This window comes from Prunus avium, chromosome 1, assembly GCF_965620075.1.
Source record: "Prunus avium chromosome 1, drPruAviu1.hap1.1, whole genome shotgun sequence".
Lineage (NCBI taxonomy): Eukaryota > Viridiplantae > Streptophyta > Magnoliopsida > Rosales > Rosaceae > Prunus > Prunus avium.
Window position 1 is genome coordinate 33,870,800 of NC_142284.1, and position 72,089 is coordinate 33,942,888.

The window sequence follows — 72,089 nt, forward strand, 5'->3', positions numbered from 1 at the left end:
TGGGACTTAAACCCAGTTCTCTTGCTTGTTGGGCAATTGTCCTTTTCTGTTGGACTACAAACACAACTTGTCCATTAACGTCATTAACTTTAAAACTTGAAATTGTCCAGTTAAGAAAAAAATTAAAGTAGGAAAGCCAAATAGAATCAAACAATGTTACCGATCCCCGGCAACGGCGCCAAAAACTTGTTGTGTAGATTTCAGCTGCACCAAAATGGATTAAGCTGCATCCTCAACTTGTGATACTCGCAAGTGCACGAGCCGTTTGGTAGTATAGCATATGTAAGTGCGAGGTCGATCCCACGAGGATTGGTGATTGAATGATCCAATTCAGTTTTCCTACACAAAACAGAAATGAAAAAGAAAGGAAATAAATCAAACAAGGAAGAAAGAAATAACTCAAGCAAATAAGTTCCCAAGTTCAATTTAGATTAATGGATTGATTCTAGCTAAAGTATGATTAAGCCATGGTGTGTGGTCATAACCTTGTGTTCCTAATTCCCTAATTTGATCATTTGTTGTCTAACCTAAAATTAAGCATTAGGAACCCATTAAGCATAGAAGAACAATTGAAACAACCAAGTATGTATCTAATCCCTGTTGTCGAATGTCCAGCAACTTCAAGGGCTCATCCTGAGGTCAGCATGACCAGCAACTTCAAGGGCTTACGAATTGGGCTTCCCTTAAGCAAATTAAGACTTTAAGCACTCAAACTTGAAGTTCAGAATGTCGTCTTTCCAGCCATATATCATTTGGGCCAATCCAAGGTCGGAGGAGGAAGTTAAGGCCAAAACAAATTGCTAACTCATTTTGCGCGCTGATAAAATCCATCCTGAGCATGGCTCTGTGTTTGCTAGGTAATAGACTCCATATTTATCCAATGGGGCTGAATTGTGGATATGTTATAGTACACACCCATTGGAACAACTTTCATGAAGAATGCTGCCTCATCCGAGCTGTGTAGATTGCTGAAACAAAGCTTGCAATATGACCTACGGAACTGGACTGGCAGGGGGCTGTAGCCAAAATGAGTTTGTCTTTTAAGCTCTTCATCCATTCATCCAAATTAGGCCTTAACATGCTTGAATTGCATGAATTATGCTCTCTTGCTCTATTTGCCTACAAAACACACAAAGGGAGGCAAATAACTTAGAAATCTAAGAAACTAAGCAAAAGAAGTAAGTAAATAGGGCATATATAAGTTTCAATTATGGTTTTTGTTCTTATTCATTATGCTTATAAGTTAATATGCTAGTTTGAATGATTGATCACCATTTAGGCTTGCATGTTAGCTATCTTGGTTTGAATTAAGAGTATACACCATGCTTTAATTCGAATTGAACTATGAATAGGAAGAGTATGTATGGACATTCGACAACAGGGATTAGATACATACTTGGTTGTTTAAATTGTTCTTCTATGCTTAATGGGTTCCTAATGCTTAATTTTAGGTTAGACAACAAATGATCAAATTAGGGAATTAGGAACACAAGGTTATGACCACACACCATGGCTTAATCATACTTTAGCTGGAATCAATCCATTTATCACCTGTGAACAGTGCCGTGAACAGTGAAAATGAACAGTCCCGACCGGTCGCCTGAACAGTAACGACCGGTCATTTTTGGGCAGATTTGTCTCTCTGTTTTTCCAGTTTCGACCTCTGTCCAGTGTTTTGCCTATAACTTTCCAACCGTTTATCCAAATTTCACGTTCTTTATACGGTTGGATTCAGCACAGAAAATGGAAGAACACAACGCAAACCAAAAGTCCAAAATAATTACGGAAACAAATAAAATCAGTGACAAAGACACATTACATGTCAAACACGCACACACACACACACATTGGGGGGGGGGGGGGGGTTTGATTTGTTTGAAGTGACCTATTTCTATTGCATGAAAGTATATGGACTTTGAAATTAAATGAGAGTGGCAGAGATGAATTATCAAAGAGTGGAATTAAAATGTAACAAACACTAGGGTTTCGGAATCCACCCTAAACAATTCTACCAAAGTTCATGAATACTAAAGTGATGAACTCTAAATGTGTTGATGAAAATGTTCGCAATCAAGACCATGGGTCATGGCTCAAGACGCATTGATTCTCTTTAATATACGTAAAGTGCATGGTTCGTGCTACAATACTTGTGCCCTCCCCATAACCGAACCTAGGTATGGTTCGTACTTCGATTCAATTACAAGGAGAACCCATTAAGTTCAAAGAGAATATGAACATCACAAGAATCCTAATAGCATGGTGTTTACATTAGGTATTCAAGAAACCAATTCACATGGATGATTCTTACTTCATCCATTTATTGCTTAGGATAACATGAAGATACACATAATCCCAACAATGTCAAGAAGCATGCTTTCAAAGATGGCCAACCAAGGAAAAACACACATCAAGGATAGATTAATTTGGTGAATTGGAATTCATCAACAATATCTAGAAATTCATACACTCAAGTATCAAAACAATAAGGTAATCATGTTTAGGGCTTCAACCTAAGCCCTAGCTATGGAGTTTAGTTGCTCATACTTATTCCAAATACAAACTCAAAATAAAATTAGAAAGAGTTTACAGATTTTGAGAAACTGATGAAAGCTTCAAGGTCATCAATGGTGGAAGCTTTCTTCTCCACTTTGCTTGGCTGCACCTTGGCTTTCTCCTAGCTCCCAGCTCTCCAAAATCTGCTCCCTTGTGTAGAATGCTAGAATGACTTCATTTCCCCCGTTCAAAACCTCTCCCACTTCAGATTGCAATTAACTTTGCTTCCCTCTCTCCTCCTTTCCAGCTTTTACTTTTAGTATTCTATTGCCAAAATCTTCACCCATCATCCTTTGTCTCCTTTGTCATGAGGAAGCCTTGACTTCACAAAGATGCCAAATGCTTCAAAATATATCTCTTTTACAAAGGTAATTCCTTGTTACCAAGAGTTGTGGTAACAAGAAATTAAGATGACACAAAGGAGGTGAAAGCTGGCCAAAATCGGATTTCCAGAGCTGTGGTAACATGCTGGATTGGTTGGATAGGCAATACTTGTCCAATGGAGCTCAAATTTGGATATGTTGTAGTTAACATCCATTGGAACAAGTCCCATGAAGATCATGCCCTCATCCGAGAACCAGAGTATGTTGATCCCAGGCCAAGAAGTTGACCTACGAAAATGAACAAAAACAAAATTTAAAACTAATAATGCAGTTTTAGCTCATTTTCATTCCAACCAAGGTAAAATCTAAGAAAACACAAAAAGGAAGTAAAAAGCTATAAAATGTCAAGAACTAACTCAAAATAGTGGGTGAATAACATGAAAAATCATGTGTAAAAATGAACCGAACACCCAAGTTTTGGGCTCGATCCGAAATCAATAGGTGTGAGAAATTGGTCAATTCAATTTCAACGGAATTTCATTCCTAATTGGAGTGGTTGGTGTATTCCATACTTCTGGCGATTGGATTTCACTCAAAACTCACCAAATGACTCCTCCCACCATATTATGATGTTACCCAAGTTTTGGGCTCAATCCGAAATCAATAGGTGTTCCAAATTGGACAATTCAAGTTCAACGGCAGCTGATTCCTAATTGGAGTGGTTGGTGTATTCCATACTTCTAGGGATTGGATTTCACTCAAAACTCACCAAATGACTCCTCCCACCATATTATGATGTTGCCCAAGTTTTGGGCTCGATCCGAAATCAATAGGTGTTCCAAATTGGACAATTCAAGTTCAACGGCAATTCGTTCCTAATTGGAGTGGTTGGTGTATTCCATACTTCTAGCGATTGGATTTCTCTCAAAACTCACCAATTGACTCCTCCCACCATATTATGATGTTGCCCAAGTTTTGGGCTCGATCCGAAATCAATAGGTGTGAGAAATTGGACAATTCAAGTTCAGCAGCAGTTTTTTCCTAATTGGAGTGGTTGGTGTATTCCATACTTCTAGCGATTGGATTTCACTCAAAACTCACCAAATGACTCCTCCCACCATATTATGATGTTGCCCAAGTTTTGGGCTCGATCCGAAATCAATAGGTGTGAGAAATTGGACAATTCAAGTTCAACGGCAGTTCGTTCCTAATTGGAGCGGTTGGTGTATTCCATACTTCTAGCGATTGGATTTCACTCAAAACTCACCAAATGACTCCTCCCACCATATTATGACGTTGCCCAAGTTTTGGGCTCGATCCGAAATCAATAGCTACTCCAAATTGGACAATTCAAATTCAACGGCAGTTCGTTCCTAATTGGAGTGGTTGGTGTATTCCATACTTCTAGCGATTGGATTTCCCTCAAAACTCACCAAATGACTCCTCCCACCATATTATGATGTTTCCCAAGTTTTGGGCTCGATCCGAAATCAATAGGTGTTCCAAATTGGACAATTCAAGTTCAACGGCAGTTCGTTCCTAATTGGAGTGGTTGGTGTATTCCACACTTCTAGCGATTGGATTTCACTCAAAACTCACCAAATGACTCCTCCCACCATATTATGATGTCGCCCAAGTTTTGGGCTCGATCCGAATTCAATTGGTGTGAGAAATTGGTCAATTCGATTTCAACGGCACTTCGTTCCTAATTGGAGTGGTTGTGTATTCCATACTTCTGGCGATTTGATTTCACTCAAAACTCACCAAATGACTCCTCCCACCATATTATGATGTTGCCCAAGTTTTGGGCTCGATCCGAAATCAATAGGTGTGAGAAATTGGACAATTCAAGTTCAACGGCAGTTCGTTCCTAATTGGAGTGGTTGGTGTATTCCATACTTCTAGCGATTGGATTTCACTCAAAACTCAGCAAAATGACTCCTCCCACCATATTATGACGTTGCCCAAGTTTTGGGCTCGATCCGAAATCAATAGCTATTACAAATTGGACAATTCAAGTTCAACGGCAGTTCGTTCCTAATTGGAGTGGTTGGTGTATTCCATACTTCTAGCGATTGGATTTCACTCAAAACTCACCAAATGACTCCTCCCACCATATTATGATGTTGCCCAAGTTTTGGGCTCGATCCGAAATCAATAGGTGTGAGAAATTGGACAATTCAAGTTCAACGGCAGTTCGTTCCTAATTGGAGTGGTTGGTGTATTCCACACTTCTAGCGATTGGATTTCACTCAAAACTCACCAAATGACTCCTCCCACCATATTATGATGTTGCCCAAGTTTTGGGCTCGATCCGAAATCAATAGGTGTGAGAAATTAGTCAATTCAATTTCAACGGCATTTCGTTCCTAATTGGAGTGGTTGGTGTATTCCATACTTCTAGCGATTGGATTTCACTCAAAACTCACCAAATGACTCCTCCCACCAAATTATGATGTTGCCCAAGTTTTGGGCTCGATCCGAAATCAATAGGTGTGAGAAATTGGACAATTCAAGTTGAACGGCAGTTCGTTCCCAATTGGAGTGGTTGGTGCATTCCATACTTCTAGCGATTGGATTTCACTCAAAACTCACCAAATGACTCCTCCCACCATATTATGATGTTGCCCAAGTTTTGGGCTCGATCCGAATTCAATTGGTGTGAGAAATTGGTCAATTCGATTTCAACGGCACTTCGTTCCTAATTGGAGTGGTTGTGTATTCCATACTTCTGGCGATTTGATTTCACTCAAAACTCACCAAATGACTCCTCCCACCATATTATGATGTTGCCCAAGTTTTGGGCTCGATCCGAAATCAATAGGTGTGAGAAATTGGACAATTCAAGTTCAACGGCAGTTCGTTCCTAATTGGAGTGGTTGGTGTATTCCATACTTCTAGCGATTGGATTTCACTCAAAACTCACCAAATGACTCCTCCCACCATATTATGACGTTGCCCAAGTTTTGGGCTCGATCCGAAATCAATAGCTATTACAAATTGGACAATTCAAGTTCAACGGCAGTTCGTTCCTAATTGGAGTGGTTGGTGTATTCCATACTTCTAGCGATTGGATTTCACTCAAAACTCACCAAATGACTCCTCCCACCATATTATGATGTTGCCCAAGTTTTGGGCTCGATCCCAAATCAATAGGTGTTCCAAATTGGACAATTCAAGTTCAACGGCAGTTCGTTCCTAATTGGAGTGGTTGGTGTATTCCACACTTCTAGCGATTGGATTTCACTCAAAACTCTCCAAATGACTCCTCCCACCATATTATGATGTTGCCCAAGTTTTGGGCTCCATCCGAAATCAATAGGTGTGAGAAATTGGTCAATTCAATTTCAACGGCATTTCGTTCCTAATTGGAGTGGTTGGTGTATTCCATACTTCTAGCGATTGGATTTCACTCAAAACTCACCAAATGACTCCTCCCACCATATTATGATGTTGCCCAAGTTTTGGGCTCGATCCGAAATCAATAGGTGTGAGAAATTGGACAATTCAAGTTCAACGGCAGTTCGTTCCCAATTGGAGTGGTTGGTGTATTCCATACTTCTAGCGATTGGATTTCACTCAAAACTCACCAAATGACTCCTCCCACCATATTATGATGTTGCCCAAGTTTTGGGCTCGATCCGAAATCAATAGGTGTTCCAAATTGGACAATTCAAGTTCAACGGCAGCTCATTCCTAATTGGAGTGGTTGGTGTATTCCATACTTCTAGCGATTGGATTTCACTCAAAACTCACCAATTGACTCCTCCCACAATATTATGACGTTGCCCAAGTTTGGGGCTCGATCCGAAATCAATAGGTGTGAGAAATTGCAGAATTCAAGTTCAACGGCAGATCGTTCCTAATTGCAGTGGTTGGTGTATTCCATACTTCTAGCGATTGGATTTCACTCAAAACTCTCCAATTGACACCTCCCACCATATTATGATGTTGCCCAAGTTTTGGGCTCGATCCGAAATCAATAGGTGTTCCAAATTGGACAATTCAAGTTCAACGGCAGTTCGTTCCTAATTGGAGTGGTTGGTGTATTCCATACTTCTAGCGATTGGATTTCACTCAAAACTCACCAATTGACTTCTCCCACGATATTATGATGTTACCCAAGTTTTGGGCTCGATCCGAAATCAATAGGTGTGAGAAATTGGACAATTCAAGTTCAGCAGCAGTTCATTCCTAATTGGAGTTGTTGGTGTATTCCATACTTCTAGCGATTGGATTTCACTCAAAACTAACCAAATGACTCCTCCCACCATATTATGATGTTGCCCAAGTTTGGGGCTCGATCCGAAATCAATAGGTGTGAGAAATTGGACAATTCGAGTACAACGGCAGTTCGTTCCTAATTGCAGTGGTTGGTGTATTCCATACTTCTAGCGATTGGATTTCACTCAAAACTCACAAAATGACTCCTCCCACCATATTATGACGTTGCCCAAGTTTTGGGCTCGATCCGAAATCAATAGGTGTGAGAAATTGCAGAATTCAAGTTCAACGGCAGATCGTTCCTAATTGCAGTGGTTGGTGTATTCCATACTTCTAGCGATTGGATTTCACTCAAAACTCTCCAATTGACACCTCCCACCATATTATGATGTTGCCCAAGTTTTGGGCTCGATCCGAAATCAATAGGTGTTCCAAATTGGACAATTCAAGTTCAACGGCAGTTCGTTCCTAATTGGAGTGGTTGGTGTATTCCATACTTCTAGCGATTGGATTTCACTCAAAACTCACCAATTGACTTCTCCCACGATATTATGATGTTACCCAAGTTTTGGGCTCGATCCGAAATCAATAGGTGTGAGAAATTGGACAATTCAAGTTCAGCAGCAGTTCATTCCTAATTGGAGTTGTTGGTGTATTCCATACTTCTAGCGATTGGATTTCACTCAAAACTAACCAAATGACTCCTCCCACCATATTATGATGTTGCCCAAGTTTGGGGCTCGATCCGAAATCAATAGGTGTGAGAAATTGGACAATTCGAGTACAACGGCAGTTCGTTCCTAATTGCAGTGGTTGGTGTATTCCATACTTCTAGCGATTGGATTTCACTCAAAACTCACAAAATGACTCCTCCCACCATATTATGACGTTGCCCAAGTTTTGGGCTCGATCCGAAATCAATAGCTATTCCAAATTGGACAATTCAAGTTCAACGGCAGTTCATTCCTAATTGGAGTGGTTGGTGTATTCCATACTTCTAGCGATTGGATTTCACTCAAAACTCACCAAATGACTCCTCCCACCATATTATGACGTTGCCCAAGTTTTGGGCTCGATCCGAAATCAATAGCTATTCCAAATTGGACAATTCAAGTTCAACGGCAGTTCATTCCTAATTGGAGTGGTTGGAGTATTCCATACTTCTAGCGATTGGATTTCACTCAAAACTCACCAAATGACTCCTCCCACCATATTATGATGTTGCCCATGTTTTGGGCTCGATCCGAAATCAATAGGTGTTCCAAATTGGACAATTCAAGTTCAACGGCAGTTAGTTCCTAATTGGAGTGGTTGGTGTATTCCATACTTCTAGCGATTGGATTTCACTCAAAACACACCAATTGACTCCTCCGACCATATTATGATGTTGCCCGAGTTTTGGGCTCGATCCGAAATCAATAGGTGTGAGAAATTGGACAATTCAAGTTCAACGGAAGTTCGTTCCTAATTGGAGAGGTTGGTGTATTCCATACTTCTTGCGATTGGATTTCACTCAAAACTCTCCAAATGACTCCTCCCACCATATTATGATGTTGCCCTAGTTTTGGGCTCGATCCGATTTCAATAGGTGTGAGAAATTGGTTAATTCGATTTCAACGACACTTCGTTCCTAATTGGAGTGGTTGGTGTATTCCATACTTCTAGCGATTGGATTTCACTCAAAACTCACCAAATGACTCCTCCCACCATATTATGATGTTGCCGAAGTTTTGGGCTCGATCCGAAATCAATAGGTGTGAGAAATTGGACAATTCAAGTTCAACGGCAGTTCGTTCCCAATTGGAGTGGTTGGTGTATTCCATACTTCTATTGATTGGATTTCACTCAAAACTCCCCAAATGACTCCTCCCACCATATTATGATGTTGCCCAAGTTTTGGGCTCGATCCGAAATCAATAGGTGTGAGAAATTGGACAATTCAAGTTCAACGGCAGTTCGTTCCTAATTGGAGTGGTTGGTGTATTCCACACTTCTAGCGATTGGATTTCACTCAAAACTCACCAAATGACTCCTCCCACCATATTATTGTGTTGCCCAAGTTTGGGGCTCGATCCGAAATCAATAGGTGTGAGAAATTGGACAATTCAAGTTCAACGGCAGATCGTTCCTAATTGGAGTGGTTGGTGTATTCCATACTTCTTGCGATTGGATTTCACTCAAAACTCACCAATTGACTCCTCCCAACATATTATTGTTAGAAATGTGCCCTAAGAGCCAATACATTTGATGTAATCTCCTTAGAATACATTTCGTATATGATAAATAAAGGGCAATATTATTTTGTTATCTTTTATGTCGTGTAAAGAAACAAAAGTCCAGGGTGTACTAAATAAGAGATAAAGTAATCTAAAGAAGTTTAGATTCGGGAGACCTTTAATCTCTAACTGTAGTATCCCAAAATGTTCCTAATCATAAGGTTATCAAATGGGCATTGATAAACCGTCAAGATTGGCACATACTATGTATGCTCAATGATGAGGATGGTTGGTCTCAAACCATTTGTGTAGTTGACACTAATACAAGTATGTGGGTGCTCATTAGTGAATGAGTACACTGAACGCGATCAACCGGAGTTCTCGTATGGAGTATTTATCTATATGTCAAACGAGAACTCATAGTTGCAATAATGCAAATTAGTCCTTAGACCTGAGGCATCATGGTTGTCTTGTGATGCGTTATTTATCTTTGATAGCTCACAAAGGCAAGTCGTAAAAGATTTTCCTTATGTGTTATTGGGATCTCTTAATTCATCATAGAGGCATGTGAATGTACAATAAGGAATCTCTACCTTGATAAAGAAAGGAGAATGTTTCAAGATATGATTCAGTGAATCTTCGGCCGAAGTACTTGAACATGATTTAGAAAGTGTTTTTTAATTGTGTTCTATTGAATCATATGAGTTTAATCATATTAGGGGTTTGACATTATCAATCCGTACCCTAACAATATGATTGGAAACATTGTATAAGAGAAGGACCGTATTGCATTGCAATTCCAACTGAATAGGTTCTTCATCTATTCTAATTAGCTTGGGTAGCCATGATATATTGCTAGATGTCACTCTTGGCTTGTGGAAGTCCTAGGATTGATTGTGATCGATCCAAATAAAGGAAGAATTAAAAGGGGGTTTTAATTCCAGTTGGTTAGAAAGAGTTCTAATGTATTCCCACTGCCTTGCTAAATTAGAACCTAATGGATCGCACACCTTAAATGGTTAACTTTGAGTAATACAAATGAGAATGAGGAAATCAATTTGATTGATTTGATGTGGATGATTTACTACGTGTAAAAATGTATTTGGGCCTCGGTAATAGTTAATGAGAAGCCCAAATGATTGGGTATCAAGCCCATGGACTTAAGACACCTAAATTATGGCTTAAGTGTCATAAGGCCCAATTTTGGAAGCCCAATGGGGTTTGGCCGAAAATGCTTAAGTAAAGGTGTATGGGAATTGTTTCTATAAGCTCAATTACACACAAACACAATCCAACATCAACCAAATAGGTTTGGGAGATCAAAGAGAGACAATTGTGAGTTTTCAAGAGTGAAACACAATCATCTTTCAAAGGGGTTTAGATTGAAACCAATCTTGAGGATCTTGCACTAGCATCCTTGTATTCTCAAGATACTTCTTCTCATCTCAAGGTTCCATTGGTGTGGAGACTTAGAGGCCATATACTTTTGTGGCTCACAAGGAGGAGAAAGATCAAGAGGAGATCAACAAAGGGAAATCATCAAGAGAAGACCAAAACACAACTTGGTTCATATAATTGCTTCAAGGGTAATTATATCTTATCCTTTCTCTTGAATTTTCATTTATGAAAAACATATCAATGTTCATGGCTTAAGATACTTGGAAGAAGTTTTGTTTTGAATTTAAACAACCACCTTATTCTTCCGCTGCAATTAATTTGATTAATTTGTATGTTTAATGTTCAAATCAACTTCTTAAAAATGTTTTAAAACCAACAATTGGTATCAGAGCCATAGGTCATGAACTTGATATGATTCTAGGGTTTAGAGATGCATATGTGGGTTATAAATTCATTTAAAAGTATAATGGTTATACTTGATTTATTTTGATATGATTGAATGTAAATCAAATGGAGTGAAAGGGGTTGTTTGGGATTTTGAATTTCCGGATTTATGTTTTGATGATTGATGCTCTCTTTGTATGCATATATGTATGTATGAACATTAGAGCATAGTTGCATTAAAACCCCATGATTTTAACTTCATGAAATATATGATATTAAGAGCATGAGATGGTTAAAATGGAATATGGATTTTTCCGGAAATAGCATGAACATTCATATAAGTTCATATGCATGTTCTTGGTGTTCTTGATGTTCTTGTTATGGGATCTTTTTGATCCATAAGTTAGGTGACTAATTTTGATGATTGTGTTTAGTGGAATTTTCCACCAAAATAGGTCAAAAGATGATGATGGTGTTTTATTATAAAATTAAAAGTTTTTCAAAAATGTTTCCACTTAATAAACATTTACCCACCACACTAAATTTAATAAGATTACTTTGGTGAGTGTGTGGGGCTATCTAGATTTAAATTATGGTGATTTGATATAAAATGCAAAAGTTGTTCAAATTATTCCCATCACTAATTTTTTACCCACCACACTAAAATTAATTTTGATTACTTTGGTGAGTGTGGTTGGCCTACCTAGTCACATTCATGATTATTCACCTTGTTGGAATAATCATGATCACCACTTTGTATTATACAAATGCATGCTTTAACCCCACACCCTAGTGGATCAACTTTGGATCCATTATTAATTGTTGAATAGTTTTGGACCTAATTACTATATATGATAAGTGTAACTATGTCCAATAGATTTCCACAATTACTTTTGCTATTGTAGTAAAACGTTTTCACTCCATGGTAAATTTATTTTGAATATGGTTACCACTTGAATTAAACCCACATATGTATGCAACCCAAGAGCATGTATTTACATTGCTAGTTTAATTGTTTAAAGCGTTTAAATAATTAAAGGATGGTTATGGACTTAGACCAAACAATTGAGCTATGTGATTGGCCGCTTATTGGATATGTATTCGTTTTTGATTGGCTATGTAATAATGAAATGGCTTTCATGCCTAATTTATTTGGCTATGTAATAATGAAATGGCTTTCATGCCTAATTTATTTTTTATGCGTGCGTAATTAAAATGAATCACCTTCCAAGACCATGATCCAACATGGTGGCTCGTGTTGGATCAACAAGAAAGTCCATAATCATCCTCTAAGCCCAACGCAATTTGAATGTTCGGTAATGACAATAATTAACCAATTAGTAGCACCATATATTCTCGCTATCTTAAGCAAATGGTTTCTAAAATATTTAGTGGGAGTATTATGTGCTACTAATATGTTGCATTGGGAACCATTTAATGAGATTAGATAGGTAATTTTAACAGGATTAAAATTGGATTAAAATGAGACCAATTCAACTACCCTCAAAGCAATATTAAGTTGATAAGCGAAATGGCATTTTGAATGCTATTTTGTGGCCTTCCACCGTGGTAGTCTCTTATTGGGTGGCACATTTACACTTTGTTGTACCTCAGTGAGGCAACATCCAGTACTTGTAACCATCCAAGGGAAGCCTATTACACATACTTGATGTAGTGCGGATAGATAACGAGTGTGGCCAACAAATCGTTAGGTTGAGGTCATGCTTGAAACCCTATACCCACAAGCATGGTGGGAATAACTTAACTAAGACGAACGAAACCAACAAACTGTTAGGTTGAGGTCTAGTTCTCTAGAGGCCATAGTGATGGGTATTCACATGAATGATGTGATTGGATAAGAGTATCCTCTCATTAGTAAGATAGCAATCCAACAAACTGTTAGGTTGAGGAAAACTATATGAAAATGAGACTCCCATCCCCACTAAGAGTTTCAACGGAAACTCTCGGATTTCAAGAGGGATATGAAATTTGCCAAAAATAGTGGGAGCTACCATCATGACTTAAAGACCCTAAGTTTTTGGTAGAAGATTAATCTAAACTAAATTTTTTTTACGTTGTTGCAGAATTTTCAAATGGCCGTTAAAAACCCAATCTCATCGATACTTAACAATTACATCCTTGATGGCACGAACTATCCGGGTTGGCTTCGCAAAATGAAACTTGTCCTTAAAATGGATGAGATTGATTATGTGTTGACACAAGCCCCACCACATATTGCTCCTGACGAAGAAGCTACTCAGGAAGAGATAACTGCTTATGAGAAGCATGTTAAGGATGATAGTAGAGGTAAATGTTACTTACTAGCATCCATGAATGATGAGCTACTAAAACAACATGAAGATATGGAAGATTGTGCTTCCATATTGCTTCACCTTAATGAACTTTATGGTGAAGCTACTCGTAGCTTGCGATTCAATACAATATGTGAACTTGTCAACACAAAGATGACAAGAGGGACTCCGGTTAATCAGCATGGTCTCAAGATAATATCATTGCTTGAGAAATTAGAAAAATTGGATTGTCCATTTAATGCTGAAGTTCAACAAGATTTTTTTCTTTCGTCCCTCTCATCAGATTTTTCCCAATTTGTTATGAACTATAATATGGGAAAGATGGAAAGTTCTTTATCTGAGCTACTCAATATGGCTATAGTAGCTGAAAAGAATATCTCAAAGGATAAAGGGCTGAAAGGGACAGTTGCGGTGTTTGAAAAGAGTTCTTCCTCCTCTTCCAAATCCAAACCGAAAGCTAAGGATAAGGGAAAGAAGAAGAAAGGTTTTCTAAAACCCAAGGAAAGAAAAATAACAAAGAAAGGCAAGGAACCGAAAGGAACTTGCTTTCACTGTGGAAAGGATGGACATTGGAAGAGAAATTGCAAGGATTACCTCGCAAGCTTAAAGAACAAGCCTTCGGAAGGTAACACTCTTGTTCTTGAATCAGTTTTTACAGTTAATACTTCTACCTGGATAGTTGATTCAGGAGCTAGTCAACATATTTGCAATTGTGTGCAGGGACTAGTAGGAAGTAGAAGACTCGGAAAAGGAGAAATGGTGCTAACTGTGGGTAATGGCACTAAGGTAGCTGCCAAAGCTGTAGGCACCTATCGTCTCAATCTACCTTCCGGGGAGACCCTGAATTTGAATAATTGTTATTTCATTTCTGGTTGTGTAAAGAACTTAATATCTGTCTCTATGCTTTTAAGAGACGGATTTGTTGTTTTGTTTGACAAACTACTTTGTTCTATTTCACATAATAATCGAATTATTGCTTATGCAAATTTGATTGATGGTCTTTTTCATTTAGAAATGAATGGTAGTATTAACTGTATAGATAAAGATGCACCTAGAGCTAAAAGGCCTAGAGAAGTGGATAACTCAACTAAATTGTGGCACCTCAAACTTGGACACATTGGCCAAGATAGGATTCACCGGATGGCAAAAGATGGATGCCTTGGATCTTTAGACCCTGCTCCTATGCCTACTTGTGAATCTTATCTACAAGGTAAAATGACCAAGTCTCCTTTTACAGGAAAAGGAGAAAGAGTTACAGAGTTGTTGGGGTTAATCCACACAGATGTTTGTGGACCTTTGTCTACAAACGCAAGGGGAGGTTATTCATACTTCATTACCTTTACTGATGATCATTCACGGTTCGGGTACTTATACTTAATGAAGCATAAGTCTGAATCTTTTGAAAAGTTTCAGGAATTCAGAAATGAAGTTGAAAACCAAACAGGCAAGAGTATTAAAATCCTTAGATCCGATCGAGGAGGTGAATACTTAAGCACAGAGTTTCTTGATTACCTCAAGGAACATGGCATCTTATCACAATGGACTCCACCAGGGACTCCACAACATAATGGGGTTTCTGAAAGGAGAAATCGAACCTTAATGGATATGGTTCGTTCCATGATGAGCTATACTGATTTACCTATATCCTTTTGGGGATATGCACTTGAAACAGCAATTCATTTGTTAAATAGAGTGCCTTCCAAGTCTGTTCCACAAACTCCATACGAAATGTGGTTTGGGAAGAAACCAAGTCTTGGTTATATCAAGATTTGGGGTTGTCCAGCATATGTCAAAAGACAAGATGTGGATAAACTAGATGCAAGGTCAGTGAAGTGTAGATTTATCGGGTATCCCAAGGAAACTATGGGATATTACTTCTATCACATCGACGAGCAAAAGGTGTTCGTCGCAAGGTCAGCTACCTTCTTGGAAAGAGAATACACTCTTGATGGGAAAGGGGGACATGAGATAGAACTCAAGGAATTGTCCAAAGAGCTAGAAATCAACACTGAACTGAATGCAATCCCAGATCCACAAACTGATATGACACAAACTCCGCGTAGTTCAAGTAGGGTTAGAAGAATGCCTGAGAGGTATTACGGTTTCCTTCATGAAAACGAAGGAGAGTTAAATCTCCTAAGTGATTGTAAGGATATTGAAGACCCTTCGAACTACAATGAGGCAATGTCAGACATTGACTCACAGAAATGGCTTGGAGCCATGAAATCCGAAATGGATTCTATGTATACCAACCAAGTCTGGACTCTAGTTGATCCGCCTCCTGGTATTGTACCAATAGGAAATAAATGGATCTTTAAGAGGAAGATAGGCTCAGATGGGAAAATAGAAACCTACAAGGCAAGGCTAGTAGCAAAGGGCTACAAGCAGAGAGAAGGGATTGACTATGAAGAAACCTTCTCTCCTGTTGCTATGACAAAGTCTATTCGGATTTTGCTTGCAATAGCTGCATACCATGATTATGAGATTTGGCAAATGGATGTGAAGACGGCTTTTCTTAATGGCCACCTTCAGGAAGAACTATACATGGATCAACCTGAAGGCTTCATTTCTACAGCTGATAAGCATAAGGTATGCAAGCTACATAAATCCATTTATGGGTTGAAGCAAGCTTCTAGGAGTTGGAACATCCGCTTTGATGAAGTTGTCAAATCGTTTGACTTCATGCAAAACATGGATGACCAATGTGTGTACAAAAGGGTCAGTGGGAGTTCGGTAGTATTCCTAGTGTTGTATGTAGATGACATACTGATTATTGGAAACGATATAGGAATGCTATCTTCAGTGAAGCTGTGGCTCACTAAATCATTCGCAATGAAAGATTTAGGAGAGGCATCTTATATACTTGGTATAAAGATTTATCGTGATAGATCTCAGAGAATAATTGGATTATCTCAATCCTTGTATATAGATAAGGTGCTAAAGAGATTTCATATGGAACAATCTAAGAAAGGGTTACTTCCAGTTAGACATGGACTTCACCTTTCTAAGAACATGTGTCCGAAAACTCCTGAAGATATACAGCAGATGAGTAAAATCCCTTATGCATCAGCAATAGGGAGTCTCATGTATGCCATGGTTTGTACAAGACCGGATATCAGTTATGCTGTTAGTATAACTAGTAGATATCAGTCAAACCCAGGATTAGATCATTGGGGAGCCGTTAAGTGTATCCTTAAATACTTACGAAGAACTAAGGATATGTTCCTTATTTATGGAGGAACATCAGAGTTACAAGTGGAAGCGTTTACCGATTCTGATTTCGCATCTGATGTTGATGATCGTAAATCCACATCTGGGTATGTCTTCATTCTGAATGGAGGTGCTGTTAGTTGGAGAAGCTGTAAACAAAGTGTTACAGCCGACTCCACCACTGAAGCTGAGTACATTGCTGCCTCAGAAGCGGCAAAGGAAGCTGTTTGGATGAAAAAGTTCATTACCGAACTAAATGTGGTTCCAACCATAATGTCACCAGTGCCTTTGTACTGTGACAATAATGGGGCGATAGCTCAAGCCAAGGAACCAAGGTCTCATCAGAGATCCAAACACATTGAAAGAAAATTCCACAAGATTCGAGAACTCATTTCGAATGGTGATGTGTGCATCCTAAAGGTTGCATCAGCAGACAACGTAGCAGATCCACTCACTAAGCCTATGTCACAGTCACAACTGGATAGACATACAGAGAAAATGGGTATTAGATACATGGCTAAATGGCTCTAGTGCAAGTGGGAGATTGTTAGAAATGTGCCCTAAGAGCCAATACATTTGATGTAATCTCCTTAGAATACATTTCGTATATGATAAATAAAGGGCAATATTATTTTGTTATCTTTTATGTCGTGTAAAGAAACAAAAGTCCAGGGTGTACTAAATAAGAGATAAAGTAATCTAAAGAAGTTTAGATTCGGGAGACCTTTAATCTCTAACTGTAGTATCCCAAAATGTTCCTAATCATAAGGTTATCAAATGGGCATTGATAAACCGTCAAGATTGGCACATACTATGTATGCTCAATGATGAGGATGGTTGGTCTCAAACCATTTGTGTAGTTGACACTAATACAAGTATGTGGGTGCTCATTAGTGAATGAGTACACTGAACGCGATCAACCGGAGTTCTCGTATGGAGTATTTATCTATATGTCAAACGAGAACTCATAGTTGCAATAATGCAAATTAGTCCTTAGACCTGAGGCATCATGGTTGTCTTGTGATGCGTTATTTATCTTTGATAGCTCACAAAGGCAAGTCGTAAAAGATTTTCCTTATGTGTTATTGGGATCTCTTAATTCATCATAGAGGCATGTGAATGTACAATAAGGAATCTCTACCTTGATAAAGAAAGGAGAATGTTTCAAGATATGATTCAGTGAATCTTCGGCCGAAGTACTTGAACATGATTTAGAAAGTGTTTTTTAATTGTGTTCTATTGAATCATATGAGTTTAATCATATTAGGGGTTTGACATTATCAATCCGTACCCTAACAATATGATTGGAAACATTGTATAAGAGAAGGACCGTATTGCATTGCAATTCCAACTGAATAGGTTCTTCATCTATTCTAATTAGCTTGGGTAGCCATGATATATTGCTAGATGTCACTCTTGGCTTGTGGAAGTCCTAGGATTGATTGTGATCGATCCAAATAAAGGAAGAATTAAAAGGGGGTTTTAATTCCAGTTGGTTAGAAAGAGTTCTAATGTATTCCCACTGCCTTGCTAAATTAGAACCTAATGGATCGCACACCTTAAATGGTTAACTTTGAGTAATACAAATGAGAATGAGGAAATCAATTTGATTGATTTGATGTGGATGATTTACTACGTGTAAAAATGTATTTGGGCCTCGGTAATAGTTAATGAGAAGCCCAAATGATTGGGTATCAAGCCCATGGACTTAAGACACCTAAATTATGGCTTAAGTGTCATAAGGCCCAATTTTGGAAGCCCAATGGGGTTTGGCCGAAAATGCTTAAGTAAAGGTGTATGGGAATTGTTTCTATAAGCTCAATTACACACAAACACAATCCAACATCAACCAAATAGGTTTGGGAGATCAAAGAGAGACAATTGTGAGTTTTCAAGAGTGAAACACAATCATCTTTCAAAGGGGTTTAGATTGAAACCAATCTTGAGGATCTTGCACTAGCATCCTTGTATTCTCAAGATACTTCTTCTCATCTCAAGGTTCCATTGGTGTGGAGACTTAGAGGCCATATACTTTTGTGGCTCACAAGGAGGAGAAAGATCAAGAGGAGATCAACAAAGGGAAATCATCAAGAGAAGACCAAAACACAACTTGGTTCATATAATTGCTTCAAGGGTAATTATATCTTATCCTTTCTCTTGAATTTTCATTTATGAAAAACATATCAATGTTCATGGCTTAAGATACTTGGAAGAAGTTTTGTTTTGAATTTAAACAACCACCTTATTCTTCCGCTGCAATTAATTTGATTAATTTGTATGTTTAATGTTCAAATCAACTTCTTAAAAATGTTTTAAAACCAACAATTATGATGTTGCCCAAGTTTTGGGCTCGATCCGAAATCAATAGGTGTTCCAAATTGGACAATTCAAGTTCAACGGCAGTTCGTTCCTAATTGGAGTGGTTGGTGTATTCCATACTTCTAGCGATTGGATTTCACTCAAAACTCAGCAATTGACTGCTCCCACCATATTATGATGTTGCCCAAGTTTTGGGCTCGATCCGAAATCAATAGGTGTGAGAAATTGGACAATTCAAGTTCAGCAGCAGGTCGTTCCTAATTGGAGTGGTTGGTGTATTCCACACTTTTAGCGATTGGATTTCACTCAAAACTCACCAAATGACTCCTCCCACCATATTATGATGTTGCCCAAGTTTTGGGCTCAATCCGAAATCAATTGGTGTTCCAAATTGGACAATTCAAGTTCAACGGCAGTTCGTTCCTAATTGTAGTGGTTGGTGTATTCCATACTTCTAGCGATTCGATTTCACTCAAAACTCACCAAATGACTCCTGCCACCATATTATGATGTTGCCCAACTTTTGGGCTCGATCCGAAATCAATAGGTGTGAGAAATTGGTCAATTCAATTTCAACGACAGTTCGTTCGTAATTGGAGTGGTTGGTGTATTCCGTACTTCTAGCGATTGGATTTCACTCAAAACTCACCAAATGACTCCTCCCACCATATTATGATGTTGCCCAAGTTTTGGGCTCGATCCGAAATCAATAGGTGTGAGAAATTGGTCAATTCAATTTCAACGGCATTTCGTTCCTAATTGGAGTGGTTGGTGTATTCCATACTTCTGGCGATTGGATTTCACTCAAAACTCACCAAATGACTCCTCCCACCATATTATGTTGTTGCCCAAGTTTTGGGCTCGATCCGAAATCAATAGGTGTTCCAAATTGGAAAATTCAAGTTCAACGGCAGCTCATTCCTAATTGGAGTGGTTGGTGTATTCCATACTTCTAGCGATTGGATTTCACTCAAAACTCACCAATTGACTCCTCCCACCATATTTTGATGTTGCCCAAGTTTTGGGCTCGATCCGAAATCAATAGGTGTGAGAAATTGGACAATTCAAGTTCAACGGAAGTTCGTTCCTAATTGGAGTGGTTGGTGTATTCCATACTTCTTACGATTGGATTTCACTAAAAACTCACCAAATGACTCCTCCCACCATATTATGATGTTGCCCAAGTTTGGGGCTCGATCCGAAATCAATAGGTGTGAGAAATTGCAGAATTCATGTTCAACGGCAGATCGTTCCTAATTGGAGTGGTTGGTGTATTCCATACTTCTAGCGATTTGATTTCACTCAAAACTCACCAATTGACTCCTCCCACCATATTATGATGTTGCCCAAGTTTTGGGCACGATCCGAAATCAATCGGTGTCCCAAATTGGACAATTCAAGTTCAACGGCAGTTCGTTCGTAATTGCAGTGGTTGCTGTATTCCAGACTTCAAGCGATTGGATTTCACTCAAAACTCACCAAATGACTCCTCCCACCATATTATGATGTTGCCCAAGTTTTGGGCTCGATCAGAAATCAATTGGTGTGAGAAATTGGACAATTCAAGTTCAACGGCAGTTCGTTCCTAATTGGAGTGGTTGGTGTATTCCATACTTCTAGCGATTGGATTTCACTCAAAACTCACCAAATGACTCCTCCCACCATATTATGATGTTGCCCAAGTTTGGGGCTCGATCCGAAATCAATAGGTGTGAGAATTTGGAAAATTCAAGTTCTACGGTAGTTCGTTCCTAATTGGAGTGGTTGGTGTTGTTCATACTTCTAGCGATTGGATTTCACTCAAAACTCCCCAAATGACTCCTCCCACCATATTATGATGTTGCCCAAGTTTTGGGCTCGATCCGAATTCAATAGGTCTGAGAAATTGGTCAATTCAATTTCAACGACAGTTCTTTCCTAATTGGAGTGGTTGGTGTATTCCATACTTCTAGCGACTAGATTTCACTCAAAACTCACCAAATGACTCCTCCCACCATATTATGATGTTGCCCAAGTTTTGGGCTCGATCCGAAATCAATAGGTGTTCCAAATTGGACAATTCATGTTCAACGGCAGTTCGTTCCTAATTGGAGTGGTTCGTGTATTCCATACTTCTAGCGATTGGATTTCACTCAAAACTCACCAAATGACTCCTCCCACCATATTATGATGTTGCCCAAGTTTTGGGCTCGATCCGAATTCAATAGGTGTGAGAAATTGGTCAATTCAATTTCAACGACAGTTCTTTCCTAATTCGAGTGGTTGGAGTATTCCATACTTCTAGCGATTGGATTTCACTCAAAACTCACCAAATGACTCCTCCCACCATATTATGATGTTGCCCAACTTTTGGGCTCGATCCGAAATCAATAGGTGTGAGAAATTGGTCAATTCAATTTCAACGACAGTTCGTTCGTAATTGGAGTGGTTGGTGTATTCCGTACTTCTAGCGATTGGATTTCACTCAAAACTCACCAAATGACTCCTCCCACCATATTATGATGTTGCCCAAGTTTTGGGCTCGATCCGGAATCAATAGATGTGAGAAATTGGACAATTCAAGTTCAACGGCAGTTCGTTCCTAATTGGAGTGGTTGGTGTAATCCATACTTCTAGCGATTGGATTTTACTCGAAACTCACAAAATGACTCCTCCTACCATATTATGATGTTGCCCACGTTTCGGGCTCTATCCGAAATCAATAGGTCTGAGAAATTGGACAATTCAAGTTCAACGGCAGTTCGTTCCTAACTGGAGTGGTTGGTGTATTCCATACTTCTAGCGATTGGATTTCACTCAAAACTCACCAAATGACTCCTCCCACCATATTATGATGTTGCCCAGGTTTGGGGGTCGATCCGAAATTAATAGGTGTGAGAAATTGGACAATTCAAGTTCAACGGCAGTTCGTTCCTAATTGGAGTGGTTGGTGTAGTTCATACTTCTAGCGATTGGATTTCACTCAAAACTCCCCAAATGACTCCTCCCACCATATTATGATGTTGCCCAAGTTTTGGGCTCGATCCGAATTCAATAGGTGTGAGAAATTGGTCAATTCAATTTCAGCGACAGTTCTTTCCTAATTGGAGTGGTTGGTGTATTCCATACTTGTAGCGATTGGATTTCACTCAAAACTCACCAAATGAATCCTCCCACCATATTATGATGTTGCCCAAGTTTTGGGCTCGATCCAAAATCAATAGGTGTTCCAAATTGGACAATTCAAGTTCAACGGCAGTCCGTTCCTAATTCGAGTGGTTGGAGTATTCCATACTTCTAGCGATTGGATTTCACTCAAAACTCACCAAATGACTCCTCCCACCATATTATGATGTTGCCCAAGTTTGGGGCTCGATCCGAAATCAATAGGTGTGAGAAATTGGACAATTCAAGTTCAACGGCAGTTCGTTTCTAATTGGAGTGGTTGGTGTATTCCATACTTCTAGGGATTGGATTTCACTCAAAACTCACCAAATGACTCCTCCCACCATATTATGATGTTGCCCAAGTGTTGGGCTCGATCAGAATTCAATAGGTGTGGGAAATTGGTCAATTCAATTTCATCGACAGTTCTTTCCAAATTGAACTGGTTGGTGTATTCCATACTTCTAGCGATTGGATTTCACTCAAAACTCACCAAATGACTCCTCCCACCATATTATGATGTTACCCAAGTTTTGGGCTCGATCCGAAATCAATGGGTGTGAGAAATTGGACAATTCAAGTTCAACAGCAGTTCGTTCCAAATTGGAGTGGTTGGTGTATTCCATACTTCTAGCGATTGGATTTCACTCAAAACTCACCAAATGACTCCTCCCACCATATTATGATGTTGCCCAAGTTTTGGGCTCGATCAGAATTCAATAGGTGTGAGAAATTGGTCAATTCAATTTCATCGACAGTTCTTTCCTAATTGGAGTGGTTGGTGTATTCCATACTTCTAGCGATTGAATTTCACTCAAAACTCACCAAATGACTCCTCCCACCATAATATGATGATGCCCAAGTTTTAGGCTCGATCCGAAATCAATAAGTGTTCCAAATTGGACAATTCAAGTTCAACGGCAGTTAGTTCCTAATTGGAGTGGTTGGTGTATTCCATAATTCTTGCGATTGGATTTCACTAAAAACTCACCAAATGACTCCTCCCACCATATTACGATGTTGCCCAAGTTTTGGGCTCGATCCGAAATCAAGAGGTGTGAGAAATTGGACAATTCAAGTTCAACGGCAGTCCGTTCCTAATTGGAGTGGTTGGTGTAGTTCATACTTCTAGCGATTGGATTTCACTCAAAACTCCCCAAATGACTCCTCCCCCCATATTATGATGTTGCCCAAGTTTTGGGCTCGATCCGAATTCAATAGGTGTGAGAAATTGGTCAATTCAATTTCAACGACAGTTCTTTCCTAATTGGAGTGGTTGGTGTATTCCATACTTCTAGCGATTAGATTTCACTCAAAACTCACCAAATGACTCCTCCCACCATATTATGATGTTGCCCAAGTTTTGGGCTCGATCCAAAATCAATAGGTGTTCCAAATTGGACAATTCATGTTCAACGGCAGTTCGTTCCTAATTGGAGTGGTTGGTGTATTCCATACTTCTAGCGATTGGATTTCACTCAAAACTCACCAAATGACTGCTCCCACCATATTATGATGTTGCCCAAGTTTTGGGCTCGATCCGAATTCAATAGGTGTGAGAAATTGGTCAATTCAATTTCAACGACAGTTCTTTCCTAATTGGAGTGGTTGGTGTATTCCATACTTCTAGCGATTGGATTTCACTCAAAACTCACCAAATGAATCCTCCCACCATATTATGATGTTGCCCAAGTTTTGGGCTCGATCCGAAATCAATAGGTGTTCCAAATTGGACAATTCAAGTTCAACGGCAGTCCGTTCCTAATTGGAGTGGTTGGAGTATTCCATACTTCTAGCGGTTGGATTTCACTCAAAACTCACCAAATGACTCCTCCCACCATATTATGATGTTGCCCAACTTTTGGGCTCGATCCGAAATCAATAGGTGTGAGAAATTGGTCAATTCAATTTCAACGACAGTTCGTTCGTAATTGGAGTGGTTGGTGTATTCCGTACTTCTAGCGATTGGATTTCACTCAAAACTCACCAAATGACTCCTCCCACCATATTATGATGTTGCCCAAGTTTTGGGCTCGATCCGAAATCAATAGGTGTGAGAAATTGGACAATTCAAGTTCAACGGCAGTTCGTTCCTAACTGGAGTGGTTGGTGTATTCTGTTAAGCTCATAATTTCATACATATACATGCCCAATTTACTTACTTCTTTTGCTTAGTTTCCTATAATTCTGAGTTATTTGCCTCTATTTGTGTGTTTGGTAGGCCAATAGAGTAAGAGAGCATAATTCATGCAATTCAAGCATGTTTAGGCCTGATTTGGATGAATGGAAGAAGAGCTTAAAGACAAACTCATTTTGGCTACAGCCCCCTGCCAGTCCATTTCCGTAGGTCACATTGCAAGATCTGTTTCAGCAACCTACACAGCTCGGATGAGGCCGCATTCTTCATGAAAGTTGTTCCAATGGGTGTGTAGTATAACATATCCAAAATTCAGCCTCATTGGATAAATCTGGCGTCCGTCACCTAGCAAACACAGATCCATGCTCAGGATGGATTTTTGTCAGCGAGCAAACTGAGTTAGAATTTCATTTCGGACTTATCTTCTTCATCCGAGCTTGGATTGGGCCAATACTTGTGTGGTTGGATCAGAAACATTCTGAACTTCACAATGGACATCTTAAAGTCGTCATTTGCTTAAGAGAAGCCCAAGTTGTAAGTCCTTGAAGTTGCTGGTCATGCTGACCTCAGGATGAGCTGGTTGGAAGCTTGGTCATGGTGAGCTAGGCATGAGCTATTGTAGCTGGTTGGAAGCTTGGTCATGGTGACATGAAGATGAGCTAGGGCTGCTGGTGGGATTTATTGGTGAAGTGCATCAACCAATTCAGATTTTATAATGCAAGTGTTGTATGCATTAGTGAACTGCATCAACCAATTCATCTTTTATAATGCAAGTGTTGTATGCATTAGCCATATTGAAATCAGATTTATCACTCCCCTCTCCCTATAAATACCACATCCATTCCACATTCAAGACACAACAAATCCTGAGATTCACAACCCCCACAATTCACTCCAACCATCCTCAAACACTCTCAAAATCCCAAACACTCCAACAATCACCAAAACAACTCCAGCAAACCTCTCTTCCATTTCCCTACGAATTTCATCTTCCTTAGCCATCACCACTCACTCAAACTCATCCCAAATCACCTCCATATCCTTCATACATCTTTCTAGAAGTGGGGAAGCTCTTGGAGAAGCATTAGAAGTGAAGAAGCACTTGGAGAAGCCTTGGACACCACAAGAACTTCAGAAAAAGGGTTTTTCTACTCTTATTGCATTCATTATGTTTTCTCATTTCTGTTCAAGTCTCTTTTCCATTATGAGTAGCTAAATCCATAACTAGGGCTTCGATGTAACCTAACATGAATATTCTGGGTTTATAAGTTTGGAGTTTCAAGTTTGATTCATGATTCATGTTCTTATTCATTATGCTTATAAGTTAACATGCTTGTTTGAATGATTGATCACCATTAGAACTTGTTTGTTAACTATCTTGGTTTGAATTAAGAGTATACACCATGCTTTAATTAGAATTGAACTATGAATAGGAAGAGTATGTATGGACATTCGACAACAGGGATTAGATACATACTTGGTTGTTTAAAATGTTCTTCTATGCTTAATGGGTTCCTAATGCTTAATTTTAGGTTAGACAACAAATGATCAAATTAGGGAATTAGGAACACAAGGTTAGGACCAAACACCATGGCCTAATCATACTTTAGCTAGAATCAATCTTTGAATCTGAATTAGACTTGTTACTTGAATCTTTATAACCCAGAATTGAATTGTTATGGTGATTCGAATGCCCTAGTCTCAAAATCTGTTTTCCAACTCTTAAAACCACTCTTTGTTACATTTGTTTACTTGTTTTTGTTTGCAATTTCATTTTGCTTCTTTTGTTCAACAATCACAACCACTCTTGTTTTAAATTCTGTTTTAGACATAACCTCCTACTTTCTTGAATTTGGTAATCTAAGTACATAACTAGTTTTAACTTCTCAGTCTTCGTGGGTACGACCTCGTACTTGTCTTGCTATACTACTAATTGCCCCGTACAATTGCGAGTTAACATAATATTAACAACAAAATTTTGGCGCCGTTGCCAGGGACTGAACGAAAGTTCTTCCCTGGTTATGTGCCCAAGGTTACCCTATTCTTTTTAGTGTTTCTAATTAATCTAATTTTCTGTTTCAGGTAGTTTATGTCTAACAGGCCATTCCTTGAACAAGTAAGGTCTTCGTTCCAACGTTCCAGATCTTTGAACGCAGGACCATCATTGCAACCAAATCGTGTGACCTTTGAAATTCAGAATCGTCTAGAAAGGGAGTTGTCAACTGCAAAAGAGCAAGCTCTTGCTACATTTACAAGTCTTGCTCTCCACACTGAACTTCCTGGTTCTTCACTTTCAAATTCGGAAGCAAGTTCAGACCAAGAAGAAGAAGAAATGATGGCTGCCATTGAGTTCATGGGAGAACTTGATATCCCAACAATTCCAGCATCTCCTTCAAGCATTTTGCTGCCCACTGTAGCTCGAAATTATGAGCTTAAATCTTCTCATCTTAATATGCTACCCTCCTTTTATGGTTTACCTAATGAAGATCCATTGACTCATATAAAGGATATTTTTAATGTTGTGAGTTCTTTTCCCTTGACAGGTGTGACAGAAGATCAACTTCGAATGAGAGTGTTTCCATACACTTTAAAGGATAAGGCGAAGTATTGGTTGAATTCTTTGAAGCCTGGTTCACTCACTACATGGTCTGCCATTCAAAAGAAGTTCCTGGAAAAATACTTCTCCACGCAAAAGACCGACATGCTTAGGGACAAGATCTTGTTATTTGCACAGCAAGATGATGAATCGTTTTGTGAAGCATGGGAGAGATTCAATGGGCTGCTCAACCAATGTCCTCATCATGGGATTCCATTGAAGCTTCAAATGCGTATGTTTTATAAAGGACTAACCCCTTCTAGTCATAATATAGTCACCAATTTTGCAGGTGGTTCTTTTAAAACCAAAACTCCAGAAGAAACGTACGAACTCTTTGAGGAGATAGCAATGGAGACCCAACATACGGATACAAGAGGTAAACGTGTTATTAGTGGTTCTAATGATGCTTCTAGTGTGCAGATTTCAAAACTGGAACAAAAGCTAGATGCTCTTCTTGCATTAAACTCAAGAAGCCCTCCGAAGGAAGTGTGTAGCATTTGTGAATCTCATGACCATGCTACCACAGCTTGTCCACTTGGGGCCGGATATCCAGAATTTGTGCAAGAACAAGCTAAGTTGGTAAATTCCTACAACCAAGGTCCAAGAAATGATCCATACTCTCAAAGTTATAATCCAGGTTGGAGGAATCATCCAAACTTTTCATGGAGAAATACCCAGAATCAAGCAAATCCCCCTTCATTCCAAAGGCCACAACAATCATCATCATCATTGGAAGATATAGTGAAGCAGATGGCAATCAACCAATCCAATTTTCAGCAAACTACACAAGCTGCCATCTCCAAATTGGAAGTCCAATTAGGCCAAATAGCTGCTGAAATAACTCAAAGACAGCCTGGGAAATGGCCAAGCCAAACTGAGATCAATCCAAAGAACCCAGAAGCCAAGGCCATTCATGTGCTCAGATCAGGTAAGATCATTGATAATAAAGATGATTCTAATCTTTCAAATGATGTTGTGATTGTAGAAAATGAAGAGGAGGAGACCATGGCCACGGAAGGAGAACAACTCAAAACTTCTCAATCTGCTCCTAAGGCCAAATCAGATTCTCAGAAATCCGATCAATTCCAATTGCATAAAAGGGATGACAAATTTGTGCCACCACATCTTCAAGAAGATAGATACGTGCCACCCGCTCCATATGTTCCACAGATTCCATTTCCAGGCCGTCTTAAGAAAGCAAAGCAAGATAAGGCTTTTAAAGAGATTTATGATATTTTGAGTAAAGTTAATATCAATTTGCCTTTGCTTGATCTTATTGAACAGATTCCTGCATATGGAAAATTCATCAAGGACTTGAAAACTCACAAGCTCAATTTCGCTCCAAATGAAGGAGTAAAGCTCGACCAGAATGTAAGTGCTGTATTGCAAAGGAAGCTTCCACCAAAACTAGATGATCCTGGCAGCTTTGACATTCCCATTAACATTGGAGGCAAGAAGGTTGGAAGAGCCATGTTGGACTTGGGAGCAAGCATCAATGTTTTGCCATATTCAGTTTATCAAGAGCTTGGCTTAGAAGGGATGAAGAAGACTTCAATGCGACTTGAACTAGCTGATCATTCTATAAAATATCCAAAAGGTATTGTAGAAGATATTCTAGTTCAAGTTAATACACTAATTCTCCCTGCTGATTTTGTAGTGATGGACATGGAAGACAATCCAAATGGAGATCGTGTTGATCCCATTCTCCTATGCAGGCCATTCATGGCCACTGCAGACACAATCATCAAAGTGAAAGATAGCACCCTCTCCATGACTGTTTTGGGTGAAACTGTTGAATTTAAAATGCTTAATGCTCTATCTCAACCTTCTATCTCTCTTGATTCTTGCTTTTCAATTGATGTTGTGGATCATGAGGTTTCTTCCAAAATTTTGCAGAAAAAGTCTAATGATGCTCTAGAAGCTGTCTTAACACAAGAAGAGGAAGATCTTTGTGAACCGGAGTTCCAAGAAGTGGTGGCTGCCTTAGAAGTGTTTCCGCCATACCCACCATCCTTTAGGCCACCAATCGAGCCTCTTGGACCATCATCCACGAAATTGGAGCCATCCATTGTCATCCCACCAAAGCTAGAACTTAAACCTCTTCCCAATAATCTTAAATATACATATTTGGGTGCTAACGAAACTCTCCCTGTTATAATTGCTGCAGGTCTCTCCTCACATGAAGAAGAGAGCTTAATTAAAGTTCTAAAAGAGCATAAAACAGCCATTGGGTGGACCATAGCAGACATCAAAGGAATTAGTCCAAGCATGTGCATGCACCGGATTTTAATGGAAGAATACAGCAAACCATCTCGTGATGCCCAAAGGTGGCTAAATCCCAACATGAAAGAGGTGGTTAGAGCTGAAGTTTTAAAGCTACTCGATGTAGGAATCATCTACCCAATTTCAGATTCTAAGTGGGTGAGCCCTGTGCAAGTTGTTCCAAAGAAGTCCGGAATCACCGTTGTGAAGAATGAGAAGAATGAGCTAGTTCCTACACGAACTGTCACTGGTTGGAGAGTTTGCATTGATTACAGGAAGTTGAACACATCCACTAGAAAAGATCATTTCCCCTTACCTTTTATTGATCAAATGCTTGAACGTTTATCTGGCCATGCTTACTATTGTTTTCTTGATGGTTTTTCAGGTTATAATCAAATTCCCATTGCTCCGGAAGACCAAGAGAAAACCACATTCACATGCCCATTTGGTACGTTTGCTTATAGAAGGATGCCATTCGGTTTGTGCAATGCCCCAGCAACTTTCCAAAGATGCATGATGTCAATCTTTTCAGATATGGTGGAACGATTCATTGAGGTATTTATGGATGATTTTTCAGTTTTTGGTTCCTCTTTTGATAATTGTCTTCACCACTTGTCTCTAGTGCTTAAAAGATGCCAGGAAACAAATCTGATTTTGAATTGGGAGAAGTGTCACTTCATGGTGGGACAAGGCATTGTACTAGGCCATGTGATTTCAAGCAAGGGAATCGAAGTGGATAAAGCCAAGATCGATCTCATCTCAAATCTTCCACCCCCTACCTCTGTTAAAGGAGTTAGAAGCTTTCTAGGTCATGCTGGATTCTATAGAAGGTTCATCAAAAATTTCTCAAGCATTACAAGGCCATTGTGTAATCTCCTTGCTAAGGATGCTGTTTTTGAGTTTAATGAAGCTTGCATGGAAGCTTTTACTACCTTGAAGAGGGAGCTAACTTCAGCCCCTATTATCATAGCTCCGGATTGGTCTTTACCATTTGAAATAATGTGTGATGCCTCTGACTTTGCTATTGGTGCAGTTTTAGGTCAAAAGAAGAACAAGCTGCCCCATGTGATTCATTATGCTAGCCGGACCTTGAATGATGCTCAAAACAACTACTCCATAACAGAGAAGGAGTTGCTTGCTGTGGTTTTTGCTTTAGAAAAATTTCGTTCTTACCTTGTTGGTTCTAAAGTAATTGTTTATTCTGACCATGCAGCTCTTAGATACTTGCTCACTAAGAAGGATGCCAAACCACGCTTGATTAGATGGATTCTCTTGCTGCAAGAATTCGATTTGGAGATTCGAGATAAGAAGGGATGTGAGAATGTGGTAGCTGATCATTTGAGCAGAATTGTGGTTGAAGAAAAAGGAGCAGCTATGCTACCCTTGAATGAGACTTTCCCTGATGAACAACTATATGCTGCCCAAGTCAAAGAGCCATGGTATGCTGATTTTGTTAATTATCTTGCTTGTGGTGTTCTTAGAAATGATCTAACTTCTCAGGACAAGAAGAAGTTCTTTTCCATGGTGAAACATTATGTCTGGGATGAACCTTTCTTATTCAAGCATTGCCCGGATCAACTCATCAGAAGATGTGTTCCAGAAGAAGAGCAAGAAAGCATACTTAGGCATAGCCACGAATTGGCTTGTGGAGGTCACTTTAGAGCTAAGAAAACAGCACTTAAAATTCTGCAATCTGGTTTCTTTTGGCCCACTCTATTCAAAGATGCGTTTAATTTTTGTGTTAAGTGTGATAGGTGCCAAAGGATGGGGAACATAAGTCGCAGGAATGAAATGCCATTGAATAACATACTTGTTGTGGAGCTCTTCGATGTGTGGGGTATTGATTTCATGGGACCATTCCCATCTTCCTTTGGTTATATTTACATACTTGTTGCTGTTGATTATGTGTCTAAATGGGTGGAAGCCATAGCCACCAAAACCAATGATTATAAGGTGGTGCTGAAGTTCTTGAAGGATAATATTTTCACAAGGTTTGGTACTCCAAGGGCTGTCATTAGTGATGGAGGCAGCCACTTCTGTAACAAGCCATTCGAAGCACTCATGAAAAAGTACAACATCACCCATCGAGTCTCTACACCATATCATCCGCAAACTTCTGGTCAAGTGGAAATAAGCAATAGAGAAATTAAGCACATCCTGGAGAAGGTGGTGAACAATACAAGGAAAGATTGGGCAGCCAAGCTCAATGATGCATTATGGGCTTATAGGACTGCATATAAGACTCCCATTGGAATGAGCCCTTATCGTCTTGTGTTTGGGAAAGCTTGTCACCTGCCAATGGAGCTTGAACACAATGCTTTTTGGGCCATCAAGAAGTTGAATTTTGATCTAGACAAGGCAGGCCATGCAAGAAAGTTTCAGCTCAATGAATTGGAAGAAATTAGACATGAGTCTTATGAGAATGCAAAGCTTTACAAAGAACGAACCAAGAGTTACCATGACAGAAACATTCAACGAAAAGAGTTCTCCAAAGGTATGTCAGTTCTTTTGTTTAACTCACGTTTGCGTCTCTTTCCAGGAAAATTGAAGTCTAGATGGCAAGGCCCATTCACCGTGGTCAATGTTTCTCCCTATGGAGCTGTGGAGATTCAAAACCCTAAAGATGGCTCGACTTTCAAAGTAAATGGACAACGTTTAAAGCCATTCTATGAGGGAGTTTCAGCTGGCATCCAAACTGGCCATGTGGTAGATCAACTTCCCTTCGTACCATCAACTTAGCTGATTGCACAATGTCTTGCCAAGACAGTAACTAAGGCGCTTCTTGGGAGGCAACCCATGTGTTCAAGAAGAAGGTGCTTGGTAGCAATTGACCTAATTGCATCAAGGGGAAGCATTTCAATCCTTTCTCTTTACTTGTTTTGTTTTTATTTTAGTCATTTTAAGTTTCTGTTCCTTTTTATAAATAAATAAATTTAAAAAATAAAAATAAAAAATAAAATTTCATATAAGCTAACTTTTGGTAACCCCAGTGAGCACCTCCGTCAATACAGTGTCTATGAGTTCTTTAGGCGACACCTTCGGTGTCTAAGAAGTTTGGGTTTTAAGCGGGACCATTGTGACCCCTCCAACCTTCCCGGATCCCCTGGCTGTGTTTTCTGAGGCCCTTAACTGGTCATCCGTGAGTTGCTTATATATTCATTTTTTTTTTTTTCCTAAACCTTCTTCTAAACTTTTCCCTTTATCATTTGTTTGTTCTCAATCATCTTTTGTATGCTTTCACATTGAGGACAATGTTCAATTCAGGTCTGGGGGGAAGGTTTTCAATTTCAATTTTCTTATCCATTTGTGTTTTCAATTTTCGTTCTCTTGTCACTTTTTTTTTATTTTTTTTTTTTTATTTTTTTTAAGAATGTCATACAATCAATGCTATGGAGCTGCTATTTGAGGTTTTCATATCAGAATTTTGCACTTCACAAAGCTTTTGCTCTTAGAATTCTGGTGGCTAAAGTACCATGCTCAAATTCTTGAAGGAAAATAGTGGAGACTACCCTAGTGAGCTATATCGAGCCTAATTGCTTTCTTGAGAGGGTTTAAAGTGTTCTATTTCTCATCCATACTTATTTTCTTCAATTCACTCTAATTGATCTCATCATTTCATTTTGATTGAATACTAAGGATGATTCTCTTTTGCAGATATCATGTGCTTGCTCTCATTCATGAATGAACTCATTGAAGTGATGCTAGGCTATGTGTGTATAACTATTCTATGTGCTTTCTTTTCACCCTACCCATATGTGTGTTCCATTAGCCCTCTTGAAGCCAAACACTTAAAGCCTTTTTCTTCTATCACCATCATCATTTCCCTACCTTTGTATCCCAATCTGAGATACTTGACCTATTGTAGCCATACCCTATAGCTTAGAAATATACTAAGGTGTGCCAAGATAAAGTTTGAAGCAAGGAAGTTGCTGCCATGTGCCTAAATGACAGATGATGTGAATCTGTGCAATGAAGTTAAAGAAGAAGCAGATCAAATCAGCAAATAAGAAAGATAAAGAGAAAGTGTGTCGATTTGATCTAAGTGTGAAAATTAAAGTCCATGCCAGGTGATACCATGAAGTTTGCTGCCATGCCAATCTAAATCAATGATGCCTTGCAGATTAATGAAGCATGCAACCTTGGTATGTTCTTAAGTTATTTGTTTTTCCTTCCAATTCTTCCATTTCCCCTAAACCTTAGCCTTTCATTACAACATTGTGAAAGACCTAGCTGATCTTTGAGGATGTATTCATGGGTGCTGGTAAGTATGTGTGTATCTCTATTCTTAGTATTTAATTCCTTTCATGAGATCTAACCAAATTTGTGCTTCTATTTCATACACTCACTTATGCTTTCTTGAGAGAATTAAAACATAGGTTCTGAGTGATTGAATGTTATCTGTGAGAATTAGAGTCGAAGCATGTTCTCTATTCAAGGTTTGAGTGTGCTTGCTTTGAAACTGTGTGCCTTTGAGCTATAGCTTCCACTTGTACACACTGATTGATCACATATCTTGGCAACTCTATGGTGTTGGAGGTATGACTAAAGTTTTCTTTCATTTTCATTAGTTGATTTCAAAGTTTATTTTTCTAACCACTTTGTTTTGTAGACTCAGTAAAGCGTTTGTGGGTATCGTATCTATTAAACCCTCAGGAGACACAACTCCTCCTACTAGGGATGCCTAGAGGTTTAAAGGCTTGTTGCATACGCTCAATGCAATCGAGTTACCTACGAAAGTGGTCTAGTTACTTCTTATTTTGTTTTTACCTTTTTTTTTTTTTTTTTTTTTTTTTTTTTGCTCGAGGACTAGCAAAATCTAGGTTTGGGGGTGTGTTAAGCTCATAATTTCATACATATACATGCCCAATTTACTTACTTCTTTTGCTTAGTTTCCTATAATTCTGAGTTATTTGCCTCTATTTGTGTGTTTTGTAGGCCAATAGAGTAAGAGAGCATAATTCATGCAATTCAAGCATGTTTAGGCCTGATTTGGATGAATGGAAGAAGAGCTTAAAGACAAACTCATTTTGGCTACAGCCCCCTGCCAGTCCATTTCCGTAGGTCACATTGCAAGATCTGTTTCAGCAACCTACACAGCTCGGATGAGGCCGCATTCTTCATGAAAGTTGTTCCAATGGGTGTGTACTATAACATATCCAAAATTCAGCCTCATTGGATAAATCTGGAGTCCGTCACCTAGCAAACACAGATCCATGCTCAGGATGGATTTTTGTCAGCGAGCAAACTGAGTTAGAATTTCATTTCGGACTTATCTTCTTCATCCGAGCTTGGATTGGGCCAATACTTGTGTGGTTGGATCAGAAACATTCTGAACTTCACAATGGACATCTTAAAGTCGTCATTTGCTTAAGAGAAGCCCAAGTTGTAAGCCCTTGAAGTTGCTGGTCATGCTGACCTCAGGATGAGCTGGTTGGAAGCTTGGTCATGGTGAGCTAGGCATGAGCTATTGTAGCTGGTTGGAAGCTTGGTCATGGTGACATGAAGATGAGCTAGGGCTGCTGGTGGGATTTATTGGTGAAGTGCATCAACCAATTCAGATTTTATAATGCAAGTGTTGTATGCATTAGTGAACTGCATCAACCAATTCATCTTTTATAATGCAAGTGTTGTATGCATTAGCCATATTGAAATCAGATTTATCACTCCCCTCTCCCTATAAATACCACATCCATTCCACATTCAAGACACAACAAATCCTGAGATTCACAACCCCCACAATTCACTCCAACCATCCTCAAACACTCTCAAAATCCCAAACAATCCAACAATCACCAAAACAACTCCAGCAAACCTCTCTTCCATTTCCCTACGAATTTCATCTTCCTTAGCCATCACCACTCACTCAAACTCATCCCAAATCACCTCCATATCCTTCATACATCTTTCTAGAAGTGGGGAAGCTCTTGGAGAAGCATTAGAAGTGAAGAAGCACTTGGAGAAGCCTTGGACACCACAAGAACTTCAGAAAAAGGGTTTTTCTACTCTTATTGCATTCATTATGTTTTCTCATTTCTGTTCAAGTCTCTTTTCCATTATGAGTAGCTAAATCCATAACTAGGGCTTCGATGTAACCTAACATGAATATTCTGGGTTTATAAGTTTGGAGTTTCAAGTTTGATTCATGATTCATGTTCTTATTCATTATGCTTATAAGTTAACATGCTTGTTTGAATGATTGATCACCATTAGAACTTGTTTGTTAACTATCTTGGTTTGAATTAAGAGTATACACCATGCTTTAATTCGAATTGAACTATGAATAGGAAGAGTATGTATGGACATTCGACAACAGGGATTAGATACATACTTGGTTGTTTAAAATGTTCTTCTATGCTTAATGGGTTCCTAATGCTTAATTTTAGGTTAGACAACAAATGATCAAATTAGGGAATTAGGAACACAAGGTTAGGACCAAACACCATGGCCTAATCATACTTTAGCTAGAATCAATCTTTGAATCTGAATTAGACTTGTTACTTGAATCTTTATAACCCAGAATTGAATTGTTATGGTGATTCGAATGCCCTAGTCTCAAAATCTGTTTTCCAACTCTTAAAACCACTCTTTGTTACATTTGTTTACTTGTTTTTGTTTGCAATTTCATTTTGCTTCTTTTGTTCAACAATCACAACCACTCTTGTTTTAAATTCTGTTTTAGACATAACCTCCTACTTTCTTGAATTTGGTAATCTAAGTACATAACTAGTTTTAACTTCTCAGTCTTCGTGGGTACGACCTCGTACTTGTCTTGCTATACTACTAATTGCCCCGTACAATTGCGAGTTAACATAATATTAACAACAAAATTTTGGCGCCGTTGCCGGGGACTGAACGAAAGTTCTTCCCTGGTTATGTGCCCAAGGTTACCCTATTCTTTTTAGTGTTTCTAATTAATCTAATTTTCTGTTTCAGGTAGTTTATGTCTAACAGGCCATTCCTTGAACAAGTAAGGTCTTCGTTCCAACGTTCCAGATCTTTGAACGCAGGACCATCATTGCAACCAAATCGTGTGACCTCTGAAATTCAGAATCGTCTAGAAAGGGAGTTGTCAACTGCAAAAGAGCAAGCTCTTGCTACATTTACAAGTCTTGCTCTCCACACTGAACTTCCTGGTTCTTCACTTTCAAATTCGGAAGCAAGTTCAGACCAAGAAGAAGAAGAAATGATGGCTGCCATTGAGTTCATGGGAGAACTTGATATCCCAACAATTCCAGCATCTCCTTCAAGCATTTTGCTGCCCACTGTAGCTCGAAATTATGAGCTTAAATCTTCTCATCTTAATATGCTACCCTCCTTTTATGGTTTACCTAATGAAGATCCATTGACTCATATAAAGGATATTTTTAATGTTGTGAGTTCTTTTCCCTTGACAGGTGTGACAGAAGATCAACTTCGAATGAGAGTGTTTCCATACACTTTAAAGGATAAGGCGAAGTATTGGTTGAATTCTTTGAAGCCTGGTTCACTCACTACATGGTCTGCCATTCAAAAGAAGTTCCTGGAAAAATACTTCTCCACGCAAAAGACCGACATGCTTAGGGACAAGATCTTGTTATTTGCACAGCAAGATGATGAATCGTTTTGTGAAGCATGGGAGAGATTCAATGGGCTGCTCAACCAATGTCCTCATCATGGGATTCCATTGAAGCTTCAAATGCGTATGTTTTATAAAGGACTAACCCCTTCTAGTCATAATATAGTCACCAATTTTGCAGGTGGTTCTTTTAAAACCAAAACTCCAGAAGAAACGTACGAACTCTTTGAGGAGATAGCAATGGAGACCCAACATACGGATACAAGAGGTAAACGTGTTATTAGTGGTTCTAATGATGCTTCTAGTGTGCAGATTTCAAAACTGGAACAAAAGCTAGATGCTCTTCTTGCATTAAACTCAAGAAGCCCTCCGAAGGAAGTGTGTAGCATTTGTGAATCTCATGACCATGCTACCACAGCTTGTCCACTTGGGGCCGGATATCCAGAATTTGTGCAAGAACAAGCTAAGTTGGTAAATTCCTACAACCAAGGTCCAAGAAATGATCCATACTCTCAAAGTTATAATCCAGGTTGGAGGAATCATCCAAACTTTTCATGGAGAAATACCCAGAATCAAGCAAATCCCCCTTCATTCCAAAGGCCACAACAATCATCATCATCATTGGAAGATATAGTGAAGCAGATGGCAATCAACCAATCCAATTTTCAGCAAACTACACAAGCTGCCATCTCCAAATTGGAAGTCCAATTAGGCCAAATAGCTGCTGAAATAACTCAAAGATAGCCTGGGAAATGGCCAAGCCAAACTGAGATCAATCCAAAGAACCCAGAAGCCAAGGCCATTCATGTGCTCAGATCAGGAAAGATCATTGATAATAAAGATGATTCTAATCTTTCAAATGATGTTGTGATTGTAGAAAATGAAGAGGAGGAGACCATGGCCACGGAAGGAGAACAACTCAAAACTTCTCAATCTGCTCCTAAGGCCAAATCAGATTCTCAGAAATCCGATCAATTCCAATTGCATAAAAAGGATGACAAATTTGTGCCACCACATCTTCAAGAAGATAGATACGTGCCACCCGCTCCATATGTTCCACAGATTCCATTTCCAGGCCGTCTTAAGAAAGCAAAGCAAGATAAGGCTTTTAAAGAGATTTATGATATTTTGAGTAAAGTTAATATCAATTTGCCTTTGCTTGATCTTATTGAACAGATTCCTGCATATGGAAAATTCATCAAGGACTTGAAAACTCACAAGCTCAATTTCGCTCAAAACTCACCAAATGACTCCTCCCACCATATTATGATGTTACCCAAGTTTTGGGCTCGATCTGAAATCAATAGGTGTTCCAAATTGGACAATTCAAGTTCAACGGCAGTTCGTTCCTAATTGGAGTGGTTGGCGTATTCCACACTTCTAGTGATTGGATTTCACTCAAAACTCACCAAATGACTCCTCCCACCATATTATGATGTTGCCCAAGTTTTGGGCTCGATCCGAAATCAATAGGTGTGAGAAATTGGACAATTCAAGTGCATTGGCAGTTCGTTCCTAATTGGAGTGGTTGGTGTATTCCATACTTCTAGCGATTGGATTTCACTCAAAACTCACCAAATGACACCTCCCACCATATTATGATGTTGCCCAAGTATGGGGCTCGATCCAAAATCAATAGGTGTGAGAAATTGGACAATTCATGTTCAACGGCATATCGTTCCTAATTGGAGCGGTTGATGTATTCCGTACTTCTAGCGATTGGATTTCACTCAAAACTCACCAAATGACTCCTCCCACCATATTATGATGTTGCCCAAGTTTTGGGCTCGATCCGAAATCAATTGGTGTTCGAAATTGGACAATTCAAGTTCAACGGCAGTTCGTTCCTAATTGGAGTGGTTGGTGTATTCAATACTTCTCGCGATTGGATTTCACTCAAAACTAACCAAATGACTCCTCCCACCGTATTATGATGTTGCCCAAGTTTGGGGCTCGATCCGAAATCAATAGGTGTTTGAAAGTGGACAATTCAAGTTCAACGGCAGTTCGTTCCTAATTGGAGTGGTTGGTGTATTCCATACTTCTAGCGATTGGATTTCACTCAAAACTCACCAAATGACACCTCCCACCATGTTATGATGTTGCCCAAGTATGGGGCTCGATCCAAAATCAATAGGTGTGAGAAATTGGACAATTCATGTTCAACGGCATATCGTTCCTAATTGGAGCGGTTGATGTATTCCGTACTTCTAGCGATTGGATTTCACTCAAAACTCACCAAATGACTCCTCCCACCATATTATGATGTTGCCCAAGTTTTGGGCTCGATCCGAAATCAATTGGTGTTCGAAATTGGACAATTCAAGTTCAACGGCAGTTCGTTCCTAATTGGAGTGGTTGGTGTATTCAATACTTCTGGCGATTGGATTTCACTCAAAACTAACCAAATGACTCCTCCCACCGTATTATGATGTTGCCCAAGTTTGGGGCTCGATCCGAAATCAATAGGTGTTTGAAAGTGGACAATTCAAGTTCAACGGCAGTTCGTTCCTAATTGGAGTGGTTGGTGTATTCCATACTTCTAGCGATTGGATTTCACTCAAAACTCACCAAATGACTCCTCCCACCATATTATGATGTTGCCCAAGTTTTGGGCTCGATCCGAAATCAATAGGTGTCCCAAATTGGACAATTCAAGTTCAACGGCTGTTCGTTCCTAATTGGAGTGGTTAGTGTATTCCATACTTCTAGCGATTGGATTTCACTCAAAACTCACCAAATGACTCCTCCCACCATATTATGATGTTGCCCAAGTTTTGGGCTCGATCCGAAATCAATAGGTGTGAGAAATTGGACAATTCAAGTGCATTGGCAGTTCGTTCCTAATTGGAATGGTTGGTGTATTCCATACTTCTAGCGATTGGATTTCACTGAAAACTCACCAAATGACTCCTCCCACCATATTATGATTGTTGTGTAGATTTCAGCTGCCCCAAAATGGATTCAGCTGCATCCTCAACTTGTGATACTCGCAAGTGCACGAACCATTGGTAGTTTAGCGTATGTAAGTGCGAGGTCGATTCCACAGGGATTGGTGATTGAATGATCCAATTCAGTTTTCCTACACAAAACAGAAACATAAACAAAGAACATGAAAGAAGGAAGAAAATAAGAAAGTAACTCAAGCAAATAAGTTCCCAAGTTCAATTTAGATTAATGGATTGATTCTAGCTAAAGTATGATTAAGCCGTGGTGTGTGGTCATAACCTTGTGTTCCTAATCCCCTAATTTGATCATTTGTTGTCTAACCTAAAATTAAGCATTAGGAACCCATTAAGCATAGAAGAACATTTTAAACAACCAAGTATGTATCTAATCCCTGTTGTCGAATTAAAGCATGGTGTATACTCTTAATTCAAACCAAGATAGCTAACATGCAAGCCTAAATGGTGATCAATCATTCAAACTAGCATATTAACTTATAAGCATAATGAATAAGAACAAAAACCATAATTGAAATTTGGAAACTAATTCAACTTGAAAACTTAAGAAAAGAATTTACATAATGAAAAGTAAAGTGGAACTAAGAAAAACTTAAGGAGAATTTCAGCACAAATATTTCATTACAACAATTGAAAACTAGAAAATGAAACTAAGAGAATTTGAGGGAGAGAAGGGAAGGGAGCTCTAGAGAAGTGTTTGAGAGCTCCCCCCCTTGGGTTGTGTTTACAAGCTTAGGAAACCTCACTATTTATAGGCCTAAGGAAGTTGAAAATCTGAATTATACAATTGAATTATCTAAACACACTAACTTCACCTAACACACTACACTTAATTCACCAACTTAACCTAACACACAATTGCATTTGAAAATAATTCCTCTTGTCTTTAGGCTTAGTGTTGCACCCCCACTTCATCTTCAATTAATTCATTTGGCTGCTGCAAAATTCCACTCAAAAATAGGTATTGAATATGCTTCACCAAACTTTCCCACAATCAACAACACTTCATCATGCATATGTCATGCATGACAATGCATTGCAGCCAGCTTGTGGGCTCGTTTTGGGATTGTGGCTCCAATCTGAAAAATCTGGAAAAATATGGATCTTGAAGCTCTTTGAATTATCTTTCCAAGCATATGCAGCCCAACTCAAGGAAAAATCTGGAAGGCCTTCAAATGTGATTTTTGGCCCAGTAACGCAGATGCTGCCGAATTTGACCCTAAGTTGCCAAAACATGTATAACTTTCTCTAGAAGACTCGGAATCATGAACCGTAAAATTCTACAGAAACTAGACTTCCGTATATTTCCAATGATGTATGGCTCATCATCTAGTTCTTCTTGAGCAAGTACAGTACAATCCGTGAAGTTGACTGATCTGCAGACACCGTTTTGAGCTAATTTGTCTCCAAAATGCAATTAGTGAGTCTCAAGCTTATAACACTAAAAAAAACACAAAACTTATTAAAAGCACAAGTTTAACTCAAAAACATAACCAAATCATAAGTTAAAAGGGTACAAAATAATATGGAAATATGCACCGATCAATGATGTTGCCCAAGTTTGGGGCTCGATCCGAAATCAATAGGTGTGAGAAATTGGACAATTCAAGTTCAACGGCAGTTCGTTCCTAATTGGAGTGGTTGGTGTATTCCATACTTCTAGCGGTTGGATTTCACTCAAAACTCACCAAATGACTCCTCCCACCATATTATGACGTTGCCCAAGATTTGGGCTCGATCCGAAATCAATAGGTGTTCCAAATTGGACAATTCAAGTTCAACAGCAGTTCGTTCCTAATTGGAGTGGTTGGTGTATTCCATACTTCCAGTGATTGGATTTCACTCAAAACGCACCAAATGACTCCTCCCACCATATTATGATGTTGCCCAAGTTTTGGGCTCGATCCGAAATCAATAGGTGCGAGAAATTGGACAATTCAAGTGCAAGGGCAGTTCGTTCCGAATTGGGGTGGTTGGTGTATTCCATACTTCTAGCGATTGGATTTCACTCAAAACTCACCAAATGACTCCTCCCACCATATTATGATGTTGCCCAAGTTTGGGGCTCGATCCGAAATCAATAGCTGTGAGAAATTGGACAATTCAAGTTCAACGGCAGTTCGTTCCTAATTGGAGTGGTTGGTGTATTCCACACTTCTAGCGATTGGATTTCACTCAAAACTCACCAAATGACTCCTCCCACCATATTATGATGTTGCCCAAGTTTTGGGCTCGATCCGAAATCAATAGGTGTTCCAAATTGGACAATTCAAGTTCAACGGCAGTTCGTCCCTAATTGGAGGGGTTGGAGTATTCCATACTTCTAGCGATTGGATTTCACTCAAAACTCACCAAATGACTCCTCCCACCATATTATGATGTTGCACAAGTTTTGGGCTCGATCCGAAATCAATAGGTGTTCCAAATTGGACAATTCAAGTTCCACGGCAGTTCGTTCCTCATTGGAGTGGTTGGTGTATTCCATACTTCTAGCGATTGGATTTCACTCAAAACTCACCAAATGACTCCTCCCACCATATTATGATGTCGTACAAGTTTTGGGCTCGATCCGAAATCAATAGGTGTTCCAAATTGGACAATTCAAGTTCCACGGCAGTTCGTTCCTCATTGGAGTGGTTGGTGTATTCCATACTTCTAGCGATTGGATTTTACTCAAAACTCACCAAATGACTCCTCCCACCATATTATGATATTGCCCAAGTTTTGGGCTCGATCCGAAATCAATAGGTGTTCCAAATTGGACAATTCAAGTTCAACAGCAGTTCGTTCCTAATTGGGGTGGTTGGTGTATTCCATACTTCTAGCGATTGGATTTCTCTCAAAACTCACCAAATGACTCCTCCCACCATATTATGATCTTGCACAAGTTTGGGGTTCGATCCGAAATCAATAGGTGGGAGAAATTGTTCAATTCAAGTTCAACAGCAGTTCGTTCCTAATTGGAGTGGTTGGTGTATTCCATACTTCTAGCTATTGGATTTCGCTCAAACCTAACCAAATGACTGCTCCCACCATATTATGATGTTGCCCAAGTTTTGGGCTCGATCCGAAATCAATAGGTGCGAGAATTTGGACAATTCAAGTGCAACGGCAGTTCGTTCCGAATTGGGGTGGTTGGTGTATTCCGTACTTCTAGCGATTGGATTTCACTCAAAACTCACCAAATGACCCCTCCCACCATATTATGATCTTGCACAGGTTTGGGGTTCGATCCGAAATCAATAGGTGTTCCAAATTGGACAATTCACGTTCAACGGCGGTTCGTTCCTAATTCGAGGGGTTGGTGTATTCCATACTTCTAGCGATTGGATTTCACTCAAAACTCGCCAAATGACTCCTCCCACCATATTATGATGCCGGCCAAGTTTTGGGCTCGATCCGAAGTCAATAGGCGTTCCAAATTGGACAATTCAAGATCAACGGCAGTTCGTTCCTAATTGGAGTGGTTGGTGTATTCCATACATCTAGCGATTGGATTTCACTCAAAACTCACCAAATGACTCCTCCCACCATATTATAATATTGCCCAAGTTTTGGGCTCGATCTGTAATCAATAGGTGTGAGAAAATGGATAATTCAAGTTCAACGGCAGTTCGTTCCTAATTGAAGTGGTTGGTGTATTCCATACTTCTAGCGATTGAATTTCACTCAAAACACACCAAATGACTCCTCCCACCATATTATGATGTTGCCCAAGTTTTGGGCTCGATCAAAAATCAATTGGTGTGAGAAATTGGACGATTCAAGTTCAATGGCAGTTCGTTCCTAATTGGGGTGGTTGGTGTATTCCATACTTCTAGCGATTGGATTTCTCTCAAAACTCACCAAATGACTCCTCCCACCATATTATGATCTTGCACAAGTTTGGGGTTCGATCCGAAATCAATAGGTGCGAGAAATTGTTCAATTCAAGTTCAACGGCAGTTCGTTCCTAATTGGAGTGGTTGGTGTATTCCACACTTCTAGCGATTGGATTTCACTCACAACTAACCAAATGACTGCTCCCACCATATTATGATGTTGCCCAAGTTTTGGGCTCGATCCGAAATCAATAGGTGCGAGAATTTGGACAATTCAAGTGCAACGGCAGTTCGTTCCGAATTGGGGTGGTTGGTGTATTCCGTACTTCTAGCGATTGGATTTCACTCAAAACTCAGCAAATGACTCCTCCCACCATTTTATGATCTTGCACAAGTTTGGGGTTCGATCCGAAATCAATAGGTGTGAGAAATTGGACAATTCAAGTTCAACGGCAGTTCGTTCCTAATTGGAGTGGTTGGTGTATTCCATACTTCTAGCGATTGGATTTCACTCAAAACTCACCAAATGACTCGTCCCACCATATTATGATGTTGCCTAAGTTTGGGGCTCGATCCGAAATCAATAGGTGTGAGAAATTGGACAATTCATGTTCAACGGCGGTTCGTTCCTAAATGGAGTGGTTGGTGTATTCCATACTTCTAGCGATTGGATTTCACTCAAAACCCACCAAATGACTGCTCCCACCACATTATGATGCTGCCCAAGTTTTGGGCTCGATCCGAAATCAATAGGTGCGAGAAATTGGACAATTCAAGTGCAACGGCAGTTCGTTTCGAATTGGGGTGGTTGGTGTATTCCATACTTCTAGCGATTGGATTTCACTCAAAACTCACCAAATGACTCCTCCCACCATATTATGATGTTGCCCAAGTTTGGGGCTCGATCCGAAATCAATAGTTGTGAGAAATTGGACAATTCAAGTTCAACGGCAGTTCGTTCCTAATTGGAGTGGTTGGTGTATTCCATACTTCTAGCGATTGGATTTCACTCAAAACTCACCAAATGACTCCTCCCACCATATTATGATGTTGCCCAAGTTTTGGGCTCGTTCCGAAATCAATAGGTGTTCCAAATTGGACAATTCAAGTTCAACGGCAGTTCGTTCCTAGTTGCAGTGGTGGGTGTATTCCATACTTCTAGCGATTGGATTTCACTCAAAACCCACCAAATGACTGCTCCCACCACATTATGATGTTGCCCAAGTTTTGGGCTCGATCCGAAATCAATAGGTGCGAGAAATTGGACAATTCAAGTGCAACGGCAGTTCGTTTCGAATTGGGGTGGTTGGTGTATTCCATACTTCTAGCGATTGGATTTCACTCAAAACTCACCAAATGACTCCTCCCACCATATTATGATGTTGCCCAAGTTTGGGGCTCGATCCGAAATCAATAGTTGTGAGAAATTGGACAATTCAAGTTCAACGGCAGTTCGTTCCTAATTGGAGTGGTTGGTGTATTCCATACTTCTAGCGATTGGATTTCACTCAAAACTCACCAAATGACTCCTCCCACCATATTATGATGTTGCCCAAGTTTTGGGCTCGTTCCGAAATCAATAGGTGTTCCAAATTGGACAATTCAAGTTCAACGGCAGTTCGTTCCTAATTGCAGTGGTGGGTGTATTCCATACTTCTAGCGATTGGATTTCACTCAAAACTCACCAAATGACTCCTCCCACCATATTATGATGTTGCCCAAGTTTTGGGCTCGATTCGAAATCAATAGGTGTGAGAAATTGGACAATTCAAGTTTAATGGCAGTTCGTTCCTAATTCGAGTGGTTGATGTATTCCATACTTCTAGCGATTGGATTTCACTCAAAACTCACCAAATGACTCCTCCCACCATATTATGATGTTGCCCAAGTTTGGGGCTCGATCCGAAATCAATAAGTGTGAGAAATTGGACAATTCAAGTTCAACGGCAGTTCGTTCCTAAATGGAGTGGCTGGCGTATTCCACACTTCTAGCGATTGGATTTCACTCAAAACTCACCAAATGACTCCTCCCACCATATTATGATGCCGCCCAAGTTTGGGGCTCGATCCGATGTCAATAGGCGTTCCAAATCGGACAATTCAAGTTCAACGGCAGTTCGTTCCTAATTTGAGTGGTTGGTGTATTCCGTACTTCTAGCGATTGGATTTCACTCAAAACTCACCAAATGACTCCTCCCACCATATTATGATATTACCCAAGTTTTGGGCTCGATCCGAAATCAATAGGTGTTAGAAAATGGACAATTAAGTTCAACGGCAGTTCGTTCCTAATTGGAGTGGTTGGTGTATTCCATACTTCTAGCGATTGGATTTCACTCAAAACTCACCAAATGACTCCTCCCACCATATTATGATGTTGCCCAAGATTTGGGCTCGATCCGAAATCAATAGGTGTGAGAAATTGGAGAATTCAAGTTCAACGGCAGTTCGTTCCTAATTGGAGTGGTTGGTTTATTCCATACTTCTAGCGATTGGATTTCACTCAAAACTCACCAAATGACTCCTCCCACCATATTATGATATTACCCAAGTTTTGGGCTCGATCCGAAATCAATAGGTGTGAGAAATTGGACAATTCAAGTTCAACGGCAGTTCGTTCCTAATTGGAGTGGTTGGTGTATTCCATACTTCTAGCGATTGGATTTAACTCAAAACTCACCAAATGACTCCTCCCACCATATTATGATATTACCCAAGTTTTGGGCTCGATCCGAAATCAATAGGTGTGAGAAATTGGACAATTCAAGTTCAACGGCAGTTCGTTCCTAATTGGAGTGGTTGGTGTATTCCATACTTCTAGCGGTTGGATTTCACTCAAAACTCACCAAATCACTCCTCCCACCATATTATGATGTTGCCCAAGTTTTGGGAGCGATCCGAAATCAATAGGTGCGAGAAATTGGACAATTCAAGTTCAATGGCAGTTCGTTCCAAATTGGAGTGGTTGGTGTATTCCATACTTCTAGCGATTGGATTTCACTCAAAAGTCACCAAATGACCCCTCCCACCATATTTTGTTGTTGCCCAAGTTTGGGGCTCGATCCGAAATCAATAGGTGTGAGAAATTGGACAATTCAAGTTCAACGGCAGTTCGTTCCTAAATGGAGTGGTTGGTGTATTCCATACTTCTAGCGATTGGATTTCACTCATAACTCACCAAATGACTCCTCCCACCATATTATGATGCCGCCCAAGTTTTGGGCTCGATCCGAAGTCAATTGGCGTTCCAAATTGGACAATTCAAGTTCAACGGCAGTTCGTTCCTAATTGGAGTGGTTGGTGTATTCCATACATCCAGCGATTGGATTTCACTCAGAACTCACCAAATGACTCCTCCCACCATATTATGATATTGCCCAACTTTTGGGCTCGATCCGAAATCAATAGGTGTGAGAAAATGGACTATTCAAGTTCAACGGCAGTTCGTTCCTAATTGGAGTGGTTGGTGTATTCCATACTTCTAGCGATTGGATTTCACTCAAAACTCACCAAATGATTCCGCCCACCATATTATGATGTTGCCCAAGATTTGGGATCGATCCGAAATCAATAGGTGTTCCAAATTGGACAATTCAAGTTCAACGGCAGTTCGTTCCAAATTGGAGTGGTTGGTGGATTCCATACTTCTAGCTATTGGATTTCACTCAAAACTAACCAACCGACTCCTCCCACCATATTATGATGTTGCCCAAGTTTTGGGCTCGAGCCGAAATCAATAGGTGTGAGAAATTGGACAATTCAAGTTCAACGGCAGTTCGTTCCTAATTGGAGTGGTTGGTGGATTCCATACTTCTAGCGATTGGATTTCACTCAAAACTAACCAAACGACTCCTCCCACCATATTATGATGTTGCCCAAGTTTTGGACTCGAGCCGAAATCAATAGGTGTGAGAAATTGGACAATTCAAGTTAAACGGCAGTTCGTTCCTAATTGGAGTGGTTGCTGTATTCCATACTTCTAGCGATTGGATTTCACTTAAAACTCATAACTCACCAAATGACTCACCAAATGACTCCTCCCACCATATTATGATGCCGCCCAAGTTTTGGGCTCGATCCGAAGTCAATAGGCGTTCCAAATTGGACAATTCAAGTTCAACGGCAGTTCGTTCCTAATTGGAGTGGTTGGTGTATTCCATACTTCTAGCGATTGGATTTCACTCAAAACTCACCAAATGACTCCTCCCACAATATTATGATGTTGCCCAAGTTTTGGGGCTCGATCCGAAATCAGTAGGTGTTCCAAATTGGACAATTCAAGTTCAACGGCAGTTCGTTCCTAATTGGAGTGGCTGGTGTATTCCATACTTCTAGCGATTGGATTTCACTCAATACTCACCAAATGACTCCTCCCACCATATTATGATGTTGCCCAAGTTTTGGGCTCGGTCCGAAACCAATAGGTGTTCCAAATTGGACAATTCAAGTTCAACGGCAGTTCGTTCCTAATTGGAGTGGCTGGTGTATTCCATACTTCTAGCGATTGGATTTCCCTCCAAACTCACCAAATGACTCCTCCCACCATATTATGATGTTGCCCAAGATTTGGGCTCGATCCGAAATCAATAGGTGTTCCAAATTGGACAATTCATGTTCAACGGCAGTTCGTTCCTAATTGGAGTGGTTGGTGTATTCCATACTTCTAGCGATTGGATTTCACTCAAAACTCACCAAATGACTCCTCCCACCATATTATGATGTTGCCCAAGTTTTGGGCTCGATCCAAAATCAATAGGTGTGAGAAATTGGACAATTCAAGTTCAACGGCAGTTCGTTCCTAATTGGTGTGGTTGGTGTATTCCATACTTCTAAAGATTGGATTTCCCTCAAAACTAACCGAACGACTCCTCCCACCATATTATGATGTTGCCCAAGTTTTGGGCTCGATCCGAAATCAATAGGTGTGAGAAATTGGACAATTCAAGTTGAACGGAAGTTCATTCCTAATTGGAGTGGTTGGTGTATTTCATACTTCTAGAGATTGGATTTCACTCAAAACTCACCAAATGACTCCTCCCACCATATTATGATGTTGCCCAAGTTTGGGGTTCGATCCGAAATCAATAGGTGTGAGAAATTGGACAATTCAATTTCAACGGCAGTTCGTTCATAATTGGAGTGGTTGGTGTATTCCATACTTCTAGCAATTGGATTTCACTCAAAACTCACCAAATGACTCCTCCCACCATATTATGATGTTGCCCAAGTTTTGGACTCGATCCGAAATCAATAGGTGTTCCGAATTGGACAATTCAAGTTCAACGGCAGTTCGTTCCTAATTGGAGTGGTTGGTGTATTCCATACTTCTAGCGATTGGATTTCACTCAAAACTCACCAAATGACTCCTCCCACCACATTATGATGTTGCCCAAGTTTTGGACTCGATCCGAAATCAATAGGTGTTCCGAATTGGACAATTCAAGTTCAACGGCAGTTCGTTCCTAATTGGAGTGGTTGGTGTATTCCATACTTCTAGCGATTGGATTTCACTCAAAACTCACCAAATGACTCCTCCCACCATATTATGATGTTGCCCAAGTTTTGGGCTCGATTCGAAATCAATAGGTGTGAGAAATTGGACAATTCAAGCTCAACGGCAGTTCGTTCCTAATTGAAGTGGTTGGTGTGTTCCATACTTCTAGCGATTGGATTTCACTCAAAACTAACCAAATGACTCCTCCCACCATATTATGATGTTGCCCAAGTTTTGGGCTCGAGCCGAAATCAATAGGTGTTCCAAATTGGACAATTCAAGTTCAACGGCAGGTCGTTCCTAATTGGAGTGGCTGGTGTATTCCATACTTCTAGCGATTGTATTTCACTCAAAACTCACCAAATGACTCCTCCAACCATATTATGATGTTGCCCAAGATTTGGGCTCGATCCAAATTCAATAGGTGTTCCAAATTGGACAATTCAAGTTCGACGGCAGTTCGTTCCCAATTGGAGTGGTTGGTGTATTCCATACTTCTAGCGATTGGATTTCACTCAAAACTCACCAAATGACTCCTGCCACCATATTATGATGTTGCCCAAGTTTTGGCCTCGATCCGAAATCAATAGGTGTGAGAAATTGGACAATTCAAGTTCAACGGCAGTTCGTTCCTAATTGGAGTGGTTGGTGTATTCCATACTTCTAGCGATTGGATTTCACTTAAAACTCACCAAATGACTCCTCCCACCGTATTATGATGTTGCCCAAGTTTTGGGCTCGATCAGAAATCAATATGTGTGAGAAATTGGACAATTCAATTTCAACGGCAGTTCGTTCATAATTGGAGTGGTTGGTGTATTCCATACTTCTAGCGATTGGATTTCACTCAAAACTCACCAAATGACTGCTCCCACCATATTATTATGTTTACCAAGTTTTGGGCTCGATCCGAAATCAATAGGTGTTCCAAATTGGACAATTCAAGTTCGACGGAAGTTCGTTCCCAATTGGAGTGGTTGGTGTATTCCATACTTCTAGCGATTCGATTTCACTCAAAACTCACCAAATGACTCCTCCCACCACATTATGATGTTGCCCAAGTTTTGGACTCGATCCGAAATCAATAAGTGTTCCAAATTGGACAATTTTAGTTCAACGGCAGTTCGTTCCTAATTGGAGTGGTTGGTGTATTCCATACTTGTAGCGATTGGATTTCACTCAAAATTCACCAAATGACTCCTCCCACCACATTATGATGTTGCCCAAGTTTTGGGCTCGAGCCGAAATCTTTAGGTGTTCCAAATTGGACAATTCAAGTTCAACGGCAGTTCGTTCCTAATTGGTGTGGTTGGTGTATTCCATACTTCTAGCGATTGGATTTCACTCAAAACTCACCAAATGAATCCTCCCACCATATTATGATGTTGCCCAAGTTTTGGGCTCGATCAGAACTCAATATGTGTGAGAAATTGGACAATTCAATTTCAACGGCAGTTCGTTCACAATTGGAGTGGTTGGTGTATTCCATACTTCTAGCGATTGGATTTCACTCAAAACTCACCAAACGACTCCTCCCACCGTACTATGATGTTGCCCAAGTTTTGGGCTCGATCCGAAATCAATAGGTGTGAGAAATTGGACAATTCAAGTTCAACGGCAGTTCGTTCCTAATTGGTGTGGTTGGTGTATTCCATACTTCTAGCGATTGGATTTCACTCAAAACTCACCAAATGACTCCTCCCACCATATTATGATGTTGCCCAAGTTTTGGGCTCGATCAGAAATCCATATGTGTGAGAAATTGTACAATTCAATTTCAACGGCAGTTCGTTCATAATTGGAGTGGTTGGTGTATTCCATACTTCTGGTGATGGGATTTCACTCAAAACTCACCAAACGACTCCTCCCACCATATTATGATGTTGCCCAAGTTTTGGGCTCGATCCGAAATCAATAGGTGTGAGAAATTGGACAATTCAAGTTCAACGGCAGCTCGTTCCTAATTGGAGTGGTTGGTGTATTCCATACTTCTAGCGATTGGATTTCACTCAAAACTCACCAAATGACTCCTCCCACCATATTATGATGTTGCCCAAGTTTTGGGCTCGATCGGAAATCAATATGTGTGAGAAATTGGACAATTCAATTTCGACGGCAGTTCGTTCATAATTGGAGTGGTTGGTGTATTCCATACTTCTAGCGATTGGATTTCACTCAAAACTCACCAAATGACTCCACTCACCACATTATGATGTTGCCCAAGTTTTGGACTCAATCCGAAATCAATAGGTGTTCCAAATTGGACAATTCAGGTTCAACGGCAGTTCGTTCCTAATTGGAGTCGTTGGTGTATTCCATACTTCTAGCGATTGGATTTCACTCAAAACTCACCAAATGAATCCTCCCACCATATTATGATGTTGCCCAAGTTTTGGGCTCGATCAGAACTCAATATGTGTGAGAAATTGGACAATTCAATTTCAACGGCAGTTCGTTCCTAATTGGTGTGGTTGGTGTATTCCATACTTCTAGCGATTGGATTTCACTCAAAACTCACCAAATGAATCCTCCCACCATATTATGATGTTGCCCAAGTTTTGGGCTCGATCAGAACTCAATATGTGTGAGAATTGGACAATTCAATTTCAACGGCAGTTCGTTCACAATTGGAGTGGGTGGTGTATTCCATACTTCTAGCGATTGGATTTCACTCAAAACTCACCAAACGACTCCTCCCACCGTACTATGATGTTGCCCAAGTTTTGGGCTCGATCCGAAATCAATAGGTGTGAGAAATTGGACAATTCAAGTTCAACGGCAGTTCGTTCCTAATTGGTGTGGTTGGTGTATTCCATACTTCTAGCGATTGGATTTCACTCAAAACTCACCAAATGACTCCTCCCACCATATTATGATGTTGCCCAAGTTTTGGGCTCGATCCGAAATCAATAGGTGTGAGAAATTGGACAATTCAAGTTCAACGGCAGTTCGTTCCTAATTGGAGTGGTTGGTGTATTCCATACTTCTAGCGATTGGATTTCACTCAAAACTCACCAAATGACTCCTCCCACCACATTATGATGTTGCCCAAGTTTTGGACTCGATCCGAAATCAATAGGTGTTCCAAATTGGACAATTCAAGTTCAACGGCAGTTCGTTCCTAATTGGAGTGGTTGGTGTATTCCATACTTCTAGCGATTGGATTTCACTCAAAACTCACCAAATGACTCCTCCCACCATATTATGATGTTGCCAAAGTTTTGGGATCGATCCGAAATCAATCGGTGTTCCAAATTGGACAATTAAAGTTCAACGACAGTTTGTTCCCAATTGGAGTGGTTGGTGTATTCCATACCTCTAGCGATTGGATTTCACTCAAAACACACCAAATGACTCCTCCCACCATATTATGATGTTGCCCAAGTTTTGGGCTCGATCCGAAATCAATAGGTGTTCCAAATTGGACAATTCAAGTTCAACGGCAGTTCGTTCCTAATTGGAGTGGTTGGTGTATTCCATACTTCTAGAAAATGGATTTCACACAAAACTCACCAAATGACTCCTCCCACCATATTATGATGTTGCCCAAGTTTGGGGCTCGATCCGAAATCAATAGGTGTGAGAAATTGGACAATTCAAGTTCAACGGCAGTTCGTTCCCAATTCGAGTGGTTGGTGTACATTCCATACTTCTAGCGATTGGATTTCACTCAAAACTAACCAAATGACTCCTCCCACCATATTATGATGTTGCCCAAGTTTTGGGCTCGATCCGAAATCAATAGGTTTTCCAAATTGGACAATTCAAGTTCAACGGCAGCTCGTTCCTAACTGGAGTGGTTGGTGTATTGCATACTTCTGCCGATTGGATTTCACTCAAAACTCACCAAATGCCTCCTCCCACCATATTATGATGTTGCCCAAGTTTTGGGCTCGATCCGAAATCAATAGGTGTGAGAAATTGGTCAGTTCAATTTCAACGACAGTTCTTTCCTAATTGGAGTGGTTGGTGTATTAAATACTTCAAGCGATTGGATTTCACTCAAAACTCACCAAATGACTCCTCCCACCATATTATGATGTTGCCCAAGTTTTGGGCTCGATCCGAAATCAATAGGTGTTCCAAATTGGACAATTCAAGTTCAACGGCAGTTCGTTCCTAATTGGAGTGGTTGGTATATTCCATACTTCTAGCGATTGGATTTCACTCAAAACTCACCAAATGACTCCTCCCACCATATTATGATGTTGCCCAAGTTTTGGGCTCGATCCGAAATCAATAGGTGTGAGAAATTTAACAATTCAATTTCAACGGCAGTTCGTTCCTAATTGGAGTGGTTGGTATATTCCATACTTCTAGCGATTGGATTTCACTCAAGACTCACCAAATGAATCCTCCCACCATTTTATGATGTTGCCCAAGTTTTGGGCTCGATCAGAAATCAATATGTGTGAGAAATTGGACAATTCAATTTCAACGGCAGTTCGTTCATAATTGGAGTGGTTGGTGTATTCCATACTTCTGGCAATTGGATTTCACTCAAAACTCACGAAATGACTCCTCCCACCCCATTATGACGTTGCCCAAGTTTTGGACTCGATCGGAAATCAATAGGTGTTCCAAATTGGACAATTCAAGTTCAACGGCAGTTCGTTCCTAATTGGAGTGGTGGGTGTATTCCATACTTCTAGCGATTGGATTTCACTCAAAACTCACCAAATGACTCCTCCCACCACATTATGGTGTTGCCCAAGTTTTGGACTCGATCCGAAATCAATAGGTGTTCCAAATTGGACAATTCAAGTTCAACGGCAGTTCGTTCCTAATTGGAGTGGTTGGTGTATTCCATACTTCTAGCGATTGGATTTCACCCAAAACTCACCAAATGACTCCTCCCACCATATTATGATGTTGCCCATGTTTTGGGTTCGATCCGAAATCAATAGGTGTTCCAAATTGGAGAATTCAAGTTCGACGGCAGTTCGTTCCCAATTGGAGTGGTTGGTGTATTCCATACTTCTAGCGATTGGATTTCACTCAAAACTCACCAAATGACTCCTCCCACCACATTATGATGTTGCCCACGTTTTGGACTCGATCCGAAATCAATAGGTGTTCCAAATTGGACAATTCAAGTTCAACGGCAGTTCGTTCCTAATTGGAGTGGTTGGTGTATTCCATACTTCTAGCAATTGGATTTCACTCAAAACTCACCAAATGACTCCTCCCACCCCATTATGATGTTGCCCAAGTTTTGGACTCGATCCGAAATCAATAGGTGTTCCAAATTGGACAATTCAAGTTCAACGGCAGTTCGTTCCCAATTGGAGTGGTTGGTGTATTCCATACTTCTAGCGATTGGATTTCACTCAAAACCAACCAAATGACTCCTCCCACCATATTATTATGTTGCCCAAGTTTTGGGCTCGATCCGAAATCAATAGGTGTTCCAAATTGGACAATTCAAGTTCAACGGTACTTCGTTCCTAATTGGAGTGGTTGGTGTATTCCATACTTCTAGCTATTGGATTTCACTCAAAACTCACCAAATGACTCCTCCCACCATATTATGATGTTGCCCAAGTTTTGGGGCTCGATCCGAAATCAGTAGGTGTTCCAAATTGGACAATTCAAGTTCAACGGCACTTCGTTCCTAATTGGAGTGGTTGGTGTATTCCATACTTCTAGCGATTGGATTTCACTCAAAACTCACCAAATGACTCCTCCCACCATATTATGATGTTGCCCAAGTTTTGGGCTTGATCCGAAATCAATAGGTGTGAGAAATTGGACAATTCAAGTTCAACGGCAGTTCGTTCCTAATTGGATTGGTTGGAGTATTCCATACTTCTAGCGATTGGATTTCACTCAAAACTCACCAAATGACTCCTCCCACCATATTATGATGTTCCCCAAGTTTTGGGCTCGATCAGAAATCAATATGTGTGAGAAATTGGACAATTCAATTTCAACGGCAGTTCGTTCATAATTGGAGTGGTTGGTGTATTCCATACTTCTAGCGATTGGATTTCACTCAAAACTCACCAAATGACTCCTCCCACCACATTATGATGTTGCCCAAGTTTTGGACTCGATCCGAAATCAATAGGTGTTCCAAATTGGACAAATCAAGTTCAACGGCAGTTCGTTCCTAATTGGAGTGGTTGGTGTATTCCATCCTTCTAGCGATTGGATTTCACTCAAAACTCACCAAATGACTCCTCCCACCATATTATGATGTTGCCCAAGTTTTGGGCTCTATCCGAAATCAATAGGTGTTCCAAATTGGAGAATTCAAGTTCGACGGCAGTTCGTTCCCAATTGGAGTGGTTGGTGTATTCCATACTTCTAGCGATTGGATTTCACTCAAAACTCACCAAATGACTCCTCCCACCATATTATGATGTTGCCCAAGTTTTGGGCTCGATCAGAAATCAATATGTGTGAGAAATTGGACAATTCAATTTCAACCGAAGTTCGTTCATAATTGGAGTGGTTGGTGTATTCCATACTTCTAGCGATTGGATTTCACTCAAAACTCACCAAATGACTCCTCCCACCATATTATGATGTTGCCCAAGTTTTGGGCTCGATCAGAAATCAATAGGTGTTCCAAATTGGAGAATTCAAGTTCGACGGCAGTTCGTTCCCAATTGGAGTGGTTGGTGTATTCCATACTTCTAGCGATTGGATTTCACTCAAAACTCACCGAATGACTCCTCCCACCATATTATGATGTTGCCCAAGTTTTGGACTCGATCCGAAATCAATAGGTGTTCCAAATTGGACAATTCAAGTTCAACGGCAGTTCGTTCCTAATAGGAGTGGTTGGTGTATTCCACACTTCTAGCGATTGGATTTCACTCAAAACTCACCAAATGACTCCCCACACCATATTATGTTGTTGCCCATGTTTTGGGCTCGATCCGAAATCAATAGGTGTGAGAAATTGGTCAATTCAATTTCAACGACAGTTCGTTCGAAATTGGAGTGGTTGGTGTATTCCATACATCTAGCGATTGGATTTCACTCAAAACTCACCAAATGACTCCTCCCACCATATTATGTTGTTGCCCAAGTTTTGGGCTCGATCCGAAATCAATCGGTGTGAGAAATTGGACAATACAAGTTCAACGGCTGTTCGTTCCTAATTGGAGGGGGTGGTGTATTCCATACTTCTAGCGATTGGATTTCACTCAAAATTCACTAAATGACTCCTCCCACCATATTACGATGTTGCCCAAGTTTTGGGCTCGATCCGAAATCAATAGGTGTTCCAAATTGGACAATTCAATTTCAACGGCAGTTCGTTCCTAATTGGAGTGGTTGGTGTATTTCAGACTTCTAGCGATTGGATTTCACTCAAAACTCACCAAATGACTCCTCACACCATATTATGATGTGGCACAAGTTTGGGGCTCGATCGGAAATCAATAGGTGTGGGAAATTGGACAATTCAAGTTCAACGGCAGTACGTTCCTAATTGGAGTGGTTGGTGTATTCCATACTTCTAGCGATTGGATTTCACTCAAAATTCACCAAATGACTCCTCCCACCATATTATGATGTTGCCCAAGTTTTGGGCTCGATCCGAAATCAATAGGTGTTCCAAATTGGACAATTCAAGTTCAACGGCAGTTCGTTCCTAATTGGAGGGGGTGGTGTATTCCATACTTCTAGCGATTGGATTTCACTCAAAACTCACCAAATGACTCCTCCCACCATATTATGATGTTGCCCAAGTTTGGGGCTCGATCCGAAATCAATAGGTGTGAGAAATTGGACAAGTCAAGTTCAACGGCAGTTCGTTCCTAAATGGAGTGGTTGGTGTATTCCGTACTTCTAGCGATTGGATTTAACTCAAAACTCACCAAATGACTCCTCCCACCATATTATGATGCCGCCCAAGTTTTGGGCACGATCCGAAGTCAATAGGCGTTCCAAATTGGACAATTCAAGTTCAACGGCAGTTCGTTCCTAATTGGAGTGGTTGGTGTATTCCATACTTCTAGCGATTGGATTTCACTCAAAACTAACCAAATGACTCCTTCCACCATATTATGTTGTTGCCCAAGTTTTGGGCCCGAGCCGAAGTCAATAGGTGTGAGAAATTGGACAATTCAAGTTCAACGGCAGTTCTTTCCTAATTGGAGTGGTTGGTGTATTCCATACTTCTAGCGATTGGATTTCACTCAAAACTCACCAAAGGACTCCTCCCACCATATTATGATGTTGCCCATGTTTTGGGCACGATCCGAAATCAATAGGTGTGAGAAAATGGACAATTCAAGTTCAACGGCAGTTCGTTCCTAATTGGATTGGTTGGAGTATTCCATACTTCTAGCGATTGGATTTCACTCAAAACTCACCAAATGACTCCTCTCACCATATAATGATGTTGCCCAAGTTTTGGGCTCGATTCGAAATCAATAGGTGTTCTGAATTGGACAATTCAACTTCAACGGCAGTTCGTTCCTAATTGGAGTGGTTGGTGTATTCCATACTTCTAGCGATTGGATTTCACTCAAAACTCACCAAAGGACTCCTCCCACCACATTATGATGTTGCCCAAGTTTTGGACTCGATCTGAAATCAATAGGTGTTCCAAATTGGACAATTCAAGTTCAACGGCAGGTCGTTCCTAATTGGAGTGGTTGGTGTATTCCATACTTCTAGCGATTGGATTTCACTCAAAACTCACCAAATGACTCCTCCCACCATATTATGATGTTGCCCAAGTTTTGGGCTCGATCCGAAATCAATAGGTGTTCCAAATTGGAGAATTCAAGTTCGACGGCAGTTCGTTCCCAATTGGAGTGGTTGGTGTATTCCATACTTCTAGCGATTGGATTTCACTCAAAACTCACCAAATGACTCCTCCCACCATATTATGATGTTGCCCAAGTTTTGGACTCGATCCGAAATCAATAGGTGTTCCAAATTGCACAATTCAAGTTCAACAGCAGTTCGTTCCTAATAGGAGTGGTTGGTGTATTCCACACTTCTAGCGATTGGATTTCACTCAAAACTCACCAAATGAGTCCTCCCACCATATTATGATGTTGCCCAAGTTTTGGGCTCGATCAGAAATCAATATGTGTGAGAAATTGGACAATTCAATTTCAACCGAAGTTCGTTCATAATTGGAATGGTTGGTGTATTCCATACTTCTAGCGATTGGATTTCACTCAAAACTCACCAAATGACTCTTCCCACCACATTATGATGTTGCCCAAGTTTTGGACTCGATCTGAAATCAATAGGTGTTCCAAATTGGACAATTCAAGTTCAACGGCAGGTCGTTCCTAATTGGAGTGGTTGGTGTATTCCATACTTCTAGCGATTGGATTTCACTCAAAACTCACCAAATGACTCCTCCCACCATATTATGATGTTGCCCAAGTTTTGGGCTCGATCCGAAATCAATAGGTGTTCCAAATTGGAGAATTCAAGTTCGACGGCAGTTCGTTCCCAATTGGAGTGGTTGGTGTATTCCATACTTCTAGCGATTGGATTTCACTCAAAACTAACCAAATGACTCCTCCCACCATATTATGATGTTGCACAAGTTTGGGGTTCGATTCGAAATCAATAGGTGTTCTGAATTGGACAATTCAACTTCAACGGCAGTTCGTTCCTAATTGGAGTGGTTGGTGTATTCCATACTTCTAGCGATTGGATTTCACTCAAAACTCACCAAATGACTCCTCCCACCATATTTTGATGTTGCCCAAGTTTTGGGATCGATTCGAACTCAATAGGTGTGAGAAATTGGTCAATTCGATTTCAACGGCATGTCGTTACTAATTGGAGTGGTTGGTGTATTCCATACTTCTAGCGATCGGATTTCACTCAAAACTCACCAAATGACTCCTCCCACCATATTATGATGTTGCCCAAGTTTTGGGTTCGATCCGAAATCAATAGGTGTGAGAAATTGGACAATTAAAGTTCAACGGCAGTTCGCTCCTAAATGGAGTGGTTGGTGTATTCCATACTTCTAGCGATTTGATTTCACTCAAAACTCACGAAATGACTCCTCCCACCATATTATGATGTTGCCCAAGTTTTGGGCTCGATCCGAAATCAATAGGTGTGAGAAAATGGACAATTCAAGTTCAACGGCTCTTCGTTCCTAATTGGAGTGGTTGGTGTATTCCATACTTCTAGCGATTGGATTTCACTCAAAACTCACCAAATGACTCCTCCTACAATATTATGATGTTGCACAAGTTTGGGGTTCGATCCGTAATCAATAGGTGTGAGAAATTGGACAATTCAAGTTCAACGGCAGTTCCTTCCAAATTGGAGTGGTTTGTGTATTCCATACTTCTAGCGATTGGATTTCACTCAAAACTCACCAAAAGACTACTCCCTCCATATTATGATGTTGCCCAGGTTTTGGGCTCGATCCGAAATCAATAGGGGTTCCAAATTGGACAATTCAAGTTCAACGGCAGTTCGTTCATAATTGGAGGGGTTTGTGTATTCCATACTTCTAACGATTGGATTTCACTCAAAACTCACCAAATGAGTCCTCCCACCATATTATGATGTCGCCCAAGTTTTGGGCCCGTTCCGAAATCAATAGGTGTTCCAAATTGGACAATTCAAGTTCAATGGCAGTTCGTTCCTCGTTGGAGTGGTTGGTGTATTCCATACTTCTAGCGATTGGATTTCACTCAAAACCCACCAAATGACTCCTCCCACCATATTATGACATTGCCCATGTTTTGGGCTCGATCCGAAATCAATAGGTGTTCCAAATTAGACAATTCAAGTTCAACGGCAGTTCGTTCCTAATTGGAGTGGTTGGTGTATTCCATACTTCTAGCGATTGGATTTCACTCAAAACTCACCAAATGACTCCTCCCACCATATTATGATGTTGCCCAAGTTTTGGGCTCGATCCGAAATCAATAGGTGTGAGAAATTGGACAATTCAAGTTGAATGGCAGTTCGTTCCTAATTGGAGTGGTTGGTGTATTCCATACTTCTAGCGATTGGATTTCACTCAAAACTCACCAAATGACTCCTCCCACCATATTATGATGTTGCCCAAGTTTGGGGCTCGATCCGAAATCAATAGGTGTGAGAAATTGGACAATTCAAGTTCAACGGCAGTTCGTTCCTAAATGGAGTGGTTGGTGTATTCCGTACTTCTAGCGATTGGATTTAACTAAAAACTCACCAAATGACTCCTCCCACCATATTATGATGCCGCCCAAGTTTTGGGCTCGATCCGAAGTCAATAGGCGTTCCAAATTGGACAATTCAAGTTCAACGGCAGTTCGTTCCTAATTGGAGTGGTTGGTGTATTCCATACTTCTAGCGATTGGATTTCACTCAAAACTCACCAAATGACTACTCCCACCATATTATGATGTTGCCCAAGATTTGGGCTCGATCCGAAATCAATAGGTGTGAGAAATTGGACAATTCAAGTTCAACGGCAGTTCGTTCCTAATTGGAGTGGTTGGTGTATTCCATAGTTCTAGCGATTGGATTTCACTCAAAACTCACGAAATGACTACTCCCACCATATTATGATGTTGCCCAAGTTTGGGGCTCGATCCGATATCAATAGGTGTGAGAAATTGGACAATTCAAGTTCAACGGCAGTTCGTTCCTAAATGGAGTGGTTGGTGTATTCCGTACTTCTAGCGACCAAGTTTTGGGCTCGATCCGAAGTCAATAGGCGTTCCAAATTGGACAATTCAAGTTCAACGGCAGTTCGTTCCAAATTGGAGTGGTTGGTGTATTCCATACTTCTAGCGATTGGATTTCACTCAAAACTAACCAAATGACTCCTTCCACCATATTATGATGTTGCCCAAGTTTTGGGCTCGAGCCGAAGTCAATAGGTGTTCCAAATTGGACAATTCAAGTTCAACGGCAGTTCTTTCCTAATTGGAGTGGTTGGTGTATTCCATACTTCTAGCGATTGGATTTCACTCAAAACTCACCAAAGGACTCCTCCCACCATATTATGATGTTGCCCATGTTTTGGGCGCGATCCGAAATCAATAGGTGTGAGAAAATGGACAATTCAAGTTCAACGGCAGTTCGTTCCTCATTGGAGTGGTTGTGTATTCCATACTTCTAGCGATTGGATTTCACTCAAAACTAACCAAACGACTCCTCCCACCATATAATGATGTTGCCCAAGTTTTATGCTCGATTCGAAATCAATAGGTGTTCTGAATTGGACAATTCAACTTCAACGGCAGTTCGTTCCTAATTGGAGTGGTTGGTGTATTCCATACTTCTAGCGATTGGATTTCACTCAAAACTCACCAAATGACTCCTCCCACCATATTTTGATCTTGCCCAAGTTTTGGGATCGATTCGAAGTCAATAGGTGTGAGAAATTGGTCAATTCGATTTCAACGGCATGTCGTTACTAATTGGAGTGGTTGGTGTAGTCCATACTTCTAGCGATTGGATTTCACTCAAAACTCACCAAATGACTCCTCCCACCATATTATCATGTTGCCCAAGTTTTGGGTTCGATCCGAAATCAATAGGTGTGAGAAATTGGACAATTAAAGTTCAACGGCAGTTCGTTCCTAAATGGAGTGGTTGGTGTATTCCATACTTCTAGCGATTTGATTTCACTCAAAACTCACGAAATGACTCCTCCCACCATATTATGATGTTGCCCAAGTTTTGGGCTCGATCCGAAATCAATAGGTGTGAGAAAATGGACAATTCAAGTTCAACGGCTCTTCGTTCCTAATTGGAGTGGTTGGTGTATTCCATACTTCTAGCGATTGGATTTCACTCAAAACTCACCAAATGACTCCTCCTACAATATTATGATGTTGCACAAGTTTGGGGTTCGATCCGAAATCAATAGGTGTGAGAAATTGGACAATTCAAGTTCAACGGCAGTTCCTTCCAAATTGGAGTGGTTTGTGTATTCCATACTTCTAGCGATTGGATTTCACTCAAAACTCACCAAAAGACTACTCCCTCCATATTATGATGTTGCCCAGGTTTTGGGCTCGATCCGAAATCAATAGGGGTTCCAAATTGGACAATTCAAGTTCAATGGCAGTTCGTTCCTCGTTGGAGTGGTTGGTGTATTCCATACTTCTAGCGATTGGATTTCACTCAAAACCCACCAAATGACTCCTCCCACCATATTATGACATTGCCCATGTTTTGGGCTCGATCCGAAATCAATAGGTGTTCCAAATTAGACAATTCAAGTTCAACGGCAGTTCGTTCCTAATTGGAGTGGTTGGTGTATTCCATACTTCTAGCGATTGGATTTCACTCAAAACTCACCAAATGACTCCTCCCACCATATTATGATGTTGCCCAAGTTTTGGGCTCGATCCGAAATCAATAGGTGTGAGAAATTGGACAATTCAAGTTGAATGGCAGTTCGTTCCTAATTGGAGTGGTTGGTGTATTCCATACTTCTAGCGATTGGATTTCACTCAAAACTCACCAAATGACTCCTCCCACCATATTATGATGTTGCCCATGTTTTGGGCGCGATCCGAAATCAATAGGTGTGAGAAAATGGACAATTCAAGTTGAACGGCAGTTCGTTCCTCATTGGAGTGGTTGTGTATTCCATACTTCTAGCGATTGGATTGCACTCAAAACTCACCAAATGACTACTCCCACCATATTATGATGTTGCCCAAGTTTGGGGCTCGATCCGAAATCAATAGGTGTGAGAAATTGGACAATTCAAGTTCAACGGCAGTTCGTTCCTAAATGGAGTGGTTGTTGTATTCCGTACTTCTAGCGATTGGATTTAACTCAAAACTCACCAAATGACTCCTCCCACCATATTATGATGCCGCCCAAGTTTTGGGCCCGATCCGAAGTCAATAGGCGTTCCAAATTGGACAATTCAAGTTCAACGGCAGTTCATTCCTAATTGGAGTGGTTGGTGTATTCCATACTTCTAGCGATTGGATTTCACTCAAAACTCACCAAATGACTACTCCCACCATATTATGATGTTGCCCAACATTTGGGCTCGATCCGAAATCAATAGGGGTTCCAAATTGGACAATTCAAGTTCAACGGCAGTTCGTTCCTAATTGGAGGGGTTGGTGTATTCCATACTTCTAACGATTGGATTTCACTCAAAACTCACCAAATGAGTCCTCCCACCATATTATGATGTCGCCCAAGTTTTGGGCCCGTTCCGAAATCAATAGGTGTTCCAAATTGAACAATTCAAGTTCAATGGCAGTTCGTTCCTCGTTGGAGTGGTTGGTGTATTCCATACTTCTAGCGATTGCATTTCACTCAAAACCCACCAAATGACTCCTCCCACCATATTATGACATTGCCCATGTTTTGGGCTCGATCCGAAATCAATAGGTGTTCCAAATTAGACAATTCAAGTTCAACGGCAGTTCGTTCCTAATTGGAGTGGTTGGTGTATTCCATACTTCTAGCGATTGGATTTCACTCAAAACTCACCAAATGACTACTCCCACCATATTATGATGTTGCCCAAGATTTGGGCTCGATCCGAAATCAATAGGTGTGAGAAATTGGACAATTCAAGTTCAACGGCAGTTCGTTCCTAATTGGAGTGGTTGGTGTATTCCATACTTCTATCGATTGGATTTCACTCAAAACTCACCAAATGACTACTCCCACCATATTATGATGTTGCACAAGATTTGGGCTCGATCCGAAATCAATAGGTGTGAGAAATTGGACAATTCAAGTTCAACGGCAGTTCGTTCCTAATTGGAGTGGTTGGTGTATTCCATACTTCTAGCGATTGGATTTCACTCAAAACTAACCAAACGACTCCTCCCACCATATTATGATGTTGCACAAGTTTGGGGTTCGATCCGAAATCAATAGGTGTGAGAAATTGGACAATTCAAGTTCAACGGCAGTTCGTTCCAAATTGGAGTGGTTGGTGTATTCCATACTTCTAGCGATTGGATTTCACTCAAAACTCACTAAATGACTCCTCCCACCATATTATGATGTTGCCCAAGTTTTGGGCTCGATCCGAAATCAATAGGTGTTCCAAATTGGAAACTTCAAGTTCAACGGCAGTTCGTTCCTAATTGGAGGGGTTGGTGTATTCCATACTTCTAACGATTGGATTTCACTCAAAACTCACCAAATGACTCCTCCCACCATATTATGATGCCGCCCAAGTTTTGGGCTCGATTCGAAGTCAATAGGCGTTCCAAATTGGACAATTCAAGTTCAACGGCAGTTCGTTCCTAATTGGAGTGGTTGGTGTATTCCATACTTCTAGCGATTGGATTTCACTCAAAACTCACCAAATGACTACTCCCACCATATTATGATGTTGCCCAAGTTTTGGGCTCGATCCGAAATCAATAGGTGTTCCAAATTGGACAATTCAAGTTGAACGGCAGTTCGTTCCTAATTGGAGTGGTTGGTGTATTCCATACTTCAAGCGATTGGATTTCTCTCAAAACTCACCAAACGACTCCTCCCACCATATTATGATGTTGCCCAAGATTTGGGCTCGATCCGAAATCAATAGGTGTTCCAAATTGGACAATTCAAGTTCAACGGCAGTTCGTTCCTAATAGGAGTGGTGGGTGTATAACATACTTCTAGCGATTGGATTTCAGTCAAAACTAACCAAATGACTCCTCCCACCATATTATGATGTTGCCCAAGTTTTGGGCTCGAGCCGAAATCAATAGGTGTGAGAAATTGGACAATTCAAGTTCAACGGCAGTTCGTTCCTAATTGGAGTGGTTGGTGTATAACATACTTCTAGCGATTGGATTTCACTCAAAACTCACCAAAAGACTACTCCCTCCATATTATGATGTTGCCCAAGTTTTGGGCTCGATCCGAAATCAATAGGTGTTCCAAATTGGAAACTTCAAGTTCAACGGCAGTTCGTTCCTAATTGGAGGGGTTGGTGTATTCCATACTTCTAACGATTGGATTTCACTAAAAACTCACCAAATGACTCCTCCCACCATATTATGATGTTGCACAAGTTTGGGGTTCAATCCGAAATCAATAGGTGTGAGAAATTGGACAATTCAAGTTCAACGGCAGTTCGTTCCTAATTGGAGTGGTTGGTGTATTCCATACTTCTAGCGATTGGATTTCACTCAAAACTCACCAAATGACTCCTCCCACCATATTATGATGCCGCCCAAGTTTTGGGCTCGATCCGAAGTCAATAGGCGTTCCAAATTGGACAATTCAAGTTCAACGGCAGTTCGTTCCTAATTGGAGTGGTTGGTGTATTCCATACTTCTAGCGATTGGATTTCACTCAAAACTAACCAAACGACCCCTCCCACCATATTATGATGTTGCCCAAGTTTTGGGCTCGATCCGAAATCAATAGGTGTTCCAAATTGGAAACTTCAAGTTCAACGGCAGTTCGTTCCTAATTGGAGGGGTTGGTGTATTCCATACTTCTAACGATTGGATTTCACTAAAAACTCACCAAATGACTCCTCCCACCATATTATGATGTTGCACAAGTTTGGGGTTCAATCCGAAATCAATAGGTGTGAGAAATTGGACAATTCAAGTTCAACGGCAGTTCGTTCCTAAATGGAGTGGTTGGTGTATTCCGTACTTCTAGCGATTGGATTTAACTCAAAACTCACCAAATGACCCCTCCCACCATATTATGATGCCGCCCAAGTTTTGGGCCCGATCCGAAGTCAATAGGCGTTCCAAATTGGACAATTCAAGTTCAACGGGAGTTCATTCCTAATTGGAGTGGTTGGTGTATTCCATACTTCTAGCGATTGGATTTCACTCAAAACTCACCAAATGACTACTCCCACCATATTATGATGTTGCCCAACATTTGGGCTCGATCCGAAATCAATAGGGGTTCCAAATTGGACAATTCAAGTTCAACGGCAGTTCGTTCCTAATTGGAGGGGTTGGTGTATTCCATACTTCTAACGATTGGATTTCACTCAAAACTCACCAAATGAGTCCTCCCACCATATTATGATGTCGCCCAAGTTTTGGGCCCGTTCCGAAATCAATAGTTGTTCCAAATTGGACAATTCAAGTTCAATGGCAGTTCGTTCCTCGTTGGAGTGGTTGGTGTATTCCATACTTCTAGCGATTGGATTTCACTCAAAACCCACCAAATGACTCCTCCCACCATATTATGACATTGCCCATGTTTTGGGCTCGATCCGAAATCAATAGGTGTTCCAAATTAGACAATTCAAGTTGAACGGCAGTTCGTTCCTAATTGGAGTGGTTGGTGTATTCCATACTTCTAGCGATTGGATTTCACTCAAAACTCACCAAATGACTACTCCCACCATATTATGATGTTGCCCAAGATTTGGGCTCGATCCGAAATCAATAGGTGTGAGAAATTGGACAATTCAAGTTCAACGGCAGTTCGTTCCAAATTGGAGTGGTTGGTGTATTCCATACTTCTAGCGATTGGATTTCACTCAAAACTCACTAAATGACTCCTCCCACCATATTATGATGTTGCCCAAGTTTTGGGCTCGATCCGAAATCAATAGGTGTTCCAAATTGGAAACTTCAAGTTCAACGGCAGTTCGTTCCTAATTGGAGGGGTTGGTGTATTCCATACTTCTAACGATTGGATTTCACTCAAAACTCACCAAATGACTCCTCCCACCATATTATGATGCCGCCCAAGTTTTGGGCTCGATTCGAAGTCAATAGGCGTTCCAAATTGGACAATTCAAGTTCAACGGCAGTTCGTTCCTAATTGGAGTGGTTGGTGTATTCCATACTTCTAGCGATTGGATTTCACTCAAAACTAACCAAACGACTCAAGTTCAACGGCAGTTCGTTCCTAATTGGAGGGGTTGGTGTATTCCATACTTCTAACGATTGGATTTCACTCAAAACTCACCAAATGAGTCCTCCCACTATATTATGATGTCGCCCAAGTTTTGGGCCCGTTCCGAAATCAATAGGTGTTCCAAATTGGACAATTCAAGTTCAATGGCAGTTCGTTCCTCGTTGGAGTGGTTGGTGTATTCCATACTTCTAGCGATTGGATTTCACTCAAAACCCACCAAATGACTCCTCCCACCATATTATGACATTGCCCATGTTTTGGGCTCGATCCGAAATCAATAGGTGTTCCAAATTAGACAATTCAAGTTCAACGGCAGTTCGTTCCTAATTGGAGTGGTGGGTGTATAACATACTTCTAGCGATTGGATTTCAGTCAAAACTAACCAAATGACTCCTCCCACCATATTATGATGTTGCCCAAGTTTTGGGCTCGAGCCGAAATCAATAGGTGTGAGAAATTGGACAATTCAAGTTCAACGGCAGTTCGTTCCTAATTGGAGTGGTTGGTGTATAACATACTTCTAGCGATTGGATTTCACTCAAAACTCACCAAAAGACTACTCCCTCCATATTATGATGTTGCCCAAGTTTTGGGCTCGATCCGAAATCAATAGGTGTTCCAAATTGGAAACTTCAAGTTCAACGGCAGTTCGTTCCTAATTGGAGGGGTTGGTGTATTCCATACTTCTAACGATTGGATTTCACTCAAAACTCACCAAATGACTCCTCCCACCATATTATGACGTTGCACAAGTTTGGGGTTCAATCCGAAATCAATAGGTGTGAGAAATTGGACAATTCAAGTTCAACGGCAGTTCGTTCCTAATTGGAGTGGTTGGTGTATTCCATACTTCTAGCGATTGGATTTCACTCAAAACTCACCAAATGACTCCTCCCACCATATTATGATGCCGCCCAAGTTTTGGGCTCGATCCGAAGTCAATAGGCGTTCCAAATTGGACAATTCAAGTTCAACGGCAGTTCGTTCCTAATTGGAGTGGTTGGTGTATTCCATACTTCTAGCGATTGGATTTCACTCAAAACTAACCAAACGACTCCTCCCACCATATTATGATGTTGCCCAAGTTTTGGGCTCGATCCGAAATCAATAGGTGTTCCACATTGGACAATTCAAGTTCAACGGCAGTTCGTTCCTAATTGGAGGGGTTGGTGTATTCCATACTTCTAACGATTGGATTTCACTCAAAACTCACCAAATGAATCCTCCCACCATATTATGATGTTGCCCAAGTTTGGGGCTAGATCCGAAATCAATAGGTGTGAGAAATTGGACAATTCAAGTTCAACGGCAGTTCATTCCTAAATGGAGTGGTTGGTGTATTCCATACTTCTAGCGATTGGATTTCACTCAAAACTCACCAAATGACTCCTCCCACCATATTATGATGTTGCCGAAGTTTTGGGCCCGTTCCGAAATCAATAGGTGTTCCAAATTGGACAATTCAAGTTCAAAGGCAGTTCGTTCCTAATTGGAGTGGTTGGTGTATTCCATACTTCTACTGATTGGATTTCACTCAAAACTAACCAAACGACTCCTCCCACCATATTATGATGTTGCCCAGGTTTTGGGCTCGGTCCGAAATCAATAGGTGTTCCGAATTGGACAATTCAAGTTCAACGGCAGTTCGTTCCTAATTGGAGTGGTTGGTGTATTCCATACTTCTAGCGATTGGATTTCACTCAAAACTAACCAAACGACTCCTCCGACCATATTATGATGTTGCCCAAGTTTTGGGCTCGAGCCGAAATCAATAGGTGTGAGAAATTGGACAATTCAAGTTCAACGGCAGTTCGTTCCTAATTGGAGTGGTTGGTGTATTCCGTACTTCTACCGATTGGATTTCACTCAAAACTCACCAAATGACTCCTCCCACCATATTATGATGTTGCCCAAGTTTTGGGCCCGTTCTGAAATCAATAGGTGTTCCAAATTGGACAATTCAAGTTCAACGGCAGTTCGTTCCTAATTTGAGTCGTTGGTGTATTCCATACTTCTAGCGATTGGATTTCACTCAAAACTAACCAAACGACTCCTCCGACCATATTATGATGTTGCCCAAGTTTTGGGCTCGAGACGAAATCAATAGGTGTGAGAAACTGGACAATTCAAGTTCAACGGCAGTTCGTTCCTAATTGGAGTGTTCGGTGTATTCCATACTTCTAGCGATTGGATTTCACTCAAAACTTACCAAATGACTCCTCCCACCATATTATGATGTTTCCCAAGTTTGGGCCTCGATCCGAAATCAATAGGTGTGAGAAATTGGACAATTCAAGTTCAACGGCAGTTCGTTCCTAATTGGAGTGGTTGGTGTATTGTACACTTCTAGCGAATGGATTTCACTCAAAACTCACCGAATGACTCCTCCCACCATATTATGATGTTGCCCAAGATTTGGGCGCGATCCGAAATCAATAGTACTTCGAAATTGGACAATTCAAGTTCAACGGCAGTTCGTTCCTAATTGGAGTGGTTGGTGTATACCATACTTCTAGCGATTGGATTTCACTCAAAACTCACCAAATGACTCCTCCCACCATATTATGATGTTGCCCAAGTTTTGGGTTCGATCCGAAATCAATAGGTGTTTCAAATTGGACAATTCAAGTTCAACGGCAGTTCGTTTCTAATTGGAGTGGTTGGTGTATTCCATACTTCTAGCGATTGGATTTCACTCAAAACTCCCCAAATGACTCCTCCCACCGTATTATGATGTTGCCCAAGTTTTGGGCTCGATCCGAAATCAATAGCTGTGATAAATTGGATAATTCAAGTTCAACTTCAGTTCGTTCCTAATTGGAGTGGTTGGTGTATTCCACACTTCTAGCGATTGGATTTCACTCAAAACTCACCAAATGACTCCTCCCACCATATTATGATGTTGCCCAAGATTTGGGCTCGATCCGAAATCAATAGGTGTTCGAAATTGGACAATTCAAGTTCAACGGCAGTTCGTTCCTAATTGGAGTGGTTGGTGTATTCCACACTTCTAGCGGTTGGATTTCACTCAAAACTAACCAAATGACTCCTCCCACCATATTATGATGTTGCCCAAGTTTTGGGCTCGAGCTGAAATCAATAGGTGTGAGAAATTGGACAATTCAAGTTCAACGGCAGTTCGTTCCTAATTGGAGTGGTTGGTGTATTCCATACTTCTAGCAATTGGATTTCACTCAAAACTCACCAAATGACTCCTCCCACCATATTAGGATGGTGCCCAAGTTTTGGGCTCGATCCGAAATCAATAAGTGTTCCAAATTGGACAATTCAAGTTCATCGGCAGTTCGTTTCTAATTGGAGTGGTTGGTGTATTCCATACTTCTAGCGATTGGATTTCACTCAAAACTCACCAAATGACTCCTCCCACCGTATTATGATGTTGCCCAAGTTTCGGGCTCGATCCGATATCAATAGGTGTGAGAAATAGGACAATTCAAGTTCAACGGCAGTTCGTTCCTAATTGGAGTGGTTGGTGTATTCCATACTTCTCGCGATTGGATTTCACTCAAAACTCACCAAATGACTCCTCCCACCATATTATCATGTTGCCCAAGTTTGGGGCTCAATCCGAAATCAATAGGTGTGAGAAATTGGATAATTCAAGTTCAACTTCAGTTTGTTCCTAACTGGAGTGGTTGGTGTATTCCATACTTCTAGCGATTGGATTTCACTTAAAACTCACCAAATGACTCCTCCCACCATATTATGATGTTGCCCAAGTTTTGGGCTCGATCCGAAATCAATTGGTGTGAGAAATTGGACAATTCAAGTTCAACGGCAGTTCGTTCCTAATTGGAGTGGTTAGTGTATTCCATACTTCTAGCGATTGGATTTCACTCAAAACTCACCAAATGACTCCTCCCACCATATTATGATGTTGCCAAAGATTTGGGCTCGATCCGCAATCAATAGGTGTTCGAAATTGGACAATTCAAGTTCAATGAAAGTTCGTTCCTAATTGGAGTGGTTGGTGTATTCCATACTTCAAGCGGTTGGATTTCACTCAAAACTAACCAAATGACTCCTCCCACCATATTATGATGTTGCCGAAGTTTTGGGCTCGAGCTGAAATCAATAGGTGCGAGAAATTGGACAATTCAAGTTCAACGACAGTTCGTTCCTAATTGGGGTGGTTGGTGTATTCCATACTTCTAGCCATTGGATTTCACTCAAAACTAACCAAACGACTCCTCCCACCATATTATGATGTTGCCCAAGTTTTGGGTTCGATCCGAAATCAATAGGTGTTCCAAATTGGACAATTCAAGTTCAACGGCAGTTCGTTCCTAATTGGAGTGGTTGGTGTATTCCATACTTCTAGCGATTGGATTTCACTCAAAACTCCCCAAATGACTCCTCCCACCGTATTATGATGTTGCCCAAGTTTTGGGCTCGATCCGAAATCAATAGCTGTGATAAATTGGATAATTCAAGTTCAACTTCAGTTCGTTCCTAATTGGAGTGGTTGGTGTATTCCACACTTCTAGCGATTGGATTTCACTCAAAACTCACCAAATGACTCCTCCCACCATATTATGATGTTGCCCAAGATTTGGGCTCGATCCGAAATCAATAGGTGTTCGAAATTGGACAATTCAAGTTCAACGGCAGTTCGTTCCTAATTGGAGTGGTTGGTGTATTCCATACTTCTAGCGATTGGATTTCACTCAAAACTCACCAAACGACTCCTCCCACCATATTATGATGTTGCCCAAGTTTTGGGCTCGAGCCGAAATCAATAGGTGTGAGAAATTGGACAATTCAAGTTCAACGGCAGTTCGTTCCTAATTGGAGTGTTTGGTGTATTCCATACTTCTAGCGATTGGATTTCACTCAAAACTCACCAAATGACTCCTCCCACCATATTATGATGTTGCCCAAGTTTGGGGCTCGATCCGAAATCAATAGGTGTGAGAAATTGGACAATTCAAGTTCAACGGCAGTTCGTTCCTCATTGGAGTGGTTGGTGTATTCCATACTTCTAGCGATTGGATTTCACTCAAAACTCACCAAATGACTCCTCCCACCGTATTATGATGTTGCCCAAGTTTGGGGCTCAATCCGAAATCAATAGGTGTGAGAAATTGGATAATTCAAGTTCAACTTCAGTTCGTTCCTAATTGGAGTGGTTGGTGTATTCCATTCTTCTAGCGATTGGATTTCACTCAAAACTCACCAAATGACTACTCCCACCATATTATGATGTTGCCCAAGTTTGGGGCTCAATCCGAAATCAATAGGTGTGAGAAATTGGGTAATTCAAGTTCAACTTCAGTTCGTTCCTAATTGGAGTGGTTGGTGTATTCCATACTTCTAGCGATTGGATTTCACTCAAAAATTACCAAATGACTCCTCCCACCATATTATGATGTTGCCCAAGTT

General features: G+C 40.4%; 2 non-coding genes across 2 annotated transcripts; both read right to left on the minus strand.

The window, feature by feature from the left end:
- Nucleotides 1–26,921: 26,921 nt before the first annotated feature.
- LOC148297706 (small nucleolar RNA R71) lies at nucleotides 26,922–27,028 on the minus strand. Its single transcript, XR_015833220.1, has one exon. It is a non-coding gene; the product is annotated as a small nucleolar RNA R71 (small nucleolar RNA).
- Nucleotides 27,029–36,630: 9,602 nt separating this feature from the next.
- LOC148297707 (small nucleolar RNA R71) lies at nucleotides 36,631–36,737 on the minus strand. The gene has a single exon (XR_015833221.1). It is a non-coding gene; the product is annotated as a small nucleolar RNA R71 (small nucleolar RNA).
- Nucleotides 36,738–72,089: the final 35,352 nt, after the last annotated feature.